Source organism: Selaginella moellendorffii, unplaced genomic scaffold, assembly GCF_000143415.4.
Source record: "Selaginella moellendorffii unplaced genomic scaffold, v1.0 SELMOscaffold_4, whole genome shotgun sequence".
In the NCBI taxonomy this organism is placed as follows: Eukaryota; Viridiplantae; Streptophyta; class Lycopodiopsida; order Selaginellales; family Selaginellaceae; genus Selaginella; species Selaginella moellendorffii.
Window position 1 is genome coordinate 4,023,827 of NW_003314265.1, and position 66,821 is coordinate 4,090,647.

Here is a 66,821-nt window from a genome sequence, read left to right on the forward strand (position 1 = left end):
CCTTTACTAAGTTTCTAATGTATTTTATTTCAAGGTGAACAATCCGAATCTGAATCAGAGGAGGCGTGATGGCATATGGCCTTACGCCATTCCTAGGTGAGATGATACAAATAACAAATATAAATTCTTAGTTGTTCTAGCAAATCTTACTTAAAGTTCAAGGTGAACAAGCCGAATATGAATTCATCGGATTGTTATAACAAATTGCGAGGTGATGGCATGAGGCGATACGCCATTTGAGAGTGGTAGCCATTCCTATATGAGGTGAGTGAAGTATTTATTAGAAATACCTCATTCAATTGTGCACTTCTAAGTCTTGGTCCACTTAGTACTGTTTGCATGTTTTTATTTTAATTCTTTCTCTAAAATGTTATTTAGCATGTGGCTTCATGCCATTGCTCTCCACAATCATGCATTGAATTTCTATCCTTGCATAATACTTCTCCATATATATAGTATGTGCGCACATGTGATATGGTTCATTAGGCCTGATATAGTGTGTGAGGTAAAACAAAGATGATGTGACATATGCATTTACCAATCACACGTGCATAAATCTAATAATATGGCATATGGCCCATATTAATGGCACATAAACCCATATTGTGGGCTTACGTGCTTTATGTACCATCATTCCCTTGCAGCGTGTGTGTTGGTTTCCTTTTATAACACAACGAACTCCATATTTTAGGGTGAAGAGCGTTCTCATGGCAAGCACAAAATCTGTAAGTGAGGCAGAAAAGGAGACGGAGAAGGAGATAGGTGAAGATGTAGAATATATAAGTCTTCCAAACTCCCCATACTATACTCTAGGTGATCATTTTTCTGAACAAACGGCAACATTAACAACTATCGAGAACGCCCCAGTAACGTCAGAGACAACAATCCAAAGCAAAACAACTGACCCGGAGAAGGATGATAGTACCGCTGAGAGTACCAAAAAGGAGGTGTCCACTAGCGCTTAGGCTTATAATGGCGTGTGCCTTCATGCCATTTACTTGATCACCAAATACCTTTTTCCCTTTGCACTAGTATATCTTAATACCGGTCTGAGAAATAGAATGGCATGTGCCCTCAGGCCTTTTACTAAATCACCTTTGAAAGAAATGCAAGCCTCTATGTCGTAAAAAAAAGGTACTAGATAAATTCCTTAATAATATGAATGTTATTTAGTTTCATGAAAATACACTAAGGGTCAAATGAGTTAAATGACTTCTCCAGACTAGCAATGCCTCTTGCTACACCTTCACAATTAGATTCGTTAGAAAAAGATAACATTGAATAATATCTAAATGTTCTCACCATTAAGTTATATGTCTGGCTAATAGGAATGACGTTCATCTTGGAAAGCTCACCACACGCTCAATGAACAAACAAATAGTGTGTGCGCGCATGCCATCGCTCTTCTTTAGCTTCAGATTCGGCTTGTTCACCTTGACAATGAGATTTATTATACAACCAGATGGACACAGTTTGGATATAAAGTCACCGCGCTAGTCACCATGCCCCAGATATGTCTAGCCCCTGGACAAAAAACATATAATTTCACGTCATTTTCAAATACTTGAAAATTTGTACCTAGTCCCATTTTACTGAATAAATCCCACTTTAACGAAATAGAGCTTTCAAGTAGTAATAGTAAAGTTCTCTAGAAAAGAATTAAGCATTGTAACCCAAGTCTTCCAATAGTAAGCTTAAACAAGATGGTATAACACTTCATCACTATCCATCCCACCACTCACCATTTGTAAGACCATCATTTCCAATATGCATCAAGGTAAGGACTTTTAATTGCATATTGTGAATATGAGTAATGAGTCACACCTTGTTGCAAATTATTTCTTTAAGAAAAGAAAATGATTTACATGTTTGATCCTTTGTCCTTGAGGACTCTTTTTCTGATCTCATCTTTGACTAAACCTTAAGCTTGCTTTAGTCTAATTTAAGAAAAGTTTATAAGAGAGCACGGCAATAACTACTAAAACTAATAGACTAATCCCTATAGTCTTGATTGATCCACTTGTAATCATGCATAGGAAGGATCCACTAGAATCGTGATAAACAGCTACGAACCAACCTATTTGCCACTCATAGCAAACCTAAGAGAGGTTTATTTTTACCAACAGTACATGGAACAATTATGGGGAATTTTTTTCATGGAAAAAAATTTGAACCACTAATAGGCTAACATTAATCCTGCCAACTCAAAGTGTAATCTTGAGTTACTAATGTGCTTCTTTCATGAGCCCAAATGCAAACTCGTGCTAATGTGCTTCACTCACAACACTAAGTGCAAACTCGTGCAAACAAAGCATCTCAATTTATCCTATGAGCCCAAGAGGAAGCTCACACAATATGGTACAAAAAGGTAATCAAAATCCATACCCAAAGAATAAATGTGAAGTCTTAGCACCCAAACGTGTACCCACTTGGATCATCATTTTCATCTTTGCATATGCAACGAAATTAATTGCCCAATTTCATTGGATAGTACTCGTCAAGACTCATCCTCTGATACCAAATGTAGCATACGTGGTTTTTACCCTTTATCCTATGGTGATTTACGATAGGATAATCACAAAGTAAAACCTAAACCCTTTATGTGCCACGTGTCATATGCCATATGTCACATATCATGTGTCCAAAGGACAGTGGTGTGGAACCTAAGTTTCAGGGCCTTGGGCCATTGAACAAAGGAACGGTGCTAAACTTCTAAGTGTGAGACACAAAATCCCTAGGCCCCAAAGTGGAGCCGGAAGGGTGCCATGTGGTAGTGGCCGAAGCGAAAGCCAAACGAGTGTGACACGTTTGAACCAAAAGCTCCGACTTGAAAGGTCGAGAGCGGGAGTGGGGCTCGAGGAACGAGTACAAAGCAAACAATAAGTGAGGCTCCAAAAAGGGACCCAAAAGGACCAACACGTGACACGTGGATGAGTCCGAGATGGACCGAGACAAAATTTGAGATGGACCGAGACAAAGTCTGAGACAGAGTCCGAGATGGAGTCCGAGATGGAGTCCGAGGTGGACCGAGATGGAGTCCGAGATGGAGTCCGAGATGGACCCGAGATGGAGTCCGAGATGGAGTCCGAGATGGACCAAGACGAAATCCAAGATAGAGTCCGAGATAGACCCAGACGAAGTCCAAGATGGAGTCCGAGATGGACCCGAGATGGAATCCGAGATGGAGTCCGAAAAGGACCCGATATGGAGTCCGAGGTCGAGATCGAGACTGGGACCGAGACCGAGAATGAGACCAAGACCAAGTTCGAGACCGAGCCCGAGTCCGAGTCCGAGTCCGAGTCCGAGTCCGAGTCTGAGTCCGAGTCTGAGTCCGAGTTCGAGTCTGAGAGGTGAAAGCCCAAAGCGTTCGTCTCCCAGACCCTAGGGGGTTTGGTGAGCTCCAAAAGTATAGTAGGGGGAGGACTGCAGTGGAGTCAGTTTGGCCAGGAAAGGCCAGTTTGGCCTAGGAAGGCTGTACCCAGTGTTGGGTGATGAGCTGCCCACTGGAAAGCCAAGACTAGAGTGAACACAGACTGACAAGCGGGGTAGCTTGGTGAAGTGTTCAAAAGCCGACTCTAGTTCCCCCGGGAGATCGACTGGCTGATGCTCCCAATCCAAGTGTGGGTGGCACTACCTACTTGGATATTAGGCGTGGCTCAACGGAACCTCGCTCTAAGCCCATGGCTAGAGCACCCAAAGGTGGAAGGCAGGGAGAGTACCCACGGGGATCGCGTAAAGCCACGGTGTTCCGAAATGTTGTCCCAAAGGCCCAGATTGTGGAAAGGAAGAGGAGTAGTCCTTTGGTGTAGTGACCAAGGATATAGTCATGTGGTGAGGAAGTCCCAAAGGACTGTGGGACTTAGTGGTCGGGCCTATAGGCCTTGATCCAGTAGTAATGTTGGCAAACATGGCCATGGGCAGAAAGGGACTTGGTGGGGACCAGAAAGGGGATATTGGGGAAGGCTATTCCCCATGTCTATGGGCATCCTAAGGATGTTAAGGAGTGGATCTGGGATGATCACTCATGGACGGATGGCCCAATCTTTGAGAGATGGGACTGTGGTGTAGGTGGTGTCAAACCACCGGTGTGACCAAGGTGAATGGGCATGGCTTTAGCATAACAGGCCGATGTGTCGGTGGTGCCTTGGGGTGTCGGTCATGGGATCGGACACATGGAGCACTTGGACCAAGTGCAAAGGTTGAATGGCGGGGATGCCATTCTCGGGGCTAGCAAGCCCAAGTCCAAAATAGGACTTATGGAGGTTGTGAGTGAGACTCCTCCAAGTGGTTGGAGGTGTGATTAAGTGACTAAAGTAGAATGGAAAAATTTAGTCGTTTACAACTTGGTATCGGAGCTGTTCCTTAGTTCGACTTTTATTGGTGCTCAAGTATATCACTATTGATGTTGGCATCGGAAGGTTCGAGGAGTGGGCCTATCCTCGAGGAGTACTAGGTCAGGAAGACATGGCTCTCCATTACAATTCATGTGTGAACTTGTAGACAAAGTGGTGGATAGAAAAGGGCCAATAATGGAACGACTTTGGGATCTTGGGAACAGTGCAAGGTTTTCCTCATTGAGTTGAGTATGTGATCCAAATGAGCGTTTGACTCAGCAAATTGGCTAATGTAGTTGTGGTAAACAACTATAGTTGGGATCACGGGGAAGATAGACACTCCAAAACGATAAAGGAGTCACAAGATTACCCTCATATAGTCGAGGTTGGTGTTAATGAATTTGAGACCGGAATTAATGACTGTGGGAGGTCAAATACAGAAGAGAACACAAATCCTTGAAATGGTAGCCGGGGCTACCTCTAATAAATGCTAGAACAACCCAAGGAGTTGGGGGTGTATTTAGAGGATGAATTGGTATTCTCATCACATGGACAAGTGGTCCTAAGGGGCAAAAGGTTGCCCTATCAAGTGTCGGAGTAACACTTGCAAAAGATGGTCCTTGTAAGTAGGACATGAATACAAGGAGTTGTATTCCAGTGAGCTAGCACCTCAAAAGTAGGACCTCATAGGTTGTCGGATTAACAAAGTCCAAAAGGTTGAATAACTCTAATAGAGTCAAGGAATAATCCTAAGGGCTTGATGAAAGCATTTGGACTGAGGTGTGTGGTGCCCCACGAAGAATAAGGAGGATCTTGAGATCCAAGCATGAGAGCAGTATGCATCTCATTGATGGCAAAAGGTGCCATACTAAAGTCATGGGAAAGAGTTTCCCGGAAGAAAACAACTTTGACACAAAGTTGTGCATGAACTCTATAGTGCAGTGCTAATGGATAATTGGCATAAAAGACAACCATATTGGTCTTGGCAAAAATACCTGGACACAAGTAACAAGTGTCATAAAGGTAGGCTCATGGAGCCGATGGTGTGGAGACACCAAAGGTGCTAAGGCATGCTGCCTTAAGGTCAAGTTGGTGGGTTTGTGAGAACCCCTTCCAAAGGAATCCAAATGGAAATGGGAATAGTATAGCCTAAGTTGGAAGGCATGTGGTTAGAGTGTGGTGACCCAGATAATGATGGAGGTGTGGAAGCACCAACAATGAGTTGTAGGACTTGACAACTATAAGGCAACTAAGCAAAAGGTGCAAAATAATTCATAAACTGGTAGAAAGCAACTACCTAAGACTTTTTATTGGGATAAGGAAATTTGATATACCCTTATAAGGGATAAATTGCTTATGTTGCGACATAGTAAGTCAATGTCGAAAAGGGAATGCTCATTGTCAAAGAGGCCATCATTGAGACACCCAAACACTCTAGAACACCAGAAGGGGGTATTTGGTGTCCTGAGGGCAATGGATAATGCCCAAGGGACAGAGTCCCTAGCGAATGAAGGATAGGAGGTGCTATACAAATGTCCAAGGTTGTGGAGATAGGAGAAGTCCGTTTACCCAAATTGGACAAAGCCAAAGAGGGATTTTGGCAAGGCTAGTGATGGGCATATAAAGGCCCATAAGTAGCAACAGTGATCCCAGTGTGTGGGATTACAAGGTGAGTAAACTTGGATTGAGGAACCACTCCCTAGGCTGTTGGGTAGGTTCATCCCTATGAATACTTGCCAAGGCATGGTAGAAAGTGCAAAGTTATCTTCCTAGTCTGAAGGAGAATAACCAAAGGAAATGTATGAGGCCAAAAGGCAAGTAGTATAGAGATAAAACCGAACCATAGGAATTGACAGGCATGACCAAAGGTGGTTATGCAAGTTGGGAGTGGAGAATTAAGTGGGTGCTCAAGCATGTTGTTACTAGTGACCGGGATGCTATGGAGAGTCTAAAGCATGGGATTGTCCATGTTAGACTATATGGTAATTGGAAAGCTTGCGAAAGGAAAGGCCTTAGCAAGCCAAGGAATCCTACCATACGGGATCTGAGGGTTGAAGGCATCGGCGGGCATTTTGTGTCTCCATCTTCTGGACTTAGGGAAACGTTGCCCGTTCGAGTACACATCGGGTCCACCGTCACCGATATCGCCTTCAACATCATCAACAGCAAGTCCTCCTCTGTGGTGCTCGGTCTTCCTTGGTTCCAACTACATCAGCCTCAGATTTGTTGGAAGGACTTACAGCTCATCTCTCCCACATCACCATCTCCCACGGCTTCCCCTGATGTTCATCGAGTCCGAATCAGGAAATGTTCCCTAAACTCAAGTCGGGGTTCTGTTCCTGACTCTACGAAGTTTTCATCCTCTTCTTTTTCCTCTCTTCCATCTTACACTGGACAGTATCCTCGTCTCATCATTCCATTTAGTCGTACCCTTTCTCCTATCTCCACAATCACTATGAAAGAACTCCTTCATGAAGAACCTCTTTTTCTTTTTGCTTTGCATGTTTCTCCTGTCAGTCTTCTTGAGAAGTATCATGATTTTGGGGATGTGTTTGACAAGAAAAAAGCTAGTGTACTGCCTGTTCATCAGCCTTATGATTGTCCCATTGATTTACAGTCACCTCCGTGGGGGCCTATCTACGGGTTATCCCCGTCCGAGCTTAAGGCCCTCAAAGAGTACGTGGATGAGAACCTTGCCTCGGGCTACATTCAGCATTCGCAGTCCCCGGCTGGAGCGCCTGTCTTCTTTGTCAAGAAGAAGGATGGGAGCTTGCGGCTAGTCATCGACTACTGAGGTTTGAACAAGGTGACTGTTCGGAACCGTTATCCGCTGCCCCTGATCTCGGACCTGTTGGAACGCCTCGGCGGTGCCCACTTCTTCACCAAGATCGACCTCTGTGGAGCATACAACCTGATCCAGATCCGGCCTGGTGATGAATGGAAGACTGCATTCCGAACCCGCTATGGCCACTTCGAGTACACTGTCATGCCATTTGGCTTGACAAATGCTCCAGCGGTTTTCCAACACATGGCGAACGACGTTTTTCAGGAGTTTCTTGATCAGATGGTGATCGTCTACCTCGATGACATCCTCATCTACTCAAAAACTCAGGAGGAGCATGACGAACATGTTCGCAAGGTGCTAGCGAAGCTGCGAGAACACGGCCTATACGCGAAGCTTGAGAAATGTTCCTTTGATCAGCAGTCTGTGGAGTTCCTTAGGTACATTGTCACTCCTGAGGGTATCACGATGGATCCTGCTAAAGTCAAGACTATTCTCGAATGGGAGCCTCCACAATCAATGTCGGACGTTCAGGTTTTCCTTGGCTTCGCCAACTTCTACCGCAAATTCATTGATCACTACTCTGACATTGTCCTTCCTCTCACACATCTCACTCGCAAGGATGTTCCCTTCTCTTGGTCTGCTGCTGCCCAACAGGCCTTCGACACACTCAAGGCGGCCTTCAGTTCTGCTCCTGTCTTGATCCATGCTGATTCCTCACAACCTTTCTTCATCGAGGCTGACGCCTCCGACTTTGCCATTGGTGCTGTGCTGTCTCAACTCGGAGCGGATCACGAACTTCATCCGGTCACTTTCCCATTCTCGGAAATTCCAGCCTGCGGAGATCAATTACGAAATCCACGACAAGGAGCTCCTTGCCATCGTGCATTCCTTTGGAGAGTGGCGCCATTTCTTGGAGGGGGCGAGCCATCAAACAACAGTCTGGACGGATCACAAAAATCTCGAGTACTTTGCCACTTCCCGAGTTTTAAGCCGTCGTCAAGCAAGGTGGGCACAATTCCTGAGTCGGTTTGACTTTGTTATCAATTACAGACCTGGAAAGTTTCAAGGCCTTCCTGATGCTCTTTCAAGGCACTCCTATCTCAGTCTCAGGCCTGGTAATCCTGCCTTCGATCAACAGGATCAAGTTATCCTCGGTCCTGATCGGCTTCAAGTTATGGCAATTTCCCTGGCCCCTCAGGACTCCTCCTTGATGGATGCAATCAGAAACGATCTTCAATCCGATGATCTCGCTAGCAACATTTTCCCCCATCTTCAGGCTGGACACCCAGTGACTCCCGACTGCCGGCGATTTGACGAGTTCGAGTTCTTAGATGGCTTATTGTACCGTGGGGAGCAGCTTTACGTTCCTGAAGGTGATGCTCGAAGGTTGGTCCTGATGGCGTGCCACGATAGCCCGACTGTTGGTCACTTCGGCATTGCGAAAACCTATGAGCTAGTTGCACGGGACTTTTGGTGGCCTCACATGGACGACTACATCAAAGCTTTTGTTACCTCCTGTGACACTTGTGCCCGGAATAAGGTACCTCGCCACCTTCCTTCAGGTTTGCTTCGTTCCCTTCCGGTCCCTTCAGGTCCTTGGGAATCCATCTCCATGGATTTCTTGAGTGATCTTCCGAGTTCTGGAGGCTTCAACAGCATTTTAGTCGTGGTGGATCGCTTCACAAAGATGGCGCACTTCTTGCCATGTACCAAGGAGTTTTCGGGCGAGGACATGGCAAAACTGGTATTCAGGGAAATTTTCCGACTTCATGGGATTCCTACAGATGTGGTTTCGGATTAGGGGCCTCAGTTCATCTCTCATTTCTGGCAACGGTTTTTGCAGCTGCTTGGAGTGAAGGCCAACCTCTCTTCGGCATATCATCCTCAAACTGATGGGCAGTCCGAGCGAACGATTCAGACGTTGGAACAATTCTTGAGGTGCTTCATCAACTATCATCAGGATAACTGGTTCGATATCCTTCCCCTTGCTGAGTTTTCCTATAACAACTCTGTTCACTCCTCTCTTCGAGTTTCCCCCTTCTTTGCGAACTCTGGTCGAAATCCCCGATTCAATCTCTCACTTCCTTCTCCATCTGAATCCTCTCGTTCAAATCCCCGCTCTGAGGCATTTATCTCCAACCTCAAGGAAATCCACAACTCCATCTCCTTCCACCTCCATCGTGCTCAGGAATCTCATAAAACATTTGCCAATGTCCATCGTCAGGATTGTCCCCCTTACAATATCGGGGATAAAGTCTGGCTCCTCAGGCGAAATATCTCCACCACCAGGCCCTGTCCAAAACTCGATTTCAAATGCCTTGGTCCTTTCCCTATCACTGCCATCATTAATCCTTTCACTTATCGCCTTGCACTTCCCTCCTCATATCAAATTCACCCCGTTTTTCACTCCTCTCTCCTTGAGCCTTATATTCCTAGTCCTATTCCAAATCGGGTCATTCCTCCGCCTCCACCAGTGCAGCTCGAGGATGGGTCTGAGTACGAGGTTTAGGACATCCTTGATTCCAAGATTTCACGGTCTAAACTCTACTATCTAGTGGACTGGAAGGGTTACGGACCTGAGGAACGCACTTGGGAACCTGCGGACAACCTGATTCATTCTCCTGACCTTGTTCAGGACTTCCACCACCGCTATCCTTCTCGTCCCAGTCCTCATTTTTTTTCTCCCTCTCCCATCCCTCGCCGCTCATCTCATCCTCCTCTTCATTCTCGTTCACATCCTCGTTCCACTCGTTCTTGAGGAGGGGGTGCTGTCAGGAATCCCCCAATTCTTGCCACATTCCTGACTCTAGCCGGATTCCTGACCTGCAGACCACATTCCTGACTCTCGAGACATTTCCCTATTCCTGACTCTCGAGACACTTCCCGATTCCTGAGTCTCGAGACACTTCCCGATTCCTGAGTCTCGAGCCACATTCCTGATGATGATGTGGCACCTCCTCGACCTCAACTGTATTTAGGCCGTCCTCGATCCAAGAGTGGTGGAGCTTCATCAACCTATAGTATATATAAGTTCCATTTCTCCACAATCTGAATCAACACCAGTCTAAGGCCTCTTCTTTGTTTTCACTAGTTTTTTCTCTTTGTCTTTAGCATTTTCCAGTCTTGATCTTGTTGGGGGTCTTGACAACATCAATGGTGATATACTTGAGCACCAATAAAAGTCGGACTAAGGAACAGCTCCGATACCAAGTTGTAAACGACTAAATTTTTCCATTCTACTTTAATCACTTAACCACACCTCCAACCACTTGGAGGAGTCTCACTCACAACCTCCATAAGTCTTATTTTGGACTTGGGCTTGCTAGCCCCGAGAATAGCTGTTAGGCGCCAGCTTTGACTACGTGGTCAACGTCGGTCAAAGGGAGGCTCAAGGGTATATTAAGGCATGTTAGGGTAAGGGACTTAACCTACCCTAGGGCTCACAGTGGAGCGGCGGCGCAGTGGAGCTTTTGAGGTAGCTCGGGGGTGGTTGGGTGGTGAGGAACCTCAAGAGGTGGCGTAGCATAGTCTAGGGCAACTAGATCTTTGTCTTTTTGCGCCGGATCATAACATTGGTATCAGAGGATTGGTTGCGATGGCCGACCAAGCTGAACGCTGGAATCCTATCATCGATGGTGGTGCCGACGGTGGTGCCGACGATGGTGTCAACGAAGCTGCGGAGATTTGGACCATTCAAGATGTGGTTCATGAGCTGCGAGCCCTTAATAAAAATCAGCAAGAGATGCAAGACGAGATGCATGGCATGATGGATACCATGCGTGGGCGTGTTGAGGCACTCGAGGCTGGACGGGGTAGCGCTCCAATGTCTCGCTTGGCTAGCCAATGTGAAGAAGTTCTTAGCTGCTAGAGGAACTCCAGATGCAGAGGCTTTAGTGGCTATTCCGATGGTTTTGCGTGATGCGGGTCTTCGATGGTGGAATTGGCTTGAGGAGTCCCGTGTTGCGGATAAGAAACCACCAGTGTCTACCATGGATGAGTTTGAGGCTGCTTTCCGTTTACGTTTTGCCCCTCATTACGACGTGGAGAATGCTCGTACAGAACTTCGCCATTTCCAGCAAGGGAAAATGACGCTCGGGGATTATATTGAGAAGCTTACTCGCTTGATTAGTCGTGTTCCAACGAAGGATCCAGATCAGAACAAGTCCTACTTCATTGATGGCCTCCATAGTGAGAGTATGCGGCAACACTTGCGTCATTCTCAGCCTACAAAGAGTTTGGAGGAGCTCTTTGATGCGGCTCGTCGTCTTGACAATGACAAGCACAAGTCTCGCAAGCGTTCGCGGAGTCCTTCTGTCGAGAATCGTCGTGATGATCGCCGTGGACACAAGGATGGGAACAAGCATCACAAGTTGAAGTCGGTGGTGACTACCTCGGATGCAAAGGGGTCCAAGAAGCAGAAGTTCTTTGTGAAGAATTATAGACAGGGTTGTCATCATTGCGGCGAACTTGGACACTACAAGGCTGATTGTCCGCAGTTAAAGAACAAGCAGCAGGACAAGAAGAATGGCCAATCTTCTTCTCACGGTAAGTCCGATACTAAAAAGTTGCAAACTTTGCAGCGTGAGGAGGAGGAGACCGACCATTCCGGTCGGAGGAAGCGACTTTCGATCGTTGCTCGTCAGCTCAACTGTGTGTGGAACAAGATGGAGCTCGAGGATACGCGTGAATCAGCTTTAATGCTGGAGGGCGTGTTCCGTGGCGATCCAGTGCGGATTTTACTGGATAGTGGGAGCGATGACAACTTTGTTTCGGCAAAGTTTGTTGCGGAGCATCGCCTGAACACACGTGGAGTTGTTCCATACACAGTGGAAGGTGCAGCTACCTCTGCTCAGCATTTCGATGCTTGTGTCGAGGGGCTGGAAGTGTTGGTTGGCAAAACCACACTTGTGGAGACTTTTTATCTCGCGGATATCCATCGTGTGGATCTCATTCTTGGGATGCCATGGTTGGTGAAGGTGGATCCAGAGATAAAGTGGAGCATTAAGCGTATCTCGCTGGAGTATGGTGGCGTTAAAGATGTGTGGTTTGGCGAGGGCGTTCAACCACCAGTTGTTATGCTCTCTGCTACATCTTTGAAGCGGGCTTGTCGTAATGGAAAAGCACTTTCAAGTTACTTGCTGTTTGTTCGTGACTTGGGGGACCAAGGCACGTGTGGGGGAGAAGCAGCAGTACGGGATGTACTTGATGAGTTTTCTGATGTTTTTCCATCTGAACTTCCTCATGGATTGCCTCCATTACGAGGTGTGGAGCATGGGATTACATTGGAGCCGGGGACGCGGCCAATTTACCGGCGTCCATTTCGGTTAAGTTATGTGGAGGAGCAAGAAGTTCAACGACAAGTCAAGGAGTTACTTGAGTTTGGATTTATTCAGCCAAGTAAGTCTCCGTTTGGTGCTCCGGTCTTGCTTGTGAAGAAGAAGGACGGTTCAATGCGGATGTGTATTGACTACCGTGCTTTAAACAAGAAGACAGTGAAGGACAAGATGCCGATGCCACGTGTGGATGATATCCTAGACAAGCTTGGTGAAGCACGAGTGTTTACCAAGATTGATCTGAGGAGTGGATATCATCAGATTGCAATGGATGATGCATCTATCTCCAAGACGGCATTCAACACAAGCTTCGGACATTTCGAGTTTACTGTTATGCCGTTTGGTTTGACGAATGCACCGGCCACATTTACTCGGTTGATGACGGAGGTATTTGGGCGTTATCTTCATGAGTTTGTGGAGATTTTCTTGGATGATATTCTTGTTTTTAGCAAGAATATGGAGGAGCATAGGGTGCATTTGCGCAAGGTTCTTTTGTTACTTCGAGACAGCAAACTTTATGCGAAGAAGAGCAAATGTGAATTTGCAAAGTCGGAGGTGGAATATCTAGGCCATATTGTGACATCTAAGGGTGTCAAGACGGATCCAAGGAAGGTGGCTGTGGTGGAAAACTGGCCTACACCGACTACAGTGGCCGAGTTGCGCAGTTTTCTTGGTATGGCTAGTTACTATCGACGTTTCCAGCATAAGTTTGCAGAGGTGGCTATTCCGTTGACGCGGTTGTTACGCAAGAATGTGCCATTCGAGTGGAAGACGCCACAAGAGGAGAGTTTTGTGGCGCTGAAACGATTGTTGATCGAGGCTCCAGTGCTTCGCATTGCTGATCCATCGAAACCTTACGAGGTGACATGCGATGCGAGTGGTTATGCACTGGGAGGAGTTCTCATGCAAGAGGGACAGCCTATTGCATATGAGAGTCGAACTTTGAATTCCGCGGAGCAACGCTATTCCACATATGAGCAAGAGTTACTCTCTATTGTTCATGCTTTGCGGACGTGGCGGCACTATCTTTATGGTGCAGTGTTCGTGGTGTTGACAGATCACAAACCACTTGTGTATCTTTTCACACAGAAGGAGTTGAACACTAGGCAAGCTCGTTGGATGGTCAAACTCATGGAGTTTGGGGAGTTTCCTATTGAGCATCGTCCGGGAAAATCAAATGTGGTGGCGGATGCTTTATCTCGTGTTCGTCATGTGATGACGTTACGAACACGATTTTGTCATCATTTGAGTAAGGTGGTCAGCGAGTTTGGGCAGTTGGTTGAGCATGCTCAGGCTCAGGATGCTGAGGTGGCCTCTTTGCGAGACCAGATGGAAGCTCCTTTCTCATTGGTGGATGGGATTCTCTACTACAATGGCCGTGTCTATTTGCCACGGGTGGATGCGTTAATTACTCAAGTTTTATTCCACTATCATGATCGTCCAGAGGCCGGTCATTTTGGGGGGAAGAAGACGTATGAGTTGATTAAGCGCAACTTTTATTGGAGGAATATGAAGGCTGATATCCTCAAGTATTGTAAATCATGCGAGCTTTGTCAGCGGGTTAAGGTGCCACGGGAGAAGCCGGGGGGACTTTTGCAACCTTTACCTATTCCTCAGAGCCGTTGGTGTAGTATCTCTATGGACTTCATCACTTGTTTGCCACGAACACAGAGGCAAAAGGAGCAAGTATGGGTCATAGTGGATCGGTTGACGAAGTATGTGCGGTTGTTGGCTCTTCGGAAGACTGTCACTGCCTCAGACTTGGCTGCGGTTTACTTGGAGAGGGTTTTTCCTGATTTTGGTTTGCCGGAGGACATCATTAGTGATCGAGATTCAAAGTTCACTAGTGGATTTTGGAAAAGCTTTGCAAAGGCTATGCAAGTGACTTTGAAACTCTCGAGTGGAGATCATCCTCAGACGAATGGGCAAACCGAGCGTGTCAATCAGGTGGTGGAGGATATGCTACGTTGTAGCATTGGTCAAAGGCAAGGACAGTGGGATCTATATCTTCCATTGGTGCAATTTGCTTACAACAATAGCCAACACAGTGGAACCAAGCTAAGTCCTTACTTTGCGATGTTTGGAAGGCATCCTCGAACAGCGGTGGAGTTGGGATTGCATTTGAGTAAGGACGTTCAAGAAAAGCTTGATTCCGAGGCAACTGATCTGGCCACAGAACTTGATGAGATTCTGGTGGTATGCAAACGGAATTTGCAAGCAGCTCAGGATAGAGCGGAGAAGTTTGCTAATGAGCATCGCCAATTCCGGGAATATAAGGTGGGTGATCTCGTCTTTGTGCGAGTGATCTTTTCGTCAAGTGAGCGGCGGAACACCTTAGTGCCTTTACGGACAGGGAAGAGTGATAAACTTTCCCATCGATATGCTGGTCCATATGAAGTGCTGGAGCGCATTGGTAAAGCGGCTTATCGGGTGCGGCTGCCAGCTGGGGTGAAAATTCATCCAGTATTTTATGTCAGCCAATTGAAAGGTGTACTATCTCGGAGTGACGGGCCCAATGCCTCCTTGATGTATACGGCTGTGGAAGATGGACCAGGAGCTTGAGCAGGATTCCCCAGAAAGGGTGATCACCGGTACAACTCGTCCTTGGGACAAGGACTTTGTTGGGGGGGAAGAATTGTTAGGCGCCAGCTTTGACTACGTGGTCAACGTCGGTCAAAGGGAGGCTCAAGGGTATATTAAGGCATGTTAGGGTAAGGGACTTAACCTACCCTAGGGCTCACAGTGGAGCGGCGGCGCAGTGGAGCTTTTGAGGTAGCTCGGGGGTGGTTGGGTGGTGAGGAACCTCAAGAGGTGGCGTAGCATAGTCTAGGGCAACTAGATCTTTGTCTTTTTGCGCCGGATCATAACAATAGCATCCCCGCCATTCAACCTTTGCATTTAGTCCAAGTGCTCCATGTGTTTGATCCCATGACCAACACCCCAAGGCACCACTGACACATCGGCCAGTTACGCTAAGGCCATGCCCATTCACCTTGGTCACACCGGTGGTCTGACACCACCTACACCACAGTCCCGTCTCTCAAAGACTGAGCCATCCGTCCATGAGTGATTATCCCAGATCCACTCCTTAACATCCTTAGGATGCCCATAGACATGGGGAATAGCCTTCCCCAATATCCCCTTTCTGGTCCCCACCAAGTCCCTTTCTGCCCATGGCCATGTTTGCCAACACTGCCACTGGATCGAGACCCACAGGCCCGGCCACTAAGTCCCACGGTCCTCTGGGACTTCCTCACCACACGACTGTGTCCTTGGTCACTACCCCAGAGGACTGCTCCTCTTCCTTTCCACAGTCTGGGCCTTTGGGACAACATTTCGGAACACTGTGGCCTTACGCGAGCCACCTGGGTACTCTCCTCGCCTTCTGCCCTTGGGTGCTCTAGCCATGGGCTTAGAGCGGGTTCCGTTGAGCCACACCAGGTATCCAAGTAGGTAGTGCCACCCACACTTGGACTGGGAGCATCGGCCAGTCGATCTCCCGGGGGAACTAGAGCCGGCTCTTGAACACTTCACCAAGCTACCCCGCTTGTCGGTCTATGTTCACTCTAGTCTTGGACTTCCCAGTGAGCAGCTCATCACCCAACACTGGGTCCGGCCTTCCTGGGCCAAACTGGCCTTTCCTGGCCAAACTGGCTCCACTGCAGTCCTCCCCCTACTATACTTTTGGAGCTCACCAAACCCCCCAGGGTCTAGGAGACGAACGCTTTGGGCTTTCACCCTCTCAGGCTCCGGACTCGGACTTGGACTCGGACTCGAACTCGGACTCGGACTCGGACTCGGACTTAGGCTCGGCCTCGGTCTCGGTCTCGGTCCCGATCTCGGTCTCGGTCTCAGCCTCAGTTTCAGTTCCGATCTCGATCTCGGTCTCGGTCCCGGTCTCGGTCTCGACCTCGGACTCCATCTCGGGTCCTTCTCGGACTCCATCTCGGATTCCATCTCAGGTCCATTTCAGATTCCATCTCGGACTCCGTCTCAGTCCATCTCGAACTCCATCTCGGGTCCATCTCGGACTCCATCTCGGGTCCGTCTTGGACTCAATCTCGGATCCATCTCGGGTCCACCTCGGACTCCATCTTGGACTCCATCTCGAACTCCATCTCGGGTCCATCTCGGACTCCACCTTGGACTCCATCTTAGACTTCGTCTCAGTCCATCTCGGACTCCACTTCGGACTCCACTTCGGATTCCAACTTGGGTCCATCTCAGACACTTCCACGTGTCATGTGTTGGTCCTTTTTGGGTCCCATTTTGGAGCCTCGCTTATTGCTCGCTTCGTGCTCGTTCCTCAAGCACTTTGTTGGGAGTTCCACTCCCGCTCTCAACCTTTCAAGTTGGAGCTTTTAGTCCAAACGTGTTGCGCTTGTTTGGCTTTCGCTTCGGCCACTACCATGTGGCACCCTTCCAGCTCCACTTTGGAGCCTAGGGATTTTGTGTCTCACACCCAGTCTTTGAGAGACGGGACTGTGGTGTAGGTGGTGTCAGACCACCAGTGTGACTAAGGTGAATGGGCATGGCCTTAACATAACGGGCCGATGTGTCAGTGGTGCCTTGGGGTGTTGGTCATGGGATCAGACACATGGAGCACTTGGACCAAGTGCAAAGGTTGAGTGGCGGGGATGCCATTCTCGGGGCTAGCAAGCCCAAGTCCAAAATAGGACTTATAGAGGTTGTGAGTGAGACTCCTCCAAGTGGTTGGAGGTGTGGTTAAGTGACTAAAGTGGAATGGAAAAATTTAGTCATTTACACTAAGTTAGAAGCCAAGGAGTAAAGGAACTGAACCACGAAGCAACTCCCAAGCATACAGCCTAAGGAGCAGAGGGATAGGAGCACGAAGTGACTTAGAATAGTCCTAGAGCATCTAACATCCCAATGCCAAAACTAACATGCAAAACAGAGCCTATTGCTATTTTAGCATACTGATGACTTAACGCAAGGATATGAGTACTCCACCAGCTAGCATGGTATGGAGTTTGGGCTTAGACCTAAGCCAGAAGCAGAACAAAGATAGACATACAAGCGGGAGCTAAACTATGCCTCAAATTGGTCGACCATGCTCCCGACCTACCCACTATCCCTACTATACATTTGGAACCCCTTATAGCCACACCCCCTCCTCGTCGTGAGGAACACACTCTTTGGGCTTTCACCCCAAGCCTCCCTTAATATCAGGAGTTAGTCTCTGGGATAAGCTTGAAACTTACTAAATATGGAATGTTCTTAGATTGCGAATTTGGACACGGAACGAACACTATTGTGTTCAGGACAATTTCCACATTCCGTAGATATGCCAAATAAGCAAATCTAGACACTTTCCATAAATAACATTTGAGACTGAAATGAGACTAACACAAAAGGCATGATAGCGAGGGTGTTTGGCAAACACGATAAACTATCATCTATTGTTATTGAGGGACTAGTCTCAATACGCGAGGGTTCTTGTCAAACCAATGCAAGATAGAGTAAAAGAGAACTAAAAAGCTGGGCCAAGTATGCTTGGCAAAATAGACACTTAGGAATTTTGTCCTTATGCTCATCCGGCCAAGTACAGATGCAAAATCCAATTTACTAACACTTGAATAAAAAGGGTTGATAAAGGGTCCAGCAATACTGACCTCCTACCGTTGTAGCAGTAAAGAAAGAGTGTCCATAAAGACTAGCTGACAGATAATTTTCAATACCCGAAATCACATTTGCGACAGCTTTCCATCTACATTGGTTTTCAATACATATTTTGAACGTGTTACATTAGAGCTTCCAGCTCAATGTGGATAAAATTGATACAATTAAATGTGTGGTTATCATAACTAAAAAGTAGAAACATTCTTCTAAAATTCATCATTAAGAATTGTTGTGCAAACATCTTTGGCATCATTTGTATTATACCACTTCAATGATTCAAATTCCACTCACTATAAATCATCAAAGACATGGCAAACATCTTCATGCTAAAGCTAGTTGACCATAAGAAAGATGTAAGTGAATTAAGTCTTTGTATGTTTCATGAGTTCTCTAGAGCAAAACTTCCGGTGTGATTTCTTGTGTCTCTAGAGTAGAATGTTGATCATCCCTTCAAGTGGTAAGAGGTGATATATTGCTGCCAATAGGTAATAAGCAAGCCATGCCGATAGTGACAAACAATGAAGTCAAGAAGAAGATCTAAGTAGTACGATAGACCCCAAAGCAATTGGTAGTGGTTCAATCAATGGCCACACTTAAGGGGGGATGGTATACTCAAGTGGTGGTGACAGCAGCTCATTGAATATCTAAATTTGGATCTTGTAGTATGGAAATAGGGAGTGAGGAGATTCCTCTTATTTGAAGTTAAAGAAACATGAAATGGTAGAGTTTCAGGCTAGGAGTGGAGATGTTCTCCATTGGTTTGAAGGAGTAAAAGGTCTGGCTAGTAGTCCAGCTTGGAGATGTATTTAGTGTTTAGAATGACACAAATGGAGTGTGCTCGTCTGGTGGGATGTGATAGAAATTGAAGTTGGCATGTCAGTTTAGGAAGCAATGGGCCATAAGCACTAGTCTATTTGGAGAGTGATAGGAGTGCAAGTACTTTAGGAGGCATGTAACCACTTTCATTTCAACAGATAACAATTGAAAATATCTATTGTAGTGGCTTTGTGATGAAGACTTTCTCTTACAACAATGTGCCTTCACTACACCATTCTAAAAGAGTGGGTGAAACCTAGTTGACTATGGAATAAATGGCTCCCATGTTTCAGCAAAGTGGTAGATGACCATATCTGCTAGAAGTGGTGCCCCCCTCCCCCAACTCTGTCCTATGTTCAACTCAGAGGGAGACTTGGATATTGATATGATCTAAAAGATACAACCACATCCACTTCTACTTTAAGACGCAAATGCCTAATTTTTGTATTAGCCCCATTGGGACTTAAGGAATGTACATACATGTTTACTTAGAGTAAAATTTAACATTGGTTTATCAATTATAAATCTCACAATCTTCTCATAGTCATTTACAATCTTAGACACCCAATCAAACCTCTTAATATCCTTCAATGAAAAGTCTAAAACATGGTACATATATTGATTGTGTAAGATAAAGAGGAATTTTTCTCTCATATGTTCCTCCATCAAATACACAATTTGAAGCATTATCAATAGTGACTTAAATAACATTTTTAACACCAACATCCAAAATGATTAATTTAAACTGCCCCCAAGGCCAAAGACTAATTTTTTCCTCTCCTTTGGTATCAACACCCTACTAAAATACCAAGTTATGGATGGAGATAATTATGAAGTACCTTAGATCATCCATTAGTTACTATTATACATTCAAATTGAGCCCATCTAACATGAAAGGAAGTTAACTTCTCTTTGATTAGAATATAGTGACAAGTGAGTTGAGTAGTGCAAAGTTTTTTGTAATTAAGAATCATTGATGAAGCACCAAGTCTAGCACTACAAGTGATTGCAATCATTGTGAAAAAGTATAGGATTTTGACAATATTTAATGTTATAGCATTTTAAGAAATGAATTTTGATATTACATCATTTGTATTCATGTTTCTTAAGCATTTCCCTAAAGTTGCCATCTCACATTTACTTTCAACTAACAAATGATCTTTCATGGCTTAAAAAAGCACTTATTGCCTGAGATTGACTAGCACTTTGTGTCCCAACTCTAGAAGCAAATGCCCCATCAAAATACTAATTTGCTGTAGAAGGTAAAGCTAAAAGGGCATTTATTATTTGCTTCATAAGCATTCAGCGAGCTTATTCCTAAACATGGAGAGGAATATTTGAAGCACTATATACTTTAATGTCATACTTAAAAACTCTAGCAAAATGCACTTTAATTCATTTTGGTGGACTGCCATACATTTTTCCACAATAGTTGCTCCAATTATGCAAAAATCAATTGCTAAAACACTAGAATCCAATTGTTAGAATTGTTAGAATCGCATTTTAAGATACAAATTAGAGTTTTTTGGGAAAAAAATAGCAAAGCATTTTAGGAACAGCCCTCTCTGATTAGCATCTTGGCCAAACATGGTCAAAACCAACAATGGGCACAACACACTATTCTAGCTGAAAAAGGAATAAGAAAATCAATGTGTTAAATGTTTGACTTACTTTCTTTATCTTAATTAGAGTAACCAGTGAAATCTAGTCTTTAACATGATTTGTCTTGCACCTTAAAAATTCACCTCTCTCACATGAACCCAATAACCCATCTGACATGATTTTCTGTGTAGTGCATAGAAAGAAATGCTGTATTGCCAAGCTCCTACAATGTCAGCATTTCAAGTTTTTGGAGCTTGGGATAGGGTGTAATTGCTTTGGCTCATCATCATGGTGCAATAGAGAGCTTAGCAATGCTCTAGAGAGAGAAGCCCTTGGATCATACCCACTAGTTATGGGAAAGTATGCTCATTACTATAAAGAGAGAGAGATAAGTGCTAACAACACCTTACATGTTCTTTTATAATGTGGCCATCTTTAGCCAACTAAACTCAAGCATAAACTCAATAAGCTGCCACTAGATATGTTATCTTACCTCACTCAGCCAATGAGCATCCAAGCCATACTACTCTCCCATTGGCCAAGAGCAAGATCCACAAAGTTTTTAGTCAACCAGCCTAAGAACCAATAGCTGGGGTATAACCAAGTTGGATGAGTACCATTGATTTAGTTGAGACACACTATTGCCTTAGGAATTTAATTTGACTGATGGGATAATTCTTTTATTCTCCACTAGAGCAAGTATATCAATGATATCCTATTAGCATGCTCTTTTCATGATAACCATGTTAGGAGAAAAACTTTTTATACAGGTATAACCTAATATGATATCTTTTTTTTTAATTTAAACTACTCACCTAGGGAGAGAATCATCTTTTATACTGATTACCTTCTAGCTCAAGTATGTATAGATTGACATTGGCCACCCTTACTATGACATATATACACAACTAAAGTTGCAGAACTAACCAACCAATAAAGGAAACTCATTTTTTCACCATAAAAATATGCTTTTTGAGAATCATTAAACTAGTTAATGTTTAATTAATTAGGGAAAACATATTCTATAGATATTCCCGAAAGCTGAGTAGGTCGCGAGATCTGCGAGGCCCGGCACAAGCAGCTGGAAGGCTTCTCACAGACGCCGCTGCTTGACGAGCCCGGGGGTAAGTTTCTGCAGCTGCCAAGAGTGCTCGCGGGGCTCTGGCGATACTCAAGAAAGCACGAGCCGCTGGTGTACGTGAGGCAAAATCCTCGACTTGATCGAGACGTCAAAGGTAGCTTCCGTGGTTGTGCTGGGCATGCCCGGGATCGGCAAGTCCAGCTTTGTCTTCGTTCTGTTGTGGGCGCTCCTTCACAAGTGTTGCTGGAACCTCATCCTCCTCAAGTTCAAGGAATCCGACAGCTACTACGCCTTTGACAAGGATGGCAAAGTTTCATCCACTGTCAACCCCGCCGTTGCCGCGAATTGGGTGGAGGCCGAAGAGGAAGGCAAGGTGTGGTACCTGGCGGACTGGAAGATCGATAAGCACTACTGGAGCCTGCCTTGCAAGGTCGTTATGGCCACCTCGCCTGGCCGGCAGAATCACCACCACTTCTTCAAAGGAGACGATGTGATTAGGCTTTTCATCCCGACGTGGTCTCACGAATAAATCCAACGATCTGGTGTTCAAGTATCCAAAGGCCGAGGTGGACGAGAGGTTTGACAAGTGGGGAGGGGTCCCGAGGCATGTGCTATCCAAGACTGGCATACATCAGCAGCAAGAGCTTGAGGATGTGGGCAATACGAATGATCATTGAAAGTTGGCTTCAAGTTTGCGTGTGTTTCAATTGGTTCTAATTTCTTGTCATGAAGAAGCCAAGTGACCTGCTCAACGACGATAAGAACTGGAAAACGCCATGTCACAGTGTGCCAAGAAGAAAAATGCTATGAGATTGGAGAGATTTTGTGTCAACGTGATTGTCGATGCTTTGAGTTATGTTGTTGCTGCGCTCAACACAAGACCTGTGAGCTGAGAAACAACGTTGCCTGTGATCTTCAGAACCTCAATCCAGCTGAAGACGTGCATGACAATGGTCCAACCCCAAAGGCAAAGGAATGTGTGTGCTTCTCAATGGCTATAAGAAGCACAGTGATCATAGCGTGAATTGACAAGAAAAGACGCTCAGATCAACTTGTATTCTGTTTGTTCTGTTTGCTGTTCAACAAAATGGACATCAGGTGTTAGAGGTAGAGATGATGTGGCATGTAATAATGCCTACATAGTAGTTTCATGTATATGTACCATTTATATATAGTTGAATACAGAGAGAAAGTTCTTCCTCCTCGTGCTCAATAGCAAGGAGTAACAAGCAAAGCATAAAGCTAATGGGAGATTGAGAGATTTCAGCAACCCATATAAAAAATTGGATCAAACAAAATTCAAGAACATTGCATAACAATTCTTTGCATGAATTTCTAGCAATTAAGAAAGATGTTTATGGATATTCAAGTGTTTGGTAACAGTAGAAGTGGGAGCTTGGCAGTTCACAGCCAAGACCACATGCTAGTGACAAGATTGAAGCCATAGCAAGGAGCAAAGAGTGCGCAAGTAAGTCTAAAACTAAGAACCAAGTTTTGTATAGTTGATTGATGAGTTTTTAGTATGTTTTTCTCATCAGCTCTCCATGCTCATCATTTCAGATGAGCTAAACATGATTCAGGCTTAGATTCAAGCTTGGATCAGCCGCCTGATCATGAGTGGAAGTGTTAGAGGTAGAGATGATATGGCATGTAATTATGTCTATGTGGTAGTAATTTCATATATATGTACCATCCATATACAGTTGAATAAGTTTTTCCTCCTCATGTATGTCTCTCCGCTGCTAACATCAGGTTCATGGACTGTCTGTTCTAACTGGACAACACCTGAGAACAACTAAAAGGGCTAGAGGCTTCAACCTTCCAGGTCTATGTTCTCTACAGTTTTCTTTATGGTTTCTCTAACTTCTTTTCATTTTTGCAATGCCATGAGATTGCAACATAGAAGTTTATGCTGCGGCAGTGGCAAAACCAGACGATCTACACAAAGCCAATGGGATGCAGGGACAAAACGCAACAGGACACACAATCGCTGGGTTGACAAGAGGACTAGTTAAAAAGTATTTGATTAGTACAGCGTCGGCAATGAACACAACGTCACGCGGCCGTATGGGCCGAAATGATGGTACGGAAGGGATGGATTATGGCCCACTTGACAGAATCGTTGGACGGAATATTTGGTCTCCTCTGGTCCATCGCAATCTTGCAACTTGCAAAAAAGTAGTGCGCTACGGTTCTTCTCCTCTCCTACACCTTGTTTGATTGGTTTTCTCGGCGAATTATCTCGCTTGGCTCCCCATTTTCTCTGATTTGGAGTGGGGGGAGGTTAGATTTGATTTGGAAAAGCAAGTGCTGCGGTCGGAAAAATCTCACTTGCTTCTCAGCGATGGATTTGTTCTTGCTTCTTTTCGCAGTGATCTCTGTGCCGCTCCTCCCTCACAAAGCACAATTTGTACAAAAGAAAAAGTAGCAAAGAAAAAATTCCAGCTTGTGGTGGATGAATCGATCGAGGTCCACCTTCAGGATTTGACGAGCATGACGATGCAGCGGCGGAAGATGTAGAACCTCGACCTTTGCTCCTTCAAGAGCGAGTAGAGTCGGCCGCATTTCAAGCCACCGCCGCCGCTCGACGAGCGCGGCTCGCCCAGTCGCCTCACGGCATGGCCCGGCTTGTTGAGGCACTGACACATGATCTCGATCGACGATCGAATTGCTTGTATATATAGCGAGCGAATGGATGGATCACTGCACTTCCCAAATCAAAGCTCAAAATGACAGAAAATGGGGAATAATTCGCCGAGCAAACCAATCAAACAAGGTGTCGGCGAGGAGCGAAGAACCGTAGAGCACTACTTTTTTGCAAGTTGCAAGATTGCGATGGACCAACAGAACGGGGCCGGAGGCCTCCTTTTATATCTATAGCCGTCGGAGAGGGAGAGAGGAGACCAAATATTCCGACTCATCCGGATTGTTCCGCTAATCCAAACCGGATTGGATCTTTCGAAACGACGCGATTTTTTCTTCTCTCGATGTTTTCGGCATCGTGAGGATATGAGCGGCACCTCTCCGATCAATTCCAGCAGCTCCACCGCCATCGCATTCCGCGCTCGTCTTCCTTCTCGGATCTGCCCAAGCTCCGGAGCATCCAATCCTCCACAGCGATTTCTCCCGCGACAAGCTCCTCAACGCCTCTACGGCAAGTGCGGCTGCCTGGACGAGGCATGCAGGGTCTTCGATGGCATCCTCCACAAGGACGTCTACACGTGGACGGCCATGATTGGCGCCTAACAAAATGCCCGAAAAGAACGCCGTGACATGGAACGCGATGATCACAACATATGCCAAGGCAGGGCATCTGGAAGAAGAAAAGAATCTCTTCGATCGAATGCCACACTGGACGTTGATCTCGTGGAACATCATGTTTGTTGCTTACGCCACTGATCTTGATCTAAACGGTGTACTTGATCTGCTCGATTCCATGCAGGAGAGAAACGTATTTACGTGGAACACGATGATCACTGCATTTGCCCAAGAAGGGCAGTTGTAGGCCGCAAAGTCAATATTCCGGATTGGAATCTCGCTACCTGGACGACAATGCTGCAGGCCTATGCCCAAATGGGGCACCTCTCCGACGCTTGGGCGGTGTTCCGGTCCATGCCGGAGCATGACGTGATATGCTGGATCGCAATTCTCCTTGCGAACTACCAAAACAGCGACCTCGCGAGCACGGAAGCTGTGTTTGATTCCATGCCGGACTGGAGTGCTGCTTCGTGCACGGTGATGCTCCAGGCCCTTTCCGACACTGCAGCAAGTGACGTCTACGATTCGATTACGGACAAGAATGTGGTGGCGGGGACGGTCATGATCACCGCGTATTCCCAGGCGGGAATGTCTACCCACGCCCAGGAGGTTTTCGATTCCATGGAAGAGAAAAACGTGCTGACGTGGAGCTCTCTCATGTCTGCATATGCCCAGGCCGGGCAGATGCCTCAAGCGGAGAATCTCTTTGAGCATGTGCCAGAACGGAACTTGGTGTCGTGTTAAACGATGATATCCGGGTTCGTGAAGAATGGAAACTTAGAGAATGAAAGATTCTGTTTTGATTCCATGCCGGAGCACACGCAGGCAGCGTGGAACGCAAAGGCGACAGCATATACCATTTCCGGGCATCTGGAAGACGCTAAGGAAACGTTCGACGACATGCCCGATCGAGACCAAATCTCCTACACGGCCATGTTCCAATCTTACGCGCAAAACGGAAACATAGGCGAAGGGATATCGCTCGTCTACGCAATGCCGCACAGAGACGTCAAGACCTGGAATGCGATAATGGCAGCACTTGCCCAGAAGGGGTATCTGGATCGCGCGCGCCGGGTGTTCGACGCCATGCCAGAATCCAACGGAGTCTCGTGGAGCGCCATAGTCTCCTGCTACGCGCAGACGGGCCGCGGGGAGTCAGGTGTCCGGATGTTTGCGGCAATGGCGGCAGAGGGATTCCCCGCAGACCAGGTGGCTTGCCTGAGCGGGCTCGTCGCTCAAACCCACATCGGCCGCGTCCCGCAGTGCTGCGCCTTCTTCCGCTCCATGCAACAGGACTTCGGGGTGGCGCCGCTGGCGGAGCACTTGCATGGTGGACTTGCTGGGAAAGGCCGGGCATCCGCTGCTGGCGGCTCCATGCAGACGTCGGGCGGGCCGGCGGCGCGGCCAGGAATCTCTTCGCCGTGGACACTCGAGATTCCGGATCTCACGTGTTGCTGTCCAACATGTGTGCTTATCCAAGTCTACTGCCCGATATTTCCACGCCTTTAGTACTCTTCAATGTGCGATTTTATTTAGATTAACTTAGGTATATTCGCGGATACTTTCGGGGGTGTTTATATACCTAAAGAAAGCAGAGCTGTGGAAAAAGGATGTCTAGTTTTTTGCGAGGATCTCTCCCGTTTCGTCTCGCTGCAAATTCCGGAGCGCTGCAAGAAACTGAGAGGAGGAGGAACTGCAAGCCTGGGGTCGCGCGCTGCTCCTTCTCCTCCTACGCGAGCGGCGGGACGGCGGATCTGTACGCGATGCTGGGCGTGAGCTGCGGCGCCGACGCCTCGGAGATCAAGAGCAGCTACCGCAAGCTCGCGCTGCGCTACCACCCCGACGTCTGCCCGGCCGGCGACCGCGAGCAATGCTCCCGGATGTTCATGCGCGTCCAGGAGGCGTACCAGGTGCTGTGCGACCCGGAGCAGCGCGCGGGCTACGATCTGGCGCTGGTGCGCGGATCGGGATCGTTCCAGCGGCGATCATCCAGCAGCGTGTCATGGCGAGCGCAGGTCGATGCGATCAGGAGGCGACGCCCGAAGAGTGGATCGTGGGCCGCGACGATGCGGACAAACTCGCGCCGCTAGAGCAATGTGTTGTAAACTCTTCCAAAACTAATCCAATCCAAATCATCCCCGTCAACTTTTGTTTGAAAAGTTCAAGGGGACAGGACACCGATCTCGTCACAGCAGCACTCTGGAGTCGTCCGAATCCAATTTTGCTGGCGATGGGGCCCCGCGCCGGCTGCTTTTGGAGCTCGCCCCCGTGGCTCTGGCCTGCCTCAGCATCTCCACCGCCTCTTTCATCGTCGGGCGATCGCCCGGCCTTTCCCTGGTGCAGAAGAGCGCCACTCGCAGCAGCAGTGACATCTCGCTCCTGTCACCCTCGCTCGCGAATTCCCACACCGAGGGATCCGCCAGTACCTCTATGCTGCCGCATTTCTTTGCCCAAGACACTATATTCTGGCCCCTTTCCAAGAACAGCGGGTCCACCGGCGACTTTCCTACCAAAAGCTCCAGAATGACGACGCCAAAGCTGTAGACGTCGCTCTTCTCGTTTACTCGCAGCGTGTAGGCATACTCTGCGCAAAGCCAGCCTGAGAAACGTGCGGAAACACGCAAAACACGTACCAGGAGCAATGTAGCCGTATGATCCGGCGATGGACGACATGGAGCCCGTCTCCACTTGCTTCTCCACGAGCTTGGCGAGGCCAAAGTCCGCGATCCTGGCTTTCACCTCGATGTCGAGGAGGATGTTGTTGGACTTGATGTCCCTGTGGATGATCGCCGGCGAGCAGTCGTGGTGCAAGTACGCCAGGCCCTGCGCCGTCCCGAGAGCGATCTCGTAGCGCGTTTGCCACGAGAGGCTCTCGCTGGGCCGCCTGTAGAGCATGTCTCCCAGGCTCCCGTTCGCCATGAACTCGTACACCAGGAGGTCGCAGTCGTCGAGCTTGAAGAAGGCGTGGAGCTTGACGATGTTCCGGTGCTTCACCTGGCCAGCGGTCTTAAGCTCGCGCAGGGAGCTTCGGTCGTCCACTGCGCTTCTTTCACCCTGTACGAGCTGGAGCTTCTTCACGGCGAACTCCAGTCCGGATGGCAGCTTTGCTTTGTAGACCGTCCCATAGGCACCCTGTCCGATGACGAAGCGCGAGTGGAAGTTGTCCGTCGCGGCGACCAAAGCCTCGTACGTGATCCCTCTCCTACGATCGCCGAAGACGAGGCTGGTCTGCCTGTGCGCCGACGCTCTCTTCCACGCGTAGCAGCATGCCACGATCGCCACCGAGGCTATGAGCGCGCTGCCGACGATGATTCCCACAAGTCCTGCCGTCGGTATTCTCCTCGTCGTCCCGCTACCGCTCTCGTCACTGGCGCAAGGACTCAAAGCTTGCGAGCCGCACAAGCCACTGTTTCCCAGAAAGGAGCTGTTGAATCTTTGCTGCGATCGCCATCCATCCGGGAGACGTCCGCTCAACTGGTTGAAAGAAACGTTAAGAACCTCCAAGCTTCTCAGCTGGTCGAGCTGGGACGGTATCACTCCGGTGAGCATGTTGTAGGACAGATCCAGCGTTTGCAGCCTCGTCAACGCAGCCAACTGAGGTGGAATCGTGCCGGCGAGCTCATTTCCGTGAAGATCCAGAACGCTCAGAGACTCTAACGAGCCAAGCTGGACGGGAATCCGACCCTGTAACCTGTTCTTCGCCACGTCCAAAGTTATCAAGTTCCGCAGTTCCATCCAGAAAGTTGGCAGCTCTCCCTCGAGCGCATTTCCGTGAAGGATGAGGTCCATCAGCCCGGTAAGGTTGCTGATGCCTGTCGGTATCGCTCCACTGAGATTGTTGCGGCTGAGATCTAGCTGGAGGAGCTCCGAGAGCCGACCGACGGTAGGAAAGATGGAGCCAGTGAGATGGTTCCCCGACGCGTTGAAAAGCGTGAGCTCCTCGAGGTGCTGGAGAGAGTCTGGAATGGAGCCAGAGAGCTGGTTGTCATGCACCAGAAGCGCCGTCAGCCTGAAGCACTTGCCGAGCTCCTCCGGGATGGATCCGTTGAAACTGTTGTCCGAGACGTCCATGTAAGTCAAGTTGGTATTGTCGCCAAACTCGCGGGGGATAGCTCCCGAGAGGCGGTTCGTGCCGAGGAAAATCCGCCGCAAGCTCTTGCAACCCGCCAGGCCCACAGGGATCCCCCCGGTCAACCTGTTTCTCTCGAGGCTGATCGCGGACAGGGAACCGCTCGAGCAAAGTCCGGGAGGAATGGTTCCTTCGAGGCTGTTGTTTGCAGAGTGTACGATTGTCAGCATCCCGTTATCTCCGAGTCTTTGCGGAAGTGGTCCACTGAGATCGTTGCTTTGCAAGTAGAGGCGCTGCCAAGCCATGTCCCCGAATCGCGAAGGAATTCCTCCGGTCAAGTAGTTCTCCGACAAGTCCATGACGGACAGCTGAGAGCAGTTGCCCAACTCCTCGGGGATGCTTCCACTGAGCTGGTTGGTTCTCGCTTGGAAGGTTTCTAAGCTCGTCAGCTGCCCGAATTCTCTGGGGATCCCACCACCAAGACCATTCTCCGAGATGTCCACGTACACTAGCTTCTCCAGCCCCGACAAACTCCGAGGGATTTCTCCAGACAAGTGATTCATGTTGAGTACGAGGGCGGTCAAGTTCTTGCAGTCACCGAGCTCGGCTGGAATGCTGCCAGAAAAACCATTGTCCGCGAGCTGTAGAACCGACAAGCTGGCCAGCTTTCCAAGCTCCGGAGGAATCCGGCCCTCGAGCTGGTTTGTGTTGACGTCGATATGTTCCAGGCGGGTGCAGTTGGCAAGCTCGGCGGGGAGCTCTCCCGAGAAGCCATTATCAAACAGCTGGAGCGACTGGAGCCTGGTTAAGTTCCCGAGCTCTCGCGGTATGATCCCGGACAAGTTGTTCGTCCCGAGGAGCAAAGTCGAGAGGTTGGCACACCTTCCAAGGCTGGGAGGAATGCCGCCGGTGAACTGGTTCTCCTGGAGGATGAGCACGTCGAGATGGACCAGGCTGCCGATCCCAGCGGGGATCTCCCCGTTCATCTTGTTGCTAAAGAGATGCAAGTTCTGGAGCATCGTGAGCCTGCCAATGTCCGGGGGGATCTCTCCAGTGAGATTGTTCTGGTAGAGCACGAGAATCTCCAGCTTCACCATCCTTGTGATCGAGGAAGGGATGCCCCCCTCGAGCTGGTTGACACTCAAGTCGATGAACGTCATGTTTGCGCAGTTCCCGAGCTCCGGAGGGATCCTCCCGGTGATGTGAGTGTTGTTGCTGAGATCGAGCTGCTCGAGGCTGGCGCACTGCCCAATCTCGCCGGGAATCTCACCGTCGAGCCAATTGTATGACATGTTGAGGAAGCGCAAGCTCCTGAGCCTGCCCAGCGCCGGAGAGATGCTTCCCGCAAGATTCAACCCCTGGATCGTCACGTTGAGCACAGCATCGTTGTCGCGGCTTCGGCCATCGCTGGCGCAGGTCACGCCGATCCACTGGGAGCAGGGCCGGGACTCATTCCAGCTCGCCAGGCTGCCATTCCTGTCGATAATCGCAGCTTTCACCTCGAGCAGCGCCTGGAGATCGCTCGACAGCGCCGCCGCGAGCCCTGGCAGCAATGCCAGCGCTGCCGCTGCCGCTAGGGCTAGGGCTACAAAGATTTCGATCCAAGAAGAATACCTGGATTGCCCTCGACGAGACATCCACATTGCTCCCGGGGTCGCTGGTACCACGGCTACGATAGGCGAATATCATCGCCTTGCCCATCTCGCTGACGATTAAACTATTGGAAGGCGGCACGGGAAAGCGATAGAATGGGGAAATTTCGTCAACGCGGGCGGGCGCAAACACACTTTGAAGAAAAACTCACTCCTCTGACCCTTATAGAACCCTATGTCCCGCCACGTCAGCACAAAGATATTCGGCGAATAATTTCCGCGATAAAGATAATGTTTATGGTTATGGTAATGGTAATGGCGGAGTAAATAACCAAGAGTTCCGTTACCCAGGCCCACGACGAAAGTTACGAGCTCCAACAGCCTGCGTCTATAAAAACTGGCCACTTTTTTTTTTTCTTGGTTCTCTATTTTTCTCGCTCGTTTACTTTGCTCCATGGAGCTTGCAAACATCTCTGAGCTTCGGCTGCTGCTACTGCTGCTTCTCATGGCTTCTTGCTTCGCGACCGACGATCCGGCGACGGTGGGCGACAATGATCTCGTCGTCGGACGGGTTTTCTGCGACCGATGCATCGAGGGCCGCTTCTCCGAGTACGCAATCTTCGTCAAAGGTAAGTCGTAGTCCTGGATGATCTTGTGAGAACTCTTGCTCAATAGAACTTACCACTGGCGATGGTTTGATCGCGTTCCAGGTGCCAAAGTCGCACTCGAATGCACGCAGCAAGACGGGGGGATTCACGTCGTCGAGGCAGTGACGGACTCGGCCGGAGCGTTCGCCATTCCGGTGGACGAGCCCGGCTCTTCGTGCGCCGTGAAGCTGCTGAGCACTCCCACTCCGCAGTGCAACATCGCGGCCAAGCACGCACAGACGCTCAACGCCAACATGCGCACCAAGGACAACGTTATCTACGTCGGCCTTCTCAGCTTCCGGCCCGAGGAGCCGCTTCCCATCTGTTCCCAAAGGGCTTACTACGCTTCGCCGCCGCTGCCACCCGAGTACTGCTACGCACCACCGGCATACTCTTCTCCAGCACCTGTAAGTCGACCGCCATCACCCCCTCCAGCGTACTCCTCTCCAGCACCGATAAGCCGACCACCATCGCCACCTCCAGCGTACTCTTCACCAGCACCGATAAGTCGACCGTCATCGCCACCTCCGTATGCTTCTCCAGCGCCGATAAGTCGACCACCATCGCCACCACCGTACTCTTCCCCAGCACCAGTTAGTCGGCCACCGTCGCCACCACCTTACTCGTCTCCAGCACCAGTCAGTCGGCCACCATCGCCACCACCTTACTCATCCTCAGCACCGCCAGCTTACTCCTCCCCAGCACCTATAAGTCGACCACCATCGCCGCCACTGTACTCTTCTCCCGCTCCTATAGTCCGCTCCTCCCCGCCCCCGCTCTATTCCTCTCCAGCTCCCACAACTCGTGCTTCACCGCCACCTTTGTACTCTTCCCCGGCTCCGACTGTCCGCTCGTCTCCGCCGCCCCTCTATGGCTCGCCTGGTCCAATTGTTCGGGGACCCCCGCCTCCACTCTACTCATCTCCAGCTCCAACCGCTCGACCATCGCCACCACCACTGTATGGTTCACCGGCTCCAACAGTAAGACCCGCGCCACCGCCAGTTTATTCCTCTCCGGCACCGATTGCTCGAGCTTCACCGCCCCCGTACTAAAGCATCGAACGAGATAGATCGATAGTCTGATTAGCAAAAAAGAGTTAAGAGCATAAAATGAAGAACAGAACTTTGTTACCTATAGAAGTCGAATAAACTTTTTTTTGTCTTGACGCGAGAAAATGTCTGTTCACAAGCTTCGAAAGCCACAGCGCGACACAGCTGTTCCACGAGATATAGTAGCCTAGTAGAAGAAGAAAATTTGGAATTTTACAGAGCACAAGGACTAGACTCTGATCCGCAATTGTGGAGGAGACTGTAGCACCACCACAACTATATAGCTGCTAAAACTTTGGAACACACCTGGGAACCCGAACCGTTATCCAACACACTCTTTTTTTTTCCTTCTCCTGCCAGCTCTTTCAAAAGATGGAAGTCCCTCAAAACAGCCTTCTCCTGAAACTCCTGGTTGTGGCCTGGTACGTCCGCACCATGAGGCCAACACCTATGCCAACGCCCAGGCACATCCCCAGGCCGATACCAACGCCTACCCTGACACCCGCGTTAAACCAGGACATCTCCCCGTCCTCGTTCTCCCCATACCCGGTTGCCTCGGGCAGGAAGAACTTGCTCAGCCCAAGTTCTTGGTTCTCATTACTTGCTTGAATCGTGTCACTCGCATCAACCTGGAGCCACCGCAAAAGGGAAAAAAAAAGCAAACTTTTAGAATAGAAAGCGAAGAAAAGTCTGGCCTACCAACCTCAGAGTCCGTAGCAGCTCTGTTCTGTGAGCGATGACACTCCTCGTCCTCTGGAATGGCATCAAGCATTCCACACCGGGTCACTCTCCGCCGGGCCATGAGATGAACAGTCCGAGTCAAGATTATCGGCGATCCAGAGTGGGAGCCCACAACGCAGATCTCCATTGTCGGTGGTGTGAGGAAGTACTCGTGGCGGCCACGAGTGAAAACACATCCAGCTGATCCCAAAGCACAGTTGCACTCCATATTCCATACAACGCTTCCGGCCTTGTTGGTGGACGAGGACTTCTTCTCCACCTTCTGGAGCACGCCACTGAGAAGAACTTCCTCCTTATCGACAACCTCAAAACCAACAGACCCCACAACATGCAAGTGGTCCGTGCCGACGTAAGTCACCTCCACGGACTCGGTGTCCATCCTGTCCCTCCGGAGAGCCAGAGAAATCTCCTCGGAGGGAGGAATCCGGGCTCCATTCACCTCCAGGTACTTGTCGATCGTCCGCGAGGGGAAGCGCACCACCAGGGAGTCGGGATTCCCATCCAGCGGGCAGTAGCTCACTCGCACATAGAGAACCTTGACCTCGAGCGAGCCCCCCCCTCCGAAATAGCTGCCGCCCTCCATCTTGCTGCTGCCATGGGCCTCCGGTTCCTCCGCGGTGAGATTCATGACTCGTGCGCCTCACAATCGGGGCGACTCCTGCTGCATTTCACCGCCAAAACCGAGAGAAATTTCCCTCTCTCTCTCTCGATTCTTCCCACAGACCTCCAGCCCGCGATTACACCCGGACTGCTGCCGAGCATGCAAGAGGAGATCCGGGCGGGGCGGATGCAAGCACAGGCAGCCGCAACGATCCAAACCCTAGGCGCAGCGCAACAAACAAAGCTCCTTCCCGCAAACAAACCATGGAGGCAGCCCTAATTTCATGTAAGGCAGCAGGGCCTCAATAAATTGGAAACTCTGGGGACCGGCCAAACCGGTGGCTACCACGCGACCGCCACCGGCACGTGGACCTGATGTCCTGCCGCCGTTTGTATGGTCCGCCCATGGCCGTGGGACCTGACCATTAGATTTTCTCTGGCCGCCAATCCCAGCCGCCCATGTAAGATTCCTTTCTCATTTCTATTCTACTTCATCCTAAGCCTGGCTTTTTTTAATCCTCGAGAGCATTGACATGGTTTTGGTATGTGCCTCGTGAGCTGACGTTTTACGTTGCCAAGCTTCTCGTGAAGAAAGAAAAAGAAAAAGAAAAAGAAAAAAAAAAAAAGCGTTCAAGGTCACAAGCTCAAGCTTGTTATTTGAGGCTAAGGAGGAATTTTTCCGGATGCTCCACCATATCCTTCCATTCATTGCAAAACCTTGCGATGGTTGCTCCGTCAATAACCCTGTGATCGGCACCCAACGTCACCTACGCAATTGCCAAGGTGAGAGTTTGATCCTCCTCAGAAGCTTCGAAACGAAGAAACTTACGCTCATAATCGAGGCTGGATAGACTCGGCCCTCCTCATTGAACCTCGGAAGCTTTTGGATTCTTCCCACGGCGAGGATGGCCGCCTCCGGGAGATTGAGCACGGGAGAGCCGAACTTGCCACCAATGGCTCCAAAGTTTGACACGGTTATTGTGCCATTGCTCACGTCGTCTGGGGTCAGCTTGTTGGCCGCGGCCAGCTTTGAGAGCCTCGTTATCTCGTCAGCAATCTGTTGATTTGCATCAAAGAAGCGAGAGAAAAGCTGTTTAGTCGCTCGTAAAGAACACAAGTTTGGAGTTTTACTACCTCTTCCAGTGAAAGCTTCTGGACTTGCTTGATGTTTGGCACTGCCAGGCCAGAATCAGTAGCCATAGCGACTCCAACATTGTGCCATGCTGCATAAAGGATAACAGACAAAGCGCGAAGATCAGATAAAAAAAACTTGAGAAGACACTTACTCTTGCAGCGGATTTCCGACGCGTCCTGGTTGATGTTGCTGTTGAGTATGGGGTACCTGACCAGCGTCAGCGAGAGTGCTTTGATAAGAAACGGGAGGAAAGTAAGCTTGGAGCGAGTTTGTAATTGAAGATGAGCTCTTAATTTGACAAGAGCATCCACATTGATCTCCTCCATGTAATGAAAGTGAGGAACGGCTGCCGCGGCAGCCATGGTTTTGGCCATAATCCGCCTGAAACCTCTGAAAAGAAAAGAAAACAACATAAAGGACTGGTTTCTGGAAAGCGAAAAAAACATCAACCTGACTGGGATGACTTTATCGTCTTGCATCTGCTCGACTCTATCTGCCGAAATCTTGTCAAAGTCGGTAATTTCGTCCGCTGGGACCGTTTCACCAGTCTCGGCGGGTGTCGAGCTGATGCCGGTGATATCGCTTTCCACAGCCTCTTTTACCGAAGCGATTTTCAAGACGTCGTCTTTGAGTACTCTCCCCGCTTCGCCACTGCCAGCAACGTCCTTCAACGCAATGCCAAGCTGCCTTGCCAAGCTGCGAACCGCCGGTGTTGCAAGAACTTCTCGTTCTCGCTGGGAATTCTCCTTCTCTTCGAGCTTGAAACTTCCATCTCCATCCGAGATCATTATCTCCAGCAGAGTCTCTCCGACCCGAAAAAAACCAAAGAAGCAAGGTGTTAGCTTCGACTGGGCTAAGTAGTATCTCTATTACCTTAACCACGGCTCCGGGCATAAAGTTCACTTTTGACACCTTTCCTTTATATCTGCTCGTGATTTCGATGGTGGCCTTGTCACTTTGGACCTCACAAAGCGGCTGGAATTCCTCCACACATTCTCCCTGCGATCCTTTCAGACACCGATTTTTAGTCGAGAACCAAAAGCCTATACTATGAGCATACCTCCTTCACGAACCATCTCACAAGCTCGCAATCTACAATGCCCTCGCCTGTTTGAGCCAGAGGCACCTCCACAATGCCTGCCTCAGACACCACGTTCGCTGCTTCCCCGCTCATCGTGCACAAAAAATTCCGTTGCCTCTACAGTCCAACTTAAAAATCAGATTTTCCAGGACAAGGAAAATCAACCACGAACAAAGAAGCAAACTTACAGGTGGAAAGAATTTCTCAGCCCTTTGCTGCACAAACTGGATCAAAGAAAGAAAGAATGAATGCCTCAGATCAAAGAAGAAACCAGAGAGCACAGCAGAAACTTACAATTTTTGGAAGCTGATTTACACCATCAAGTCTGGATTGACAAGCAGCTGAAGATCTCAGCAGCGCACGGCCTCTGAGCGCTCCAAGCACGCACAAGCGCCTCATCTCTTGAGCTGATTTTCTCGCGCAGCTTTGCTCGCCAATCCCCAAATCCAACAATCCACCTACCTGTGCCTGTTCTCGTCAAGTCCATTCACAATTGGACATGCGGTTTCGTCAGGCAGCATCCGTGACACAAACTAAGAGGGGCAAATTCAACCTGTGTGTAAAAAAAATCAAAAAATGAAAGAAAAAGCATTACCGGATGGGATGATAATCCGGTTTCGTCAGGATAGAAACAAGCTGACACGGAGCTTCGACCCTCACACGCCATTTGCGGAGGCGACGAGGAAGCTGGGAATCGAGCCTGAGACAGTTGTATACTTCACACCAGGTAGGATAGATTCCATTAACTCTTTTCAAAGAGACTAAAACACAGCTCAAACCTTGGCTAGGAACTTGCTTCTCATCATGTATGCCCATTCGAGGCCTGGACAGTAGTGGAGCGGGGGATTGAATCGTCCGTCATCGATATCGTCCGGGAGAAAAGCCCCGTTTTTCAAGAGAAAACGCATCGCCTTCTTGTTGCGTTCTTTCGCAGCGTTGTGGAGTGGAGTCCCTGTGAATGGAAAAATCGAATCAGAGCCTTTTTTCTTGTATGTTTTTGGTGGAAAGAGAGAAGTCGAAACTCACATCCACAGCCACCTCCTTTGGTCCGAGCGTCGATGTTTGCTCCTCTCTCGAGAAGCTCATCGATCACAGATAGGTGGCCCCCAGCCGCAGCCAAGTGAAGAGGTGTAGTTCCCGGCGCCTTTGGGCCAAAAGATGGCTCGTTTGGATCAGCTCCATTCTCCAAAAGTCGCTTCACCTGTAGAACAACAGAGAAAACGTTGTGAAGGAAAGCACGAAAGAGAGGAATTCTGTAGAAAGTACCTCGTCAAGGTCACCCATACGTGCCGCAACGTGAAGATTAGTCCACCCACGATCGTCTCTACTACAGACCTTGTCATTCGCCTCTCGGAAAGAAAGCCGCTTGAGCAAATTCCTCTTCTCACTGATTTTCATTGCCACTTGAAAGAGTGTTCCTAGAGATCACTCTCTCCAGTCGAGCTACTGATTGTCCGCTTGGATTGTTGGCACAAAGATGGGATTTTTAGCGAGAGGTTCCAGGGCCAGGGACGCACGTAGAGTCGGAACGGGGCGAATCTAGACTCCTGAACTCACCGAAAGATTGCATGGCGCCTCCTCCAAGCGCGCAACGAAAATGTGCTCCAAACCCTAGAAAGCAATAGCCACGATTCCGAATCAGTATTGATTCCGGATCAAATTTGATACCCAATCAAACATTGAGCAGTCAGTTCTAGATCTTTCTAATTCTCATTGTTGAAAAAAATTATACAACCTTTCAGCTGAGAAATTTGTATCTTTTCGAAAAACTGATCTTTAGTTTCCGATAATCTTTGCTTTAAAAGTCCACACCTGCGCGTTTGAAAACGCGGCGCGCAGTCGGGGCCGTCCACGTGTACCGGATGATAGTGGCTGCGGACGGCCCCGATTCGAAGCGGCTTTCTTTGTTTCTTTTGTCAGTGCCAGCGTTGACTGGCTATGGCGGACTCTAGACTGCGTGCGATTTTGTCAAGCGCTTGAGCTCTGCCGACCAAGGCTAGCCTAGGGCTTCGCCAGGCCTATTGCCGATCTCGATGCTGCTGCGCCTGATGCGATCTACGATCGTCGGGAGGAGGATCACTGAGCAATGTGCTTGAGACTGCGGCGCCGGGTAAGATTAATCCCTCTCTCTCCTCGGATTCGTGACAAGATACTCCCCTCTAGGCGCCAGCAGATTCCTCCGCGGGCAAAGGCAAGAGCAAGCAATCCAAACGAAGGGTTCGCCATGGATTCTCTTGCGTCAAAGGGAGGGCCAGCCATCCCATGGAAGATTTCTATGTCGCCGAGTACCAGATTCACAGGAACCACGAGCTGGGCTTGTTTGCCATCTACGACGGGCACCTCGGCCACAGTGTTCCCGATTACTTGAAGCGCAATCTCTTCAACAACATTCTCAAAGAGGTGACGAAAACAAATCCATCTTGGTTTCACTCTCGCTGATCGATTGATCGCTACAAAACAGCCAGGATTCTTTACAAACCCGAGCAATGCAATAAGGAAGGCGTACCAGGAGACGGATCAAACCATACTAGCCAAGGCCCCGGAGCTGGGCTCCGGCGGCTCTACTGCAGTGACTGCAATTTTGGTAGACGGATTAAGATTACTGGTGGCCAACATAGGTGACTCCCGCGCCGTGCTGAGCGAGGCCGGCAAGGCTCGCCAGCTCTCGGTCGATCACGAGCCCAGCAACGCCTCGGAGCACAAGAACATCCGGGACAGAGGCGGCTTTGTTCTCAACATGCCAGGTTCTGTAAAACTTGTCTTTGTTCTTCCCGTCGAGCTTGGCAAAGTGATTCTCTTCCTACTTCCAGGCGATGTGCCTCGCGTTGATGGCCAATTGGCCGTAGCTCGAGCTTTCGGCGACAAGAACCTCAAGGATCACTTGAGCGCGGAGCCGGACATTGTCGACGAGCAGCTCTCTCCAGACGCGGAGTTTTTGATACTCGCGAGTGACGGGCTCTGGAAGGTAATCAAGAGTCGGATTTTGCATCGTTTGTTCACGCGCTACATGCAGGTGATGAAGAACCAACACGCTGTGGATTTGATAAAGAAGATCAAGAACCCAAAAAACGCCGCGAAGAGGTTGACGGACGAGGCCCTGGCGCTCAAGAGCATGGACGATATTTCGTGTGTCGTTGTTCGTTTTGTTTGAAAAGATTGATTGTAAGTAAGGAGAAAGGAAAGCAAGAAGAAAGGTTAACTCACTGTATAATATAAACCCATGATTCTTCCCGCTTGGAATTCATCTCTGGGGTTTCTCTCCAGGCGGGCCATGGAAGGAAGGGGGAAAGTTTGCAAGCGGTGCAAGACAACATTCGATCCCGCGCTCAACACGTCGGGATCGTGTCGGTTCCACAGCGCCATGTTTGTGTGCCGCCGACACGACGATCAAAAGAGGCAAGAGAACAAAAACTAGAGTAGGAAAATCAGTGAAATTAAGAGCGCCATGCCAGGTACTACGAATTGGGGCCCGACGAGCCGCCCTACGACGCCAAATTCTACGATTGCTGCGGCGCGGAGGATCCGCATGCCCCCGGGTGCAAAACCCTCCCCCACATTTCTTACGACGACAAAGATCATTGAAAATTTAGGGCTCTTAGTAGAGAGGGATATTCTGTCTACACCTGACAGAATATCCATTGGGCTTGAGAGGGATATTCTGTCTTGTGTGTCTGTTGGCTTGCTCCTTGCACTGACAGGTGGCACTACCAGCGAGTGGCACATCACCTTCAAAGCAAACCTTTTGGTTTTTCTAGGGCTCTTTTTAAGCTCTCTCCCTCGGCCTGGTAGAAGCCGGATCGAGGAGCACTCGTGCATTTTTATTTCCATTCGATTCATTCATATATACATCGCTGATTCGATCATCCTTGATCCCTCCAATCTTCTTCCTCTCTTGATTTTCCCTCTCTCGCGAATTCGGCGATGGCGGCCAGCTCGTGGGTGGATCGCATGCGCGGCGTGTATGGAATGCCGCTGCTGGCGCTGATCGGCGTGGGGTTTTGGGTGCAGGGATTCCGGTGCTTCCCGTGGCTGGCCGTGAATTACCATCTCAAGGACGATCTCCAGCTGAATCCGGGAATGCTCCAGTTCTTGCAGCAAAGCACCAATTTGCCATTTCTTGCCAAGCCACTCTACGGCGTTGTCTCCGACGCCATCTACATCAATGGAGCTCACCGGGTTCCATATCTTATCTTCGCAGGTACGTAGCTTTTTCGATTCCTTTCTCCTTTCTACGTCTTCTTTGATTCTCTTGCGCGTTTTCTTTGATGTACTGTTCTTAGATCTTCTTCCAAGTTTCTTCTAGATAGATTCTTGGTCGGTGTTACCAATTGTTCTTAGAAAACTTACATTCTTTCACTCCTTGCAGGCCTGATACAACTTCTCTCGTGGGGAAGTATCGCGTTTCTCCCCAAAGTCGCCAACTCGATCGGCCTCCTCGCGCTCTACCTCACTCTCAGCAACTTTGGCGTCGCCATTGGCGAGGTCGCAAACGATGCTCTGGTGGCCGAGTGTGGCAAGCGACGGGGGAGCTCCCCAGGTGAGCTCCAGTCCTTCTCAATGGTCGCCTTTTCGCTGGGGGCAACGCTGGGGAACTTGCTGGCCGGGGTAGCACTGAGTAAGCTCCAAACCACGACCATTTTCTCGATGTTCCTCATGGTGGTGACGCTCAACTTTGCCGTCTCATACTCCGTCAGCGAGAAGTCGGTGGTTGCATCGCAGGAGGTCGCTGCAAAGGGTGACAACGACAAGGATCAGCCAAGGAAACATAAACGCAAAAGCATGACACAACAGGCTGTGGAGATGGCAAACCTGGTGAAAAGGCCGGACATACTCCGTCCACTTCTCTGGTTCACCTTGTCGGTCACCATCATCCCTTCGTTGCTCGGCAGCGTCTTCTACTATCAAACCCAGGTTCTCCGCGTCGACTCGTTCTACCTCGGCCTCTCCAAGGCCGTGGCTCAGCTCGGGCTTCTTTTGGCTTCTATATCCTTCAACAGCTACCTCAAGGACGTTCCACTCGCGAAGCTGGCCGCAAGCATCCAGATCGTTCTAGCTTCCTCGATGCTCCTCGATGTTCTCCTCGTCAAGCGGCTCAACTCGCGGCTGCTGGGCGTGACGGACGAGTACTTCGTGCTCTTGTTCGCGGGACTAGTTGAAGCCATAGGCCTGTTCAAGGCTCTTCCCTTCGCGGTGTTGCTGGGAAAGATTTGTCCACCGGGAGCCGAGGGGACGCTCATGGCTGTCTTCTCGGCCTGCCTGTGCCTGGCCAACCTGGCGAGCGGATACTTTGGAGTTGCTCTCGCTGCGCTACTCGGTATTTCTTCACAGAACTTCGACTACTTGGCGCTGGGGATTGTTGTAGAGGCTGCATTCACGCTCGTGCCGGTGTTCTTCACTGGCGCCTTGCAACAACAACGGCTGAAGAAAGAAGAATAGACTCTGGAACTGAGAAGTGTAAATACTGAGATGGAAAATAAGTAAATTACCTATCATACAAGTACAAGTTCCATTGCTCACTGGAGCATTTGCGTCCAATCGTGAGGCCTCCACTGCTGCAGGAACTCTTTCACAGCAGTCGCTTGATGATCGAATGACGCGTGCTTTGCCTTCTGGTGCATCGTCTCCTGGGGAAGCTTGAGCATGCCGATGAGAACGTTCCGACCAAAGTTGCTGTCGAAGTCCTCTTCGTTGTCAATCACATGGCAATAGCCGCCTTCCAGCCCGAACTCCACATGAAAGTACGGAAAGTTCTTTGGTATGGAGGAGCGAAGCCCCTTGCCTCTGGTGTCTATAAGCTTCTTCGCGTTGTGCTGGCTCCATTCATCTTCGGCCTCGTCGATTGCCTGGTCATTACACGGTGTCAGTGAAGTTATTCCGGCAGTGATCGACGTAAGGACTTGCCTTTTTGAAGTAAAGCGGACCTTGCTGGAGTACGTTGGGAGGAACGGGGATGCATTCGACCAGACAATGCCTACGTTGCTGCGAGAGATTCATGGCCGTTTCTAGAAATATCACATCCTTCTCTTGCTCCTTGAACATCTTGAGCAGGCACTTTTTGAAGTTCCGAATCTCATCCCAAACATCGTCATCAACGTTCCTTGTAGAGCCTTCGTGCTATTAAATCAAACGCGAGCTTTAGCATTTAGTGAAAACTTTGAAAGAAAGAGCTTACTTGCGAAGGAACAATGTAGCAATGTCCCGGTACAAGTGAAGACGTAGGAGGAAGCATCAAGTACGTGAAGTTGCCAATCGCGATTGTTAGATGTTTCGGCCTCGACGAGTTCTCAAAGCAATACCGGCAGCGCTCGTTCTGTGTCTGAATACGATTGTACTGAGAGACCGCGCTGTTCTTGGCCTTCGTCATTCCCTTCCTTGCCGACTTTTTCTTATAAGCATCGCTTTCGATTCCAACGTCGTCGTACTCATCGTCGGCTTGATACCTCTCCCTCGAGCGATAAATCTTTGACGCAAGGAACGCATCGGAATCCTTGTTTTCTTGAGCATGTCTCTGGATGGCAGTGATTTTCTTCATCGCCGCATCATCGCCGCCAGCCGAAGTTTTAACCTTGTCACCATCGGAATCTTTGTTTTGCGCACGTCTCTGGATTGCAGCTATCTTCCTCTTCACAGGATCATCATCAGCTGTCGGTTGATCGACCTCTGGTCCCTTGCTTTCGCGAGCACGTCCTTGGATTGCCGCATCATGACCTGATCTGTCATAGTTTGAATCCTTGCTTTCGCGAACACGTCTCTGAATGGTAGCGACCTTGTTCTTTACAGCATCATCACCACCACCACTCGATTGATCCGGCTTGTCTCTATCCGTCTTCTCCTGCATCTGTTTAAACTTCTCCATAAAGCTCCCATCGTTCTCAAATATGTTGTAAGACGCTGCCGCGGCCTTGAGGACTGCAGAGTCCTCGGAGCGCATGGTATCCCTCCTCTGTGACTTCCATTTGAGTGATCCATCCACCCTCGGAGCTCTCATCCGAGAACCTTCCCTCGCAGACCGAGAATCTTCTTTCGCAGGCTCATCCTCTGAGCGTCCTGCCTCCTGTTCCTGCTCGTACTTACGTTTTCTGTCGCGAATAGCATGGAGATGTGCGTTGGAATGTGCCGCTCGCTTGTTACTTACGCGAGAGAACGCATCAAACGATCCCCATCGATCACTGATAACCTGTATCCCCTCAATTCATAAGCCACGAGAAGTAAAGAGGAAAATGGAAGAGAAACACTTACATCTGGAAGACTCGCTCCTTCTCGTGCCGCACGCTCTTGAGCACGCTTTAATCCCTTGAGAAGCCAACTAGCACCCCCATCGCCGACACCTCCGGGAACTCGTCGAGCTACATGTTCTTCTTCTGGAAATCCTTCGCCGCCATCTTTCCAGTGTGGATTGAGCTCCTTTGAATTCGAGGGAGGTTTCTGTTCATTTCATCCATGCGTGATTGTGAGGAAACGAAAACGGGACTAGAATTTCTAACCTCGTCGCGCTCTGCCTTGGAAGGAGCAATCTCTTCCTTGGGGACGGCTCGTTGAGGCCTGCTTGGCGCCACTGACATCCATTCCAAGCCAGCGTTCTTCCGCTTGGCAAGCATCTCTGGATCATCGGCATCGGCCGTCTTTCCCTCGCGATCCACATCCTGTAAGAGAGCTCGGCGGAGTGAGCGCTAGAATAATCTCGATCTACGAGCTTACATTTGAAGACGACGCGACAGAATCCCTGGAGACGAATCGCACCGCGCCAAGCATCCTGTGCCTCTCTGGGCAAATGCTTCTAGGGTTCTTCACGGAGAATATTCTCAACAATTCCATAGTCCGCATTAGGGCTCTTAGGCGCGATGGAGTGTTTGCAGGCCGCGAGCTCGTTCCCGCTTGGATTTCGGTAAGCCAGATGCAATTGCCTTCTCTCAGCACCTAATCTTCCGGTCCAGGAAGGCGCCCATGGCAGAGCAGATCGAGAGCCCGGATTACTGCTCCTCGAGCCTTAGCAGTGGAGAGCAGGCCGGATTTCTTTCTTCTAGAGCTCGCAGAGAAGCTCGAGGACAGCGTGAGCAAGGGTGCTGGGGAGGAGAGGAGGAGCAATCTCGTCTTGAAAGCCTTGCGGGATGGATCGGCCGAGGTCGCGGTTACGTGTAAGTGGCCTAGCAGCAAAGACGAAGCTTACAGGTTCACAAACGTGAAGTTTCTCAAGGATTCAGAGATCCAGCCGCTGATAATTGGTGGAGATGAAGTGGAGAGCTTGAGCTTTGAGGGCATGGAAGACGAAGAAGGTGAGAGCATCAGGCTGGTCTTCGTGGATGGGATCCTTTCTCCGGAATTGTCGAAAGTCGAAGGAGTTCCTCCTGAAGTTTACGTTGGAAGTATACTCGCTGCTCCGGATGAGAAGCTCCAGAAGTACGTCGTCCCCAGGATCTCACAGGCGTCAACCTTGATAGACAAGGATGCTTTCGTCTCCCTGAATGGAATTGGAGCGCTGGATCTGGGTGTGGTGCTGGTTCCCAAGGACTTGAAGCTGGAGAAGCCTATCCACGTTGTCTACTATTCGACTCCTCGCAAGAACTTGAAGAACCAGCTTGAACCTCAAGTCGTGTCAATGACAAATCCAAGGCTGCTCGTGGTGGCCTCCGAAGGAGCAACGGTCCATCTGGTTGAGGAGTTCAGAGGAGGAACAGAGGAGAGCTCTCACTGGACGAATTCCGTGTGTGAGATTGTTATCGAGTCGGGAGCTTCAGTGTCGCACGACTTGATACAAACTCAAGGGCGATCTTCTGTGAGCATGAAAAAGACTTATGTCTCACAGGTAAATTCTCTTTCTCTTGCCGCTATTCTGGATGATTGACATTGGGCCTTCCAGGAGAAAGCTAGTAGCTACAAGTGCGTGGACGTGGAACTTGGGAGCAAGCTAAGCAGGCACAATCTCCACATTGAGCAGCTTGGTTCCGACACTAAAACGGAGATGTTAACGTTCCTGTTGTGCGGTCGTGATCAGGTGCAAGACCTCCATAGCCGGTTGATACTGAACCATCCCAGAGGCTATGCAAGACAACTCCAGAAGTGCATTGTCATGAACTCAACAGGACATGGTGTGTTTGATGGCAACATTCGCGTAAACAGGTAAAATACTCTTTTTTTCTTTATTTTCTGCTTTTGCTTACGCACCAAGTCTGGATTCATAGGGATGCGCAGCAAACTGATGCTGGCCAGTTGAGTAGATCCCTGTTACTTGCTCCGAGAGCTACAGTGAATGCGAAGCCGAGCCTTCAGATAAATGCCGATGATGTCAAGTGCACCCACGGTGTAGCCATCAGTGACTTGGATGAAGACCAACTGTTTTACTTCCGAGCTCGTGGGATAGATGCTCAAACAGCACGCAGTGCGTTAGTGTTCTCCTTTGGAGCTGAAGTGATTGAGAAGCTGGAGAGTAAGACGATGCAGAAAAGCGTGGAAGAGTTGCTTAAAAGTTTGCTGCTTCGTGAAGGAGCTATATGATTCGCTATAAGACCAGAAATTTGCTTGGTTGTTTTAATGTGAAAAGCTTAGCTTGGTGGCAAATGGTTCAGATAGGATAAATACTATAGGATCAGTTCAGATCTACTGCGATTGCCCCAATCGATGCCGTCATTTCTAAAATATTTTGGGCCGGCCCAGAAGGTGGGCATGACACCTGTTTGTTTGTTGTGCGCCCTAGGAGGTGTAAAACTCTTCTTTCCTCCGCCCTTGCAGCCGCAAAACTTCTACCGCGGATGAGGACACCAGCACCAGAGGTGGAGGCCCAGGAGCTTGTGCCGCTCGAGTACGGGGATGTTCACGGTTCATGCAAGGTTTAGCATCATCCCCTGTTGCCAGTGTATCACAAGGTATACTCCCAGGAATTCCTCTGGGACTAGACAGCTCCACACGGCTCAATCGGTCAGTATTGCTCTAGCCCACAAATCATTCTTCACAGTGAGCAGGACATGCTGCAAGAGAGCTCACATCCTAGATCAATGAATGGGCACTCCAGAAGTGGCCAATTTTCCAGTGGTCAGGTGGAGCAGGGCCGAATCATTCAATCTCTTTGGCTCCAGCGTGCTTCTCATGGGATCTTCCAGGGCATTCTTTGCAAGCATGCAGCGCATGGTGCATGGCAATCCACACAATATCAATGGTGTTGAAGGAATTTGTTCAAGGGATTGGCATGCGGTGTTCAAATGGATTAACATGGTCACATGCATTAGTGGATACTGTGGAGGAGCTGAATGGTTCCAAGATTCCTAAGTTAGTTTTTTCTTATTTTACTTATGTCTTTCTTGAAGCTGTTCCAAGTGTATCTCACAATCTTGAGAAGAGTAAAAACTCTTTCTTCATTTCTCGTGCAACTCTTCTAGATTGCATCAGCAGGCTTGAAAGCTTTGCATCATCCCGGTCCATTCCAGTTCTAGAAGTTCCAGGCAAAGCCAAGAAGATTAGGCAGTAGTGTCTTAGATCAAGAAATTTGCTAGGTTGATGGAATTTCAGTTCTGCTTGGGAAGGCTCCTCCACTTGGGACAATGGTGGATCTATTCTTTGTTAGGCTTTCTCTCTTTAGATTCATCCTTCTATGGTAAAAATTGTTGTGTTATTCTTATTGTGCTTTAGTATGTCCAACAGTAGGATAGTAGATAGAATTGCAACAATCAGGGCCATATGATTTAAATATTTCCAAGAACTTTGCCAATTGGCAGTTGCAGATCTTGCTGAGTCCATGAATACCAAGAGATTACTACCAGGATTCTCAAAATTTCTTGCTCTAAGAATGTGCAATGTTGTTGGTGAAGTTCTTTGCTTGGCTTGCAAAGAAAGTTTTGTAAAGAATTTATCACTAAGGATTTAAAGATGTTTACCTCTCCTTTCTATGGATGCTTAGTTAGGAATGCTAGATGGATTTTGAGCTTACAACTTGATTTGCCTAATACTTGAAATTTATAGTTGTAAAGTCTGTAATACATATATTTATAAACATGTATTACCTTATCTAGGTAATATATTAATTACAGTATTATAACATATCATTGCTTATTTTGGATTGAATTTGGTCTTCCTTAAGAGTCTAAACCCCAATTAATATACTTACTCCCATATTTTAAACATTCACATTGGTGGTGGTGAGGGCATTGCAATTTGTTCTTGGAGGGTAAAACATTTTTGTAATACTTTACTCTAGTGTTTGGGATTGTATTTTTATTTTTATTAATTTTTTCTTTTTTAGATTTAGATTTGTATGAACTTTTTGCAAGATCTAGAATTTTAACTTTCACTGTGCTTAAATTTATTCTTCCTTCTAATTTTCATTGCAATTCCTTCTTCTACCATGCCATGTTGTTATTAATCAAGGAATATATCATTTGAAGTTGTTAATGCTACTCTATTAAATTAAACTTTTGGTGTGATCATATTGGTGTTATGCCCATCTTTAATGTATTTCCATCTCCAACTTCCATGGGAATGAACTTGATTATTATAGAGATAACTTTAGAGACAAAGTGGAGATATTAAGGGATAGGTGTTAATCTTTTAATTTGCTATTTGATCTTTTCTCTTTACTTTTTGCTCTTTCTCAATAATTTTTTTATTTTTCGGTTTAAGCCACTTTCTTATGTTCCTAGTGTTTCTTCTTCATCTATAATGTTTTTGTTAATCATTTGTGACTCTTGTTATTTTCATTTTTAATTTAGTGTTGAGTTGAGTGTTTTTTGTCCTTTTTATACTAATCTGGATGTTAAATATATGCATGAAGTTGAAAATTTTGTATTTGCTTCATTAACAAAGTTTGTAATTAGTTTTAGTGTTGATTATTCCCCTATTCTAAGAATTAAGTTACTTTGGCCAAAGTTTCAGATTGAGTATATGTTCCCACTTGTGAGTGCTATTAAAAGCTTTTGTTTTACCATTGATATTAACAAGTTTATGTGTTTTCTTAAGAGTATGGATATCTCTATTGATTTTCCCAATTTAACTGTTGAGTTATGTGTTGAAAAATATAAATCTTTTGCTTATATTGTGGTGGTTGAATGATTTTATGATAGGAAGTCCTTTATTTTTCAAGCTTTTACCACATGTCTTTCTTTATGTTTCTCAATTTCTATATTGCCAGTTGCTGAAAATTCCTCTTTCGATGTTTCTTTATTTACATTTTCTTCTTTCATAATATTTCTTCTTTAACTTTTCTTATTTTCTCCTTTTTGTCTTGACGTTTCAAACTTTTTTTTTTCAAAGAAAGAGGTAGAGGGGATGGATGAGAGTCCTTAATGATGTTGTGAGTGTACAGTAGCGGAGTGAGGACAAATGATATAGATTATGGAGTGAGTATGAGCATAGCAAGTCTAAATGGAATATCTAACTGCAATATAGTGAAGCCGAACAAATATGAAAGTGGAGTGAGGTCAAACATAAATGGTGGAGTGAGAACAAGCACAAAAAGTTTGAATAGAGTTAGTGTTTTAAAGTTTTTTTTTTTTTCGAAGAAGAAATAAAGAGGATGTAGAGGATGAATAAAGTGATTCTAATCTCCCATGTGGATTATTGGATAATGATAAAGGTCATGAGTTTGAGGTCTTAAATGTTAAATGAAAGGAAAATACAAAGGAAGATATTGTTTATAGTCGTGAGTCTGAATTAACAATGGTCTCAAAACATCATTAATAAATAGACTTAAAGATGGGATATATCATTTATTTCAATGGTGCTTTATAGACTTTAGTGGCTCTCAAAGTCCTTTATTTCAATTCAAAATTATAGTTTTAAGGTTAATTCAAGCATTTGGCAATTATATATAAAGTTGCAACTAGTTCATTGGGATTTCATAGTTGACTAATGTTTATGCTATAATTTTAGGTTTTGTTTCAATTATAGTTGTTAGCAACTATATTGATGGTTCTATGGGAGCTTCAAGTTCTTGTATCAATCTATAATCATCCAGCAAAAACTCCAAATGTTCCACCTAACTCATTATCACTTTTTTTATTATTTGGAGGGAGGATGGTGTAAGGTATAATATATTAATTATATTACTATAACATAAAATTAATGTATCTATTCCCATATTTTGAGCACTCATAAAGTGCCTTTTATGAATATATTTCAATTAGTTTTTACTAATATCTGAATTAGTAATAATAATTTTTATGGATTCTGCTTTTACTTTTGTTTCAGATTAGTAATATATTAGTTTTTTTGAAATAGTAATAAGTTTATGTATATCTCAAGTAAAAGCATACTTTACATTTAACTATAACAAACAATTAGTTCTTGCAAGTTTTTAGGGGAGATACACCTCCCAAAATGGGAGGTATTCCTAGAGTGGTCAGCCCAGAAAAAAAAATGTTTTGTATAGTAATATAATCTCTGAAATATTTTAGATAAAAAAATTAACTTTAATAATTTTAATTTGAAATATAATAAGGAGGTTTGCTTAGTTTTAAGAGTGTATACAAACTCAAATTACTAATAAAAATAAATTAAACAAAACAATAGGAGTATATATTATATTTTTATATGTAGCCTTAGTTAATTACAATTTAACTCATCAAAAACAATTTGATTAAGCAGTAATATTTAAACTCTTTTTCCTAACTATAAATACTGTTTAGTATATACTATTATGGAATATCAGATTTTGTGTGTGCATGGAATATGAAAATAGAATACAGAAATATGGATATTAATTAGCCCAAAAGCTTAGTTTATATATAGGAGTGAGTGGTCTAGATTGAAACCAATCCAAAGGTTATCAAAATCCCACTACACTAATATTAGTATATAGCATTGCAGTAGTATACTTAGACTTCATGTCAACCCCTCCTCTTAGAAAGATGGAAGATAGTTAAGGTTTTTTGGTGGACAAGCTGAGACCTAGAGAAACATTAGGAGGAGGCATCAATGGATTTGTAGTTGGTGTCAGTTGTTCTTGATCCCTTTATATAAAATGTTTTAGCTGTTGCACATGTATAATTTTTGGAAGATCCAATAATTGACATATAATTGATATTATGCCAAACCTCATAAATTTAACTTGCTACAACACCTGATACAATCTATTCCATTGAGCAAAGAGCCTTTTAGACAAATTATGTACCATAAGATTGGGAAAACAAACTAGTACTAAGTCATCCACTTTGTACATCATAGGTGGATGATAATAGAAGTTGTAACACTATTGTTATCCCATTTGTATGTGGCCTAAGTGTTTAGCAAACTCTATTAGACCAAAGGAAGAATGCTCGTCAAATACTGATCCCAAGACCTAGCATTGGTAGTTTGTAGCAATTGTGAAAAAAAACTCAACTTTATTAGCAATATCCGATCATAACCATATAAGAGTTTATATGATGAAGCACCAATAGAACTATGTATCCTTGTGACACACATATACCAAAAAGACAATAGATAATTATTACAATCTAAATATTGAAAGCTCATGTACTTCACAATCACTTTGAAGGTTCAAATGAGTTATTCCACCAAACCATTTGTTTGTGGATAATAACGACTTATGAAAATGTGGCATATCCTTAACTGAGATGTTAAAATGTGAAAAGCCTCAACCATAAATATAGGACCATTATCCGAAAAAATTCGCTCTAGACAAGAATGTTGAAACCACTTGATTGAGGAGGATATGATCATGTCCTATATACCTGTTTAGATTAGGAGAATCATGGTAAGTATGGAGAAAGCATAGAATAAAGATTGAAAGCACCACTAGCTGTAAATAAAGATCATCAGGATTTGTCCTTACAAAATAAAAGTCATCTTTAAGGTGATATTGAGAATGTAAATGCTAAAATGGTAAATCATTAGCAAGTGCTGGAAGATTCTTAAATTCATCATGAAGCCTTTTGATTCACAACTCAACCTTTTGCACCTTATAAACTTTATTAAGAGAAAGTAAATCTTGCTCTGCACTTTGTAGATACTAAACATCAAGTATAACAACTGCCGACAGTACAAAATCTTTATCCAAAAAATCTACAGATGCTGAAATAATAGATTTGTCAAAAATATGAGAAGAGAGCAAAGAAGGAAGAAAAGCTTGAGAAAAAACGTTAATATTAGCCATAGAACTTCTCGAGTAATGAAAAATATCTAAATTATATATCTGAAGCTTCAAAACCTATCCAACAATATAACCAATTAAATTCTTCCACTTCAATAACAAATTAATTGCAACATATAATGTCTAAGAATTATATAGATATACATGAAGTTTCTCAAAAACCCAACTAATGCTAAATACTCATTCTCTATTATAGAGCAGTTCATTTCCACTAGTTATAATGTATAAATGATGTATGTAATGGGATGGTGTTGATTAAACACATTTAGGCTCTCTTGCATTAACACACCTCTAATATCAATATCAAAAACATTCACACGCAAAATGAAAGGTTGAGTGTAGAATATGCTAAAATTGAAGGAGTCATCAATAGCTATTTGAGATCCGTAAACACCTGCTCACAATCTACAGATCAGATGAAAGAAGATGTTGACAACTTTAACAATGTTTGCAATGGTGCAATATGATTAAAAAGATGATAAACAAAATAGCTAAGATATTACACTTTGCCTAAGAAGCACTATACATCATTCACACACTTTAAAATAAGGAATTTAAGAATAGCCACAAATTTGTTAGGATTAATTTGCAACTTCAACTACTTTAGCTTTAAACCAACTTCCTACATCTAATCCAACATTTTATAAGCATCACCAATTTGTTTCTCCGACGTCCCCTTCGAGTGGATTAAGACATCATTGATGAAGTCAGTAATCACCTCCAATATATCACAAAAAACCTTATCCATCATCTGCTGGAAAGTCGGTGGAGCATTGCTCAAACCAAACAATATCACTAAGAACTCATATAAACCAAAAAATGTACAAAAAGTGATCTTAGGAATATCTTCCTTGGCTATTGACACTTGCCAGTACTCAAAAATAAAATTTAATTTAGTGAACCAACTACTTCTCCCCAAATGATCCATGAGATTAGCAATGTGAGGAAGAGGGTACATATCTAGGATCATCACTTTGTTTCATGGATGATAATTGGTGTAGAAATGAATACTCTCATCACAAAATGAGGTTCATATGTCTAAAGACATTGCAACTTTCAAATAACACCCTTTTCCAACATCTTTTTAACGTTTGCACACAAAATTTTGATCTCTTTTGGTGACCAATGATGAATAAAAACCTTGATTGGACAAGCATCCTTAGTTGGAATAAGATGTCATATTGCAATTTTAGCCCCAAATTATAAATCAAATTCAAAGATATTAGCATACTCCTCTATGACCCGGTCAACTATTGCAACACAAAGACTGTTGAAGGGATCTAAAGAAAGAATAAAGGAACAAGATGGAAACATAAGAGAAAGTAATAAGGAGATAAAAGTGATGGAAACAAAGGTAAAAATAAAAAAATAAAGAAGAATAAAAGCGAGAGGAATAGAAAAAATATAAGTATGAGGGAAGGGGGAAAAACTTTAAACTCATATTTGGCATGATTGTGCTACAACCAATCAATACTAAGGATAAGGTCAAAAATTTAACTCGGCATCACTTGTAATAATTGCAACTCAAGCTCAAGATCACCTATATGCATAATTAGATTTGCCTCATCTCATACACATACATGTGTATGAGGGTTGCTATAAAGAATGAAAACTTCCTTTGGCACATGACACAAATATAGATGGTAACATGTGGCAACAAGCCAAACAATAGAAGATAATTCTAGTTTGTATTAATTAACACGGAGAGAATAATAGAAAACCTCTTGTTATAAAAATAAGTTTGGAAAGTAAACACTAGATAAATTAGTGTTAAATGAACCCCTTGATGATACTCTCAAAAGAAAGATGAAAAGTGTAAACAACTAAATTTTCCACTTTAATCACTTAATCACACTTTTGACCACTTGGAGAAGTCTTACTTATAACTTTTATAAGTCTTATTCATAACTTGGGGATTTGCTAGCCCTATAAATAGCCTCTATGCCATTTAGCCTTTGTATTTAGTCCAAATGCCCCATGTGTTTGATCCCACGACAAACACCCAAAGGTACCACTAACATATTAACACATTATGTAAAAGTTATATTCAATCACCTTTGTATCATTGGTAATCTAAAGCCATCTATATCACTGTCCCATCTTTCAAAAACTAAGCTATCCATTTATGAGTGGTCATCTCATGACCACACTTTAGCATCCTTAAAACTAGGGATATGAGGAACACCATTCCCCAATATCCCTTTTTTAATTCCTATTAAATCCCTCTCCATCCACAACAATATTCGCCAACATTGCCATTGGGTTAAGGTTTGAAGGCCTGACTACCAAGTCTTATTAACCTCTAGAACTTCCTTACCACATAACTATATCCTTGGTCACTACGACAAAGTCAAGGGTAGGATTCAAATAATACAACAAGTTGGTGGTGGTTTAGTCGAAGGCTACACTATAGGGGGATGGCATTCTCAAATGGTGGTGACAATAGCTCATTGAAGATCTAGATTGGGATCCCATAACATAGAAATAAAGAGTGAGGAGCTTCTTCTCATTTGAAGTCAAGGGAGCCTCAATTGGTTTCTTGACCAATAGAGAGGAGGTCCATGGGGAGATCCCCAAGCTATGGAAGAAATGGATCAAGTAAGGAGTCAAGGCAAACTAGGTGTGGACAACACGCTTGCGTTCCGGAAATTATTAATACAGGAGAAAGTCAAGACCACCTCTTGGTTGGTGGCAAACAACAAGTTACCAGTGGGACAACAGTTCTAGGAAGAAGCATCTAGGTGCCACATGGCTAGGCAAGAGGATTGTTCCTCTTCCTTTCCGCAATTATAATTTTGGGACACATTTTGAAACATTGTGGCCTTACGTGAGCCTTATGGGTACTCCCCCCACCTTCTGCCTATCACCATCAACATGCCCTACTTATCTCTTGCTGGCAGCAACATATCACCTCTCATAACCCAAAAGGGACAACCAATGTTTTGTTTAGGAGACATGACAAACCACACCTCCACATTGCCATCCTCCTAAGTTGGTGTTTGGGCCATAAACACCTATATCCATGCTCCTAATTTGCCTTGTTCCCTATTAGATTCCCTATTCCATTGCAATGCCACAAAGTCTCCAGGTTTGAGACCTTCCTCAACCATCATAAATTGAAGACTTGCATACACCTTGTTGTCTTCCTCACGTCTTTATCCAACACTCCCATCAGTTGCTTAAGAGTTCAAAAGCTTCCTTCATGCAGTTTTTTGCAAATTGTATAGTGTTCTTCCTTACCCAACGTCTTGTTGTTTGCTTTGAAGAGATCATTGAAGAAAAGAGGCTGGTTCAGCCAATCCTCAACTCACCCTAGCTTCTCTTGACTAATAAGAAACTTGTTTTTGAACATCCTCTTTGAAGGACTCTATCATCCTTGGCCGCTCATGGCAAGTCACAGGCCATTGCACCATTGACAGCACAAAAGGCAAGATGGAAATTAGCGATGGAACCCATAACACCACCTTTCTCAACAACCACGGTAGAGCTCTTTCTCAGCAAGCCCAGCAGGCTCAGACTAAGATGGCCACACCACACTTCCCTCCTGAGCTCACAGAGATTTTTTCTGAGTTGGCGGTGGAGTCGACCACCTATATGACAGATGCTTTCTCATGCAATGTGGTTGACATGGTTGGAGGTGAGTCAAATAGCCCGAGACATCTCTCAGATTCATTCTCTTTATCTGAGAGTAAGGCCAAGCCTCTAGACAGGCCCTCTTTATTTGATGGCAAGGCTTATAGAGTACGGGCTCCCATATCCAGCTTTTTGGAGTGTTTCTCAATAGAGGAAGGGCTTCTTGATTTGTTTCTTGCATGGGACCAACTCTCTCTTATGAAGCTTGATGACATAGTCACTCTAGACTACGTCCATCTTTTGCAGGACATAGCCGAACTCAATCCTCAGCAACTATTTGAGGTGTCGCACAGCCAGCATCTCCCTACTAAAATCGCGGTAGCCGACAACTCCGAGTGTATTCTATCATGCCGTTTCTTGGAGATGGAAGATGACATCCAGACACAGACTTGGCAGAAAGAATCAAGTCAATCAGAGGTGCTACATGCGAGTTATAGCTCTTTGAGTTTAGAATTTCCTACCATGGAACTCCTGGTACAGGTCCAAGTGTATTACATTGAAACTTTAGCACTAGACTTGGACTGGACTTCGGTGGAGGATCTTCCTTCACTTGTAGAGTACTTGGCTACAGTCCTTGCATTGGACATTGAGCACTCAGAGCATCAGAAGCAAAGAGAACAATAGGCAAAGACTCTGGATCCAACAACAACATTCTTGCCAAACTTGCCAGAGACGGTCTTGCCGGATGTGGTGTCTCTAGCATCTTTATTTGAAGAAGAGGACACTCCTATGATTACGGCTTATTTTGACGGTGATTTCTGCCCCAAAAACCAGGTTGTCAGCATTGGAGTTTGGATGATTGATTCTGAGGAGAACAAAGTAGCCGACCTTTCTATCTCTTTGCTAGCAACATCAGCTAATGAAGCAGAGTACTTGGCGGCTATCAATGCCATGAAGTTGGCCACAGATCTCAAGTTTAGGCAAGTCACTTTCGTTGGAGATGCGCAACTCATTATATGCCAACTTACTAGAGAATACCAAGTCCGCAAAGAGAACCTGAAAGAGCTATGGCAGCAGGCGGTCAATGTGAAGGATGAGTTCTCTCAAGTGACATTTCCAAGTGTCCCTCATGAAGAAAACTTTTGGGTGGACAGGTTATCACATCGAGCAATCACCATGATGCGAGAGGCAAAAGGCACTCCCTACTCTTTAGTTTCCAAGGTCAAGGAGGAATCTGAGATAGATAAGCCCTATGAGCCCAAGGTTTCTCCAGACTCTAGAGTTCATGTTGTTTTCCTAGGCAATGACAAGGACCCGGTCTTTATTACCACATCACTTGCTTCAACAAATGCAGCAAAGCTCTTGGCTCTCCTTCACTGTTTCAAGGACGTGTTTACTTGGGACTACAGCCAGCTTCTAGGAGTTCCCATAGACACAATTAGTATTCGGACTCGGACTCGAACTCGAACTCGAACTCGGACTTGGACTCGGTCTCAGTCCCGGTCTTGGACTCGGACTTAGTCTCGGTCCCGGTCTCAGATTCGGACTCGGTCTCGTTCTTGGTCACGATCTCGGTCTTGGTCTCGGTCCCGGTCCCGGTCCCGGTCCCGGTTCCATCTCAGACTCCATCTCGAGTCCATCTTGGACTCCATCTCAGACTCCATCTCGGGTCCATCTCGGACTCCATCTCGGACTCCATCTCAGGTCCATCTCGGACTCCATTTCGGACTCTATCTCGGACTCCATCTTGGGTCCATCTTGGACTCCATCTCGGACTTTATTTCAAACTCCATCTTGTGTCATGTTTTAGTCGTTTTGTGTCTCTTTTCTAGAGACTCAATCATTGCTCGCTTCGTGCTTGTTCCTCGAGCACTTCGTTGGGAGTTCCACTCCCGTTCTCAACCTTTCAAGTCGGAGCTTTAAGTCCAAACATGTTACGCTTGTTTAGCTTTCACTTTAGCCATTACCATGTGGCACCCTTTCAGCTCCACTTTGGGGCCTAGGGATTTTATGTCTCACATGTGGACCCCAACCCTATTATGTTCCCTTTTGAAGGTTATCATGGAAATACACTTTAATAACTACATTCAATGCTTCCTTATATTTGGTTGGGTTCCAATACATCACCTTGCCTCGAGCCCAGCTCTATAAGCTTGATTTGAAGGCATGGAATGCATCTATGTTGCCCATATCTATGACAAGGATCCTTTTAGCCATAAATGCATTCACATACTCTTGAATGGTTTCTATCTATTTCAGCCTACTTAGTGCATCCCTTAAATGTAAAGTAGCATTTAGAGGGATATAAGTTGCATGGATCCTCACTTTCATCACTTGCCAAGTGGCCACCAGTCCTTTGTTGGTCTCTGTTATTCTCCACCACGAGTTAGCGTTATCTACTAAGTATAGTTTTGCATATGGGACTTTTTCTAAGCTTGGTATTCACAATGCTCAAAAGTAATCTTTCATATCGTAAAACCAATTTTGTATCATTTTATAGTCATTCACTCCTTTAAAAATTGGTGGGGGCTTTAGTTTGTACTTGGGAATTGCTTAAGAGACTAATTCTACTTTGGTTTAATTGAACTTGTTCAGTTCCACTTTAATCCCTACCAAAGGGTCCTCACCTTTTGCACTACTAGTATATGCAAACTTTTGCCTTTTTTTCCGCTTTTTGTCACACTTTAGCTTGCATACAAAGGTCTTCAACAGAGCATTGGTTTGTGCTAATTGTCCTAGAATATCCAATCAGGCCTTGGACAAACAAACCTCCCAATCAGACTCTTGTTTGGAAGTTTCCTCACTAGAGTTTTCCTCATGCAAGAATTCCTCATCCATGTAAGCCATAAAATTTTCCTTTCTAATTTGTCAGCTTACCTCATCTATCTGACCACTAGTGCCTTGGCCTTAGTTAAGTTCACTTAACAAAGTTCTTGCCTATTGTATCAGTCTTACTTGGGTTTAGCTACTCACTACAAGACTAACAGAGTGTTAACCATCCACCCACAAATTCCCAAATTCTCTCCCAATCCCCCTCCCCAAGTTAAATTGGACTAAAGGTTTAACTACACTCCCTACAAGCACAAGTAGCTAACCACTCCAACCCTCTAGATTTCTAGCATCCCTTAGTATAACAAGACTTGATCATAAAACCCTCTAAATCCCAAGCCTTGGGTGCATCACTTGTTTAAGGACCCTTGAACAAAACACCATGACCTAATAGTCTAATATGGGTACCCTTACTCCACCACTTCTATCCCGAAGGGAAAGCCTAAGCCCCTAAAAAGGAACAAGGATCAATAAGCCACAAGATACTCAAATGGGATACCATTTCACATGAGCCAAGAGTATCATAGTTAATTTCCCTTCTGGGAGTGTATTAGGATCCTATCCCTTACACCTTAAACCAACTGGCTAAAGGGGTGATCACTTGATTGCAAGGCCCTTTCTTTATCCTATTATTCTAACCTGGTGCCTAACAATCCTCCCCTTGTCAGGGAATGATCATCCGCGATCATACGCGGACCACCCTCCGGTCACCATGGTCATTCTCTTAGGGTCTACCAAACCTTGGTTCTCCCTTTAGATCCACCATGTTGAATATTCCTTCAGAATACTCCTACCCCACTCATTAGCCATGAGAATCGAATTGAGCTTCGATACCAATGTTAGGATCCTATCCCTTACACCCTAAGCCAACTGGTAAAGGGGTGATCACTTGATTGCAAGGCCCTTTTTTTATCCTATTATCCTGATTTGGTTCCTAACAGAGCTTCCTTGGATGGTCTCTCTGGCACCACTTTGTGAGACACAAAATCCCTAGGCCCCAAAGTAGAGCCAGAAGGGTGCCACATGGTAGTGGCCGAAGCGAAAGCCAAATGAGTGTAACACGTTTGGACCGAAAGCTCTGACTTGAAAGGTCGAGAGCGGGAGTGGAACTCCCAACAAAGGGCTCGAGGAACGAGTACGAAGCGAGCAATAAGCGAGGCTCCAAAAAGGGACCCAAAAGGACCACCACGTGACACGTGGATGAGTCCGAGATGGAGTCTGAGATGGACCCGAGTTGGAGTCCGAGATGGAGTCTGAGATGGAGTCTGAGATGGAGTCCGAGATGGAGTCCGAGATGGAGTCTGAGATGGAGTCCGAGATGGAGTCCGAGATGGACCTGAGATGGACCCGAGATGGACCCGAGTTGGAGTTCGAGATGGACCCGAGATGGAGGCTGAGATGGAGTCCGAGATGGACCTGAGATGGACTGAAACAAAGTCCGAGATGGAGTCCGAGATGGACCCGAGATGGAATTCGAGATAGAGTCCGAGAAGGACCCGAGATGGAGTCCGAGGTCGAGACCGAAACTGGGACCGAGACCGAGACTGGGACCGAGACCGAGACCGAGACCGAGACTGAGATCGGGACTGAGACCGAGACCGAGGCCAAGGCCGAGATCGAGCCTGAGTCCGAGTTTGAGTCCGAGTCTGAAAGGGTGAAAGCCCAAAGCGTTTGTCTCCCAGACCCTGGGGGTTTGGTGAGCTCCAAAAATATAGTAGGGGGAGGACTGCAGTGGAGCCAGTTTGGCCAGGAAAGGCCAGTTTGGCCCAGGAAGGCTGTACCCAGGTGTTGGGTGACGAGTTGACCAATGGGAAGTCCAAGACTAGAGTGAATATGGACCGACAAGCAGGGTAGCTTGGTAAAGTGTTCAAGAGCCGGCTCTAGTTCCCCCAGGAGATCGACTAGCCGATGCTCCCAGCCCAAGTGTGGGTGGCACTACCTACTTGGATACTAGGCGTGGCTCAATGGAACCTGGCTCTAAGTCCATGGCTAGAGCACCCAAAGGCGGAAAGCAGGGAGAGTACCCATGAAGCTTGCGTAAGGCCATGGTGTTCCAAAATGTTGTCCCAAAGTCCCAGACTGTGGAAAGGAAGAGGAGTAACCCTCTGGTGTGGTGACCAAGGACACAGTCACATGGTGAGGAAGTCCCAGAGGACTATGGGACTTAGTGGTTGGGCCTGTGAGCCTCGATTCAGTGGCAGTGTTGGCGAACACGGCCATGGGCAGAAAGGGACTTGATAGGGACCGGAAAAGGGATATTAGGGAGGGCTATTCCCTATGTCTATGGGCATCCTAAGGATGCTAAGAAGTGGATCTAAGATGATCACTCATGGATGGATGGCCCAGTCTTTGAGAGATGGGACAGTGATGTAGGTGGTGTTAGACCACTGGTGTGACCAAGGTGAAGGGGCATGGCCTTAGCGTAACAGGCTGATATGTTGATGGTACCTTGGGGTGTCGGTCATGGGATCGGACACATGGAGCACTTGGACCAAGTGCAAAGGTTGAGTGGTAGGGATGCCATTCTTAGGGCTAGCAAACCCAAGTCCAAAATAGGACTTATGGAGGTTGTGAGTGAGACTCCTCCAAGTGGTTGGAGGTGTGGTTAAGTGACTAAAGTAGAATGGAAAATTTAGTCGTTTATACACTTGAGTCCATACTCACTTCCACCCAAAGCCCCTAAGCCCCAGTCCCAACCTCAACTCAGTTTAGAAGCATCACTGAAGAGTTCTTTCAAGACTAGTTTTTGAACCTCGCTATCCCCTACAGCTCCCTACCCCTCTTCTCCCCTGAGAGATTATCACTGTAGGCTTTCACCCCACGACCCACGACCTGTATTCGTATTTCGACTCGGTCTCAGATTTGATCTAGGACTCAACCTCAAACTCAGTCTTGGACTCAATCTCAGACTCGGCCTTAGACCTGATCTCATGAATGTGACTTTGGGTATTGCAAGATACTTGTCGGCTAGTCCTTATGGACACTCTCTTCTTATTGCCACGGAGGCAAGAGGTCGGTACTGCTGGTTCCCTTTATGGTTTTCACCTAAGCTAATTGAGAAACTAGTCATTGTGTGTGCACTTGACCAGATAAGCGTAAGGACAAAATTCTTAAATGCTATTAGTCAAGCATATTTGACCTAGTTAGAGAAATTCATTTATTGACTTGCACTTACTAGTGTTGGGAACCCCCACGATATTGAGTCTAGTCCCTCAATATTGTTATATGGTAGCTTACCATGTCCACCAGACACCCTCACTATCATGCCCTTTGTGTTGGTTCTATTCCGGATCCATATACTATTTATGGTAAGTGTCTAGATCCATCCAAGAGGTATATCTATAGAATGGCAAGTGTCTAGATTCGTCCAAGAGCCATATCTATAGAATGTAAAGAGTGTCTTGGACCCTATAGTGTTGTTCCTACTCCTTGATCCGCAATCTAACTCCTGTACTAAGAGACTAAGAGAGGCTAGGGGTGAAAGCCCAAAGCGTGTGTTCCTCGGGGGGGGGGGGGGGGGGACGAGCTATGGGGGTTCTAAATGTATAATAAGGATAATGGTTCGAATGCATATTTGACCACTTGAGACATTAATTTGGCTCCTGTTAGGCTATGTTTCTCTTTGTTCTACATCGAGTTTAGGTCTAAGCCCAATCTCCATGTTGCTTTAGCCAATGGGGTACCTTCTTCTTTGTGTTAGGCCACTAGTATGCCAAAATTGTGCCAAACACCGTCTAATACCATTTTTTATGTAGGTATTGAATACGAGAAGCTAGTGCTCATGGGATTAAGAGTGTACTAGACCCTCATTATGTAGTGCAAAAGGTTTGGATTTTAGCTCCAAATTCAAATGTATTACATTTGATATTAGAGAATTTGTCTTATCCAACTTTTGTTGGAATTTCTAGCTCAAGTTGCATATGCAGAGACTTTTTTAGATGTGTAGGATTAGTTAGATTGCACCATTCAGTAAGAACGTTGTATGTATATTCAATTATTGATAGAGGTATGTATGTAGCCACTAGTATGCCAAAATTGTGTTAGACACTATCTGACACTTTTTTGCATATAGATGTTGAATATGGAGAGTTAGTTCTCATGGGATTAAGAGTGTACTAAACCCTCATTATATAGAGCAACGGGCTTAGAGTTCGGCTCCAAATTTAGGTATGCTACATTTGGTATCAGAGAATTTGTCTTAGCAATTCCTATCCAACTTTTGTCAGAATTTCTGATTCAAGTTGCATATGTGTTTGGGGAAGGAGGGGTTCCTCCCCCAACACTTGCTCAAACACGAGAAATGCTTCAATGCTCTTTGCAAAATGCCCCCCCCTTACCCTTGTGGGGGGGGCAAGGGTTTTATGCAAGGAAGATGGGGAATATTCCAAGGACTAGAATATTCCCTCTCTCTCTCGGTGGCCACACCCTAACATGCGACCACAGTGGATCCCACTGGCTCTAGACGTGCGAGAACCCTACAAAGAGTGTAGAGTGTAGAGTGTACATCTGCTACTGATGCCAAGTGCTGGTAGCTGCGTGAAATAGTAGAAACTCTAGAAAACAAAGTGGAAAAGAAAGAAAAGAAGTAGGTGTGAAGTTTGGAGATAGGGAGGAAAACCCGGTGGGAAGCCCTATAGTCAAACTGGACCTTGAAGTTGAAAAAAAGTGTAGAAAAAGTGTGAAAAGAGGAGGAAAATAGAGGAAAAAGAGTGAGCACCCAAAGAACTTAACTTGTACCTGGATTTCGGCTTAGGAAAGTGTAATATGCAAATGCAGCCTCTTGATACTTCTGGTATACTCCAAGGATTGGCCAAAATCGAGAAAGGAAGAGAGGTAGAAGAGGGGATGAGTTGCCCAAGGGTGATAAATTTGGAAATGATGAAAGATGGAATGATATGGTGGAGCGCCGAGATGGTGGTGGCACTCTGAAAAGGTGGCCATTGATAACCATTGGCTTGTAGAGTAAGCGTTGACCACTTGGAGTAGTTGGTAACCGGTAACCAATAACTAGTAACCAGTAACTGGGGACCTGTAACCTCTAACTGGTAACCACCTACTCTCGCTCCTACTCCTGTGCTTGCTCCAACACCGATATGGTGGAGTGATATGGTGGAGCGCTGAGATGGGGTGGCACTCTGAGAAGGTGGCCAATCTGATGTGTCGGACTAAAGAAGTCAGTAGTTGAAAAGGATGTCGTAGTCACTAGGTTGCCAGTAAAGGGAGGTGGCATGTGTCCACTAAGTGCTAGAGCAAAAGAATGTGGCATCGGCTTCTGTGGCCTCGCCTAAAGATCCACCTAAGTGCCTTGAGTGAATAGGTTCACCTAGTTGGAAGAAAGTTGCTCTAGAAAAGCTAGTGCGTTGTCGACAAATGGTTGTAAGGATATCTCGGAAATGGCACGTCCAAATGAGGTGGTGTCATTTGCTGCTGGTGCACGCATGTGTGTCCGTGGTAAGGTGTAAATGTGACCTCAAACGGAGATGTGAATGATGGTGAAAGAATGAAAGATGCAAGATAGGCATCTAGAGATAAGTCCGGGCAACACTGCTAGAAGTGCTTGGTGATGGAATTGTGAGTGTAGATGATATGGAATGAGTGAGGGGAATGTGTGGGGTGTAATAATGGTAAGGGAAGGGCCAAAGAACCTAGAACATAGATTGAGCCAAGCGACGAACCTCCATACAAACGGCAATGCAGCCTGAGCGTGAAATCCAAGGCATGGGCCATAGTTCAATGGAGAAACACCCTCGAAAAGTAAAAAAAGTAGCCATGAAAGTAAAGTGAAAGAAAGGAAGAAAAAATAAAAGAAAAAGAAGAGAAGAGGAATGCCTCACCGGATGAAGCATTTGAGATGAGAGTGGTTGTGAGTGTTGGGGAACTCACATCCATCAGCATCAACTAGCACGTATGCTCCGCCTCCAATGTGTCACTGGACAAAGTAGGGGCCGGTCCAGAAGGGGGAGAACTTCAATGGTGGCGTAAACTCCTTGAGTAGAACAAGATTGCCATCCTCAAATGGTTCGGCAGACCGCTGGTGATCAATGACTAACTTGATCTTCTGCTTGCCTCGAAGGAGATGTTCCGATGTGGATCGTCGTTGTTCTTCCAAGGCAAGAACCTCCAAGTCACGTGCATGAAGCTTGTCCTCATTACTAAGCTGCATCGCTGTTGCGTATCGAAGTGAAAATGAGAGTGATGGCACCTGGATCTCCACTGGAGGCACAGCCTCTGTCCCATAGACAAGAAAGAATGGGGTCGCAAAGATGGATGTTTTGAAGGACATCCGAAAGGCCCACAATGCCATAACAAGTGTTCGTGCCAGCGCCTCGGGTGATCCTCGACAAGCTTGGAGATGAGTGATTTCAATATCTTGTTGCTGGACTCTGCCTGGCCATTGCACTCAGGATAATAGCTGCTGCTCTTCACGTGCTTGACCTACAGCTGCTGGAGAAGATGCTGCATCACTTGTCCAAGGAAGCTGCTGCCACGATCAGAAATCAAAACAGCAGGAACTCTGAATCAGCAAATGATGTACTCGTAGACAAACTTTGTTGTAGACTGTTGATCTGCCTGTTGCAGAGGGGTGGCCTCAACCCATTTTGTGAAATAGTCCATCACCACGATGATGTATTGCTGTCCTTTTGAGCTTGGTGGGTTGATCGGGCCGACGAAGTCAACTCCCCACTGAAAAAAGGGACCCGGAGAAGTGATGAGCTGGAAAGGAAGACATGGAACATGGCTTTGGGGGTTGAACCGTTGCCACTACTCAAATGCCTTTGCATAGGCCAAGCTGTCCTGGTGAATTTAAGGCCAAAAGTAGCCATGGTGCAAGAGGAGCTGTGCTGTGACCTGTCCCGAGAAATGCCCCGCACAAGAGTGGAAAGCGCAATGGAGCTTAAGGAACTCGTGTTCCCCCACACACCACAACAAAACTTCCTGAGAAGTCCTCCTGTAAAGGTGTCCGTCGAGAAGGCAAAACCCCCGTGCTCGGATCTCCAATGCCTTTTGTCGCACGGGTGAGGAATCTACTGGGAACTGACCTGAATCTAGGTGCACTGCAATGTCCTGTAATGCTGCTGGGACCACAAAGGAAGTAGCTTCAACAACCAGGAACTCACTCGGATCCATCACACGCTTCCGCCGCATGTGAAAAGTTGGCTGGAACTCTTGGATGGTCACAATCCAAGATAAAGTATGGGGACTGTGAACCAATCATTGTAAAAGAAAGGTCAGTACATTAAAATAGACGTGAAAATGGATATGAGCTCCAATGAGAAAGTGACGAAAATGCTCCAAGGTGTAAACAACAGCCACTGCTTCTTTTTCCGCATCCATGTACTTCCTCTCAGGCTCCTTGAACGAATGTGAGGCATAGTATGTTGCATGTGGGGGATTGCCAGGCTGTGAATATTGGCAAAGGCATAATCCAAAAGCCTCTGTACCTGTTGTGATGTAAATGTCAAAAGGAAGTTGTCGCTCTGGTGGTTGGAGTACCGGGGCTGTGCGGAGTGACTGCTGCAGTGATTTAAAGGCTTGTTGTTGGGACTCACCCCAGTCAAATGGAATGTTGTGTTGTAGCAGAGCTATTAGAGGCCATGAACGCGCAGCATAGTTGTGGAGGAAACGGCGAAAGAAACCCATTTGCCCAAGGAAGCTACGAAGCTACTTCAAGTTGGTTGGTGGTTTCTGATCCAGAATCTCTTGAGCCTTGGCTACCTAGGGACTGATCCCATCCTGTGAGACATCAAAGCCTAGCAACCGGCCTTCAGTCACCCTGAATTTACACTTTTCCGGGTTCAATAAAAACCTGTGTTGTTGGCAGCAAGTGAAGATCTGCTCCAAGTGCACAAGGTGGTCCTCAAAGGAGTTAGAGGTCGTGCACAAATCATCCATATACACCCTCAAGGTGCCTTCAATCAAGTTATGAAAGGCGTGGGTCATAAAGCACTGAAAAGTAGCTCCAGCATTACACAAGCCAAACGGGAGGACTTTGAAAGCGAAGACGCCCCAAGGTGTCCGAAAGGCTATAAGATCTTGATGATCGGGATGAATGAAGATTTGGTTGTACCTTGAAAAGCCATCCATGAAAGAGTAGTAACGGTGTCTAGCCATCTCATCCACAATTGCATCGATAAACAGAGTTAGAAAGTGATCTTTTGCAATTGCCTTGTTCAAGTCTCAAAAGTGAACACAGAGGTGGAGTTTTCCATTTGCCTTGCGTGCAGGAATGAGATTGGCCACCCACTCTGAGCTCTCCAAAGGGTAAATAAAGCCAGCTGCCAGAAGTCGCTCGATCTCCAACTTCATCTCTGAGTGAGCTGCCGGGCTGAAATGCCGCATCTTTTGACGGACTGGTTTGGCAGACTCTGAAAGCACAATACTGTGCATGATTGTGTCCATGGGAACTCCTAGAAGTTGGCTGTAGTCCCAAGCAAACACGTCCTTGAAACAGTGAAGGAGAGCCAAGAGCTTTGTTACATTTGTTGAAGCAAGTGATGTGGCAATAAAGATCAAGTCCTTGCCATCACCTAGGAATGAACCCTGGAGTAACCTTGGGCTCATGGGGCTCATCTATCTCAGATTCCTCCCTGACCTTGGAAACTAAAGAGCAGGGAGTGCCTTTTGCCTCTTGCATCATGGTGATTGCGAGCCCGGGTAGGTTTTGAGCTCATGAGCTCACGAGCTGAGCTCACGGCTTCTCAAACACAAGAAAAACATTGGTTCGTCCCGAACCAACATCTTTCCATTCTTCAAATTTTGATTTAATCTATATTTCCAAGTAAATTCGACTAATAAAATACAAATATAAATATAGATCCGAACACTAAAAGCAATCTAAAAACACTTCTCAAGCTCCGCAACTGTAAGGCTTGCCTGGTGGATGTGATGGTCGATCTTAGGATCTTGGTTTAGTTCCTGCATAAAAATGTAATAGATGTGCTTGCAGGCTAAATATACCTTTCCCCTGTTCTCCCGCTGTGTAAAATCTGGACAGGTACAGGATGGATTTTCGCAGATTTTAACAGTGTAGCTCGTACCCTTTGATGACTCAGTCACAATAATAAACTCCTTAGCCATAGCACTGATGTAGTTTGTCTTTGTGATTGTGCACTTTAGCTCTTTTGCCAACTTGATCTTCTCTTGTGCACCTTTCGAAATGGAAGACCTGTATTGTATAGCCTTCCCATTCCTAGCTGGTCGTGTATGCCGGTCTAGTGTTGATATTGGTGGCATAGCAGTACTAATAGCAACATTTGAGGAAGTCTTTAGCTTGAAACCTGCTCTCTCCAGACTTTCAATCTCTTCTTTCAAAAGATTGCAGCTTCGCTCAACTGGCCACTCCTCTGGCACAGAATCTGGCTTCAAAATAATTGAGCTGTGGATCCTGCTTGTATGAGTAACATCAGTCCCACAACAGTAGATCCAGCTTGACTGGCGGCCCTTCACTCCTAGATCTCGACAGCCCCAGAAACATGGCACTGCTGAAGAACTTGAACCTGAGCGCACAAAAGCGAGACACTGACCTCGACTCCCAATCATTCCAGAGCAACGTGCATTGCTCTTGGCACTGACTCTTCGA

At 46.5% G+C, this 66,821-nt stretch overlaps 12 protein-coding genes across 15 annotated transcripts; 7 read left to right on the plus strand and 5 right to left on the minus strand.

Moving 5' to 3' along the window:
• The first annotated feature begins 25,596 nt into the window (after nt 1-25,596).
• Nucleotides 25,597-26,358, plus strand: LOC9654224 (pentatricopeptide repeat-containing protein At2g35030, mitochondrial). The gene has a single exon (XM_002964245.2). It carries the CDS (start codon nt 25,597-25,599, stop codon nt 26,356-26,358), a length of 762 nt encoding a protein of 253 aa, XP_002964291.2.
• A 76-nt stretch (nt 26,359-26,434) lies between these two features.
• On the plus strand, nt 26,435-26,966 carry LOC9654225 (chaperone protein dnaJ 20, chloroplastic). Its single transcript, XM_002964246.2, has one exon. The coding sequence runs from the start codon at nt 26,460-26,462 to the stop codon at nt 26,937-26,939; it is 480 nt and encodes a 159-aa protein (XP_002964292.2). The 5' UTR covers nt 26,435-26,459; the 3' UTR covers nt 26,940-26,966.
• A 15-nt stretch (nt 26,967-26,981) lies between these two features.
• Nucleotides 26,982-31,170, minus strand: LOC9654226 (LRR receptor-like serine/threonine-protein kinase RCH1). The gene is made up of 2 exons (XM_024668690.1): nt 27,483-31,170; nt 26,982-27,433 (listed from the first exon to the last, which is right to left on the minus strand). Exons 1-2 carry the CDS (start codon nt 30,559-30,561, stop codon nt 27,036-27,038), a joined length of 3,477 nt encoding a protein of 1,158 aa, XP_024524458.1. The 5' UTR covers nt 30,562-31,170; the 3' UTR covers nt 26,982-27,035.
• LOC9654998 (extensin-1) lies at nt 30,965-32,231 on the plus strand. The gene is made up of 2 exons (XM_024669064.1): nt 30,965-31,139; nt 31,170-32,231. Exons 1-2 carry the CDS (start codon nt 30,965-30,967, stop codon nt 32,207-32,209), a joined length of 1,215 nt encoding a protein of 404 aa, XP_024524832.1. The 3' UTR covers nt 32,210-32,231.
• Nucleotides 32,232-32,397: 166 nt separating this feature from the next.
• On the minus strand, nt 32,398-33,813 carry LOC9654227 (uncharacterized protein At1g01500). Its single transcript, XM_024668694.1, has 2 exons — nt 32,910-33,813; nt 32,398-32,835 (listed from the first exon to the last, which is right to left on the minus strand). Exons 1-2 carry the CDS (start codon nt 33,573-33,575, stop codon nt 32,590-32,592), a joined length of 912 nt encoding a protein of 303 aa, XP_024524462.1. The 5' UTR covers nt 33,576-33,813; the 3' UTR covers nt 32,398-32,589.
• Nucleotides 33,814-33,977: 164 nt separating this feature from the next.
• On the minus strand, nt 33,978-36,465 carry LOC9654999 (lipoamide acyltransferase component of branched-chain alpha-keto acid dehydrogenase complex, mitochondrial). 3 transcript variants are annotated; one of them, XM_024668691.1, is made up of 10 exons: nt 36,359-36,465; nt 36,058-36,296; nt 35,952-35,987; nt 35,743-35,880; nt 35,556-35,681; nt 35,133-35,494; nt 34,834-35,072; nt 34,682-34,770; nt 34,377-34,604; nt 33,978-34,314 (listed from the first exon to the last, which is right to left on the minus strand). In XM_024668691.1, exons 2-10 carry the CDS (start codon nt 36,160-36,162, stop codon nt 34,201-34,203), a joined length of 1,437 nt encoding a protein of 478 aa, XP_024524459.1. In that variant the 5' UTR covers nt 36,163-36,296; nt 36,359-36,465; the 3' UTR covers nt 33,978-34,200. The 3 variants fall into 3 exon arrangements, with proteins under 3 accessions (XP_024524459.1, XP_024524460.1, XP_024524461.1); XM_024668692.1 differs by lacking the exon at nt 36,359-36,465 and having other exon boundaries at nt 36,058-36,325; XM_024668693.1 differs by lacking the exons at nt 35,952-35,987; nt 36,058-36,296; nt 36,359-36,465 and having other exon boundaries at nt 35,556-35,689; nt 35,743-35,874.
• A 12-nt stretch (nt 36,466-36,477) lies between these two features.
• LOC9655000 (phytochrome-interacting ankyrin-repeat protein 1) lies at nt 36,478-37,374 on the minus strand. The gene is made up of 3 exons (XM_002964639.2): nt 37,030-37,374; nt 36,790-36,964; nt 36,478-36,715 (listed from the first exon to the last, which is right to left on the minus strand). Exons 1-3 carry the CDS (start codon nt 37,159-37,161, stop codon nt 36,537-36,539), a joined length of 486 nt encoding a protein of 161 aa, XP_002964685.1. The 5' UTR covers nt 37,162-37,374; the 3' UTR covers nt 36,478-36,536.
• A 317-nt stretch (nt 37,375-37,691) lies between these two features.
• LOC9655001 (probable protein phosphatase 2C 44) lies at nt 37,692-38,994 on the plus strand. Its single transcript, XM_002964248.2, has 5 exons — nt 37,692-37,873; nt 37,927-38,163; nt 38,225-38,507; nt 38,574-38,728; nt 38,777-38,994. Exons 1-5 carry the CDS (start codon nt 37,850-37,852, stop codon nt 38,912-38,914), a joined length of 837 nt encoding a protein of 278 aa, XP_002964294.2. The 5' UTR covers nt 37,692-37,849; the 3' UTR covers nt 38,915-38,994.
• On the plus strand, nt 38,967-39,515 carry LOC112344360. The gene is made up of 2 exons (XM_024668927.1): nt 38,967-39,159; nt 39,216-39,515. The coding sequence occupies exons 1-2, from the start codon at nt 38,984-38,986 to the stop codon at nt 39,343-39,345; spliced, it is 306 nt and encodes a 101-aa protein (XP_024524695.1). The 5' UTR covers nt 38,967-38,983; the 3' UTR covers nt 39,346-39,515.
• Nucleotides 39,516-39,553: 38 nt separating this feature from the next.
• LOC9654228 (probable folate-biopterin transporter 7) lies at nt 39,554-41,279 on the plus strand. The gene is made up of 2 exons (XM_002964249.2): nt 39,554-39,961; nt 40,130-41,279. The coding sequence occupies exons 1-2, from the start codon at nt 39,685-39,687 to the stop codon at nt 41,197-41,199; spliced, it is 1,347 nt and encodes a 448-aa protein (XP_002964295.2). The 5' UTR covers nt 39,554-39,684; the 3' UTR covers nt 41,200-41,279.
• On the minus strand, nt 39,994-43,534 carry LOC9654229 (CWF19-like protein 2). 2 transcript variants are annotated; one of them, XR_002991662.1, is made up of 8 exons: nt 43,462-43,534; nt 43,248-43,406; nt 43,003-43,188; nt 41,936-42,940; nt 41,665-41,877; nt 41,250-41,606; nt 40,573-41,202; nt 39,994-40,489 (listed from the first exon to the last, which is right to left on the minus strand). XR_002991662.1 is itself a non-coding variant. In XM_024668925.1 (6 exons), exons 1-6 carry the CDS (start codon nt 43,513-43,515, stop codon nt 41,277-41,279), a joined length of 1,947 nt encoding a protein of 648 aa, XP_024524693.1. In that variant the 5' UTR covers nt 43,516-43,534; the 3' UTR covers nt 41,217-41,276. The 2 variants fall into 2 exon arrangements, 1 of the variants encoding a protein (XP_024524693.1); XM_024668925.1 differs by lacking the exons at nt 39,994-40,489; nt 40,573-41,202 and having other exon boundaries at nt 41,217-41,606.
• A 51-nt stretch (nt 43,535-43,585) lies between these two features.
• Nucleotides 43,586-45,318, plus strand: LOC9655002 (protein ABCI7, chloroplastic). The gene is made up of 4 exons (XM_002964250.2): nt 43,586-43,648; nt 43,702-44,566; nt 44,621-44,880; nt 44,943-45,318. Exons 1-4 carry the CDS (start codon nt 43,605-43,607, stop codon nt 45,253-45,255), a joined length of 1,482 nt encoding a protein of 493 aa, XP_002964296.2. The 5' UTR covers nt 43,586-43,604; the 3' UTR covers nt 45,256-45,318.
• The last annotated feature ends 21,503 nt before the right edge of the window (nt 45,319-66,821 follow it).

Coding starts and splice junctions, on each gene's coding strand:
- LOC9654224 (XM_002964245.2), top strand. CDS start 25,597: ATGATATCCGGGTTCGTGAAGAATGGAAACTTAGAGAATGAAAGATTC.
- LOC9654225 (XM_002964246.2), top strand. CDS start 26,460: ATGTCTAGTTTTTTGCGAGGATCTCTCCCGTTTCGTCTCGCTGCAAAT.
- LOC9654226 (XM_024668690.1), bottom strand. CDS start 30,561: ATGTGGATGTCTCGTCGAGGGCAATCCAGGTATTCTTCTTGGATCGAA. Junction 27,434..27,482: donor ATACGGCTACATTGCTCCTG/GTACGTGTTTTG, acceptor GGCTTTGCGCAG/AGTATGCCTACACGCTGCGA.
- LOC9654998 (XM_024669064.1), top strand. CDS start 30,965: ATGGAGCTTGCAAACATCTCTGAGCTTCGGCTGCTGCTACTGCTGCTT. Junction 31,140..31,169: donor GTACGCAATCTTCGTCAAAG/GTAAGTCGTAGT, acceptor TGATCTTGTGAG/AACTCTTGCTCAATAGAACT.
- LOC9654227 (XM_024668694.1), bottom strand. CDS start 33,575: ATGAATCTCACCGCGGAGGAACCGGAGGCCCATGGCAGCAGCAAGATG. Junction 32,836..32,909: donor GAGCTGCTACGGACTCTGAG/GTTGGTAGGCCA, acceptor CGGTGGCTCCAG/GTTGATGCGAGTGACACGAT.
- LOC9654999 (XM_024668691.1), bottom strand. CDS start 36,162: ATGAGGCGCTTGTGCGTGCTTGGAGCGCTCAGAGGCCGTGCGCTGCTG. Junction 35,881..35,951: donor CTGAGAAATTCTTTCCACCT/GTAAGTTTGCTT, acceptor GTTGGACTGTAG/AGGCAACGGAATTTTTTGTG. Junction 35,495..35,555: donor TGCCCGGAGCCGTGGTTAAG/GTAATAGAGATA, acceptor GGTTTTTTTCGG/GTCGGAGAGACTCTGCTGGA.
- LOC9655000 (XM_002964639.2), bottom strand. CDS start 37,161: ATGAAAATCAGTGAGAAGAGGAATTTGCTCAAGCGGCTTTCTTTCCGA. Junction 36,965..37,029: donor GTATGGGTGACCTTGACGAG/GTACTTTCTACA, acceptor GTTGTTCTACAG/GTGAAGCGACTTTTGGAGAA. Junction 36,716..36,789: donor CAAAGGAGGTGGCTGTGGAT/GTGAGTTTCGAC, acceptor TTCCATTCACAG/GGACTCCACTCCACAACGCT.
- LOC9655001 (XM_002964248.2), top strand. CDS start 37,850: ATGTGCTTGAGACTGCGGCGCCGG. Junction 38,508..38,573: donor CTTTGTTCTCAACATGCCAG/GTTCTGTAAAAC, acceptor TCCTACTTCCAG/GCGATGTGCCTCGCGTTGAT. Junction 38,729..38,776: donor CGAGTGACGGGCTCTGGAAG/GTAATCAAGAGT, acceptor CGCTACATGCAG/GTGATGAAGAACCAACACGC.
- LOC112344360 (XM_024668927.1), top strand. CDS start 38,984: ATGATTCTTCCCGCTTGGAATTCATCTCTGGGGTTTCTCTCCAGGCGG. Junction 39,160..39,215: donor CGACACGACGATCAAAAGAG/GCAAGAGAACAA, acceptor GCGCCATGCCAG/GTACTACGAATTGGGGCCCG.
- LOC9654228 (XM_002964249.2), top strand. CDS start 39,685: ATGGCGGCCAGCTCGTGGGTGGATCGCATGCGCGGCGTGTATGGAATG. Junction 39,962..40,129: donor TCCATATCTTATCTTCGCAG/GTACGTAGCTTT, acceptor CACTCCTTGCAG/GCCTGATACAACTTCTCTCG.
- LOC9654229 (XM_024668925.1), bottom strand. CDS start 43,515: ATGCTTGGCGCGGTGCGATTCGTCTCCAGGGATTCTGTCGCGTCGTCT. Junction 43,407..43,461: donor CTGTCGCGTCGTCTTCAAAT/GTAAGCTCGTAG, acceptor GCTCTCTTACAG/GATGTGGATCGCGAGGGAAA. Junction 41,607..41,664: donor GTCCGCTTTACTTCAAAAAG/GCAAGTCCTTAC, acceptor TGTAATGACCAG/GCAATCGACGAGGCCGAAGA.
- LOC9655002 (XM_002964250.2), top strand. CDS start 43,605: ATGGAGTGTTTGCAGGCCGCGAGCTCGTTCCCGCTTGGATTTCG. Junction 43,649..43,701: donor TCGTTCCCGCTTGGATTTCG/GTAAGCCAGATG, acceptor CGGTCCAGGAAG/GCGCCCATGGCAGAGCAGAT. Junction 44,881..44,942: donor GGCAACATTCGCGTAAACAG/GTAAAATACTCT, acceptor CTGGATTCATAG/GGATGCGCAGCAAACTGATG.